This window comes from Passer montanus, unplaced genomic scaffold (assembly GCF_014805655.1).
Source record: "Passer montanus isolate IOZ18808 unplaced genomic scaffold, ASM1480565v1 scaffold14, whole genome shotgun sequence".
Taxonomy (NCBI): domain Eukaryota; kingdom Metazoa; phylum Chordata; class Aves; order Passeriformes; family Passeridae; genus Passer; species Passer montanus.
The window spans coordinates 13548842-13620930 of NW_024360941.1; the positions used below are offsets into that span (position 1 = coordinate 13548842).

General features: G+C 34.9%; 1 long non-coding RNA gene across 1 annotated transcript; it reads right to left on the reverse strand.

Annotated features, from left to right (window-relative positions):
• Positions 1-16637: 16637 nt before the first annotated feature.
• LOC120497881 lies at positions 16638-21119 on the reverse strand. The gene is made up of 4 exons (XR_005626580.1): positions 20981-21119; positions 19981-20077; positions 18617-18796; positions 16638-16731 (listed from the first exon to the last, which is right to left on the reverse strand). It is a non-coding gene; the product is annotated as an uncharacterized LOC120497881 (long non-coding RNA).
• Positions 21120-72089: the final 50970 nt, after the last annotated feature.

Below are 72089 nucleotides of genomic sequence, written 5' to 3' on the forward strand. Positions count from 1 at the left end.
CATTCTTCTCTTTCATACCCAAGAACATATGCATTAAAAAAAAAAAAAAGAGGGTGAGAAAAGTAAATCAAATTTTTTCTCTTTCTTCCTCCTTCTTCTACACCCCTCTCTCTTTCCCCCCTCTCCCCATTTTATTAAGATTTAGAATTGTTTCCATTTAAATGATCCAGCTTTCAATAATCATGTTCTTGGATTTTTATATGCAAATATCTTATGGATTCACTTCTTCATCCTGCTAGATTTTGTAAACAGACCAAAAACTCATTTCTGCAGGCAACAGTGATGCTTCTGAAGTATTTTTCTATAACACAAAGAATGGCATTTACCTGAGAGGTAGTGGACTTCCTCACTATGAACTCTCCTTGGATGATGAGCATGAGTTCAGGACAGAAGGCATTCAGGCAATGCGATGACATGTTGTTATGCCACAATTGATTTCTCCTTAGCAACATTACAGACGTGCCCAACCTTTCTTTATCAAAATAACTTCTAGATGAATTGTCAATGATATTTTGGTTTGCTATACAGAGGTTTCTGATTTCTTCCATAGCCTCAGAATATATATTGTTTTTCTCTTAAAAATGTTATTTTTCTAATAAGAAAATCCAGCCATATCTGTGTGTGTCAGCATGTGGCAGAGACTGACTTCAAATCCATTAAAAATAATGAAGACTGTAGAGCGCTTTTTGGTGCACAGGCTCCAACTTCATGAGTGGTAGTGTATGCAAGAGAGGTGTGTCTCCCCAGATGTAGCTATATTTACAAGAAGGCGAAGTTTTTAACCCAATTTTTTATTTCAGGACTTGAAGAAAACAGTTAGGGATGGCTCCCCAGATCAACATACCTGTGGATGTCATTCTTCAGTGGATCACACAACTCTGTTCAAGACACACACGTATTTCTTCACTAAGCAGAATATGTCTAAAAGCCAAGCACTGCCACACTTGCTTGCCAAGGGTTTAGCTAGAAAGGACTTAATAACATGACTGCACAATGTTGTAAAAAAAAAATCCCAAACAGCAGGAGACCTGATAGCCTTTTTTTTTTTTTTTTGCCATTTCTGCTTTTTTACAATGTGCTTTCCACAAGCATTGTTTTTCAATTGAATGCTAAGTATTTATTAATAAGACAATCTTTCCTGCTTTTTGCCTCTTTATGTGGCATTTAATCATACATTCGTGCATGTTTATACATACAGTAGCTAGTAATGGTACTTGATGAAAAATTCTTGAATTAGCAAACACAAGGTGAAACCTGTGAATCTTGACAGAAGAGCAGTGGTGGGAATGTTCTAGTATAACTGAGTTTGTTCTTGTATAATGGAGAAAAAAGCATTTGGAAGACAAGGAAACAAAGTAGTTTGGTTTTTTTTGTTTTTTTCACTGATATGAAAATATAAATGAATAGGTAAATATAAACTATAAAACCCCCCTCCCCACCCCTCCCATTCTTGACTTGACATGATAATTTAGTCAAAACAGAAATGCTATTTATGCAATTTTACTACTGGATCAGAAAGAATGAAAATTAAGAATTGAAATGCAACTTGAAAAAAACTCTGTAAATCTTTCTTCACAATGCGCATATGTTAAATGACTTCCACTGACTTAAATAGCTTTCCTAAAAAATTGTGTGCTAAGCAGAAAAGAGAAGAACCAGAATTACTATTCATATGAGATATCTTTGCCTGTTCTTTTTAATGGGAATAGTGTTCAAGTAATTTTGTCACTTTCACAGAACAAGAAGTAACAAATTTTTGTTAAACTGCGCATCTCTCAAAATCACAATCCCCATTTTACATTGCCCCTCCAATGGGAACAATAGAAATTGCCTTTTTGCTATCAAGCTCACCTATGCTCTGTGAATCTAGAGTTTAACAGTATATTGAAAAATCAGTGAAGAGGTACAAATATTTGGCTCCATATGTATCTTTCTAACAGTAAGATCTTAGGCCAACTATGTTGCAATGTGATAGTGGTACAGCTTCCTTTTTTTTAAGTGAAAATTTATTAGATAGGATTTCTGTCAACAAACTGTCATTATTTGAGCCAGTGACCAGATTTGAGGTCATATTCATATTCAAGTGCTAGTTTGAAAACAAAAGGGCTGTTTGGGTTTCCCAAGAAATACTTGACGGAAGAAGGCTTGTCATGGAGCATACACTGCATGCAGGATATTGAGGTGTGTCAGTACAGCTATGGTTTATGTTACAGTGATGTAACTATGGCTTGATTGCTAGTGCAGATTTGATTTATCTCTACCAACAGACCTCAAACTCCACCTAGGCAAATCCAAAACAAAATACATCAGGACAGTTTAAAAAGTCAGGTATTTCCAGAGGAAACTGGAATTTTAAGTACACTGATTTTTTACATTTTAAAACATTTCTCCTTCTAGTGAATCCCACTGTTCCTAGAGATCTTGATCCAGAGTGGTTTCTCCACTGAGCTCTGACACTTTTAATTCAGAACTTAGATGTGATCTGGCAAAAGTTTTTATGAGTCTTAAGGTCATCTACCATGCTTATATTCAGGTATGTAAATAGAATAAATGAGATAAGAAAATTGTGTATAAAGGTTTATGTTAAAGGGGATAGAGTTTAGAAAGAATTTTTGGTTTTGGGGATTGACTTGATTGAGTGAGTGGGATCAATTGATGATATATCCTAAGACATGTAGAGATTTGTCTTGGGGTTCATGTAGCCTTGCACTCAAAATGTTTACAAGCATACATATTTGTTATTTAAAATAACAAATATACATATATATTTAAATACATATGTTTGTATGATATATACTTTATATAATAATAAACATCTATTTTAATATGTACTTATATATTTTTATTTTAAAAATCTGCGAACAAGTAATTGTCCCTTGTACTTAAAACCAGCAAACATTAAGACCAATAACTGAAAATGCAGTATGGGGACTAAGAAGTAGTAATCCCCTTCAAAGAATCAAGAGAAATATAAAGTCTTGGGAAAAAAAATAGGTTATGTGCAGAGAAAACTCTCTGCCATCATTGGGGATGAGTGCTAGACAGGAGGGAGCAGAGTAGTATGACACAGACCATCCATAGCCCCCACAGGCAGTTTAGTTGGCTTACAAGCAGCAGGGCAGCAAGGCAGGAGGCTGTGCCTGAGGAAGGGCTAATCCTGGATAGATACAAAATCTGAGGAATGGTCACAGGGGCCGCACACCGAGCCTGTTTCCACAAATAAACATGCTTTTAAGCATCCCATGAAACACAATATCTTAACCTACATAGATTCTTAGCTGGCAGCAATTTTGAGTTCAATGGTACCCTGGCTTTACTACATACCTGTTCTTCCCATTATTATACAGAATTTTTTCTCTATATCCAAGTGTATTTTTTCTTGTTGAAACCAAAGCTAAAATATCTGTTCTTCAATGAAGTCATATGCATGTCCATACTCACTAGATACACCACGAAGGGATTGACAAAAATAAATATGAAACAAGTGAATCTTAACTCTTTATCTAGTACTTGGAAAACATGTCCCTCTTTGTTAAAGGGAAGTACTTCAATCATGGGCTCTGAATTACTTACAAAATAAACTTTATCTATTCCCAAACTTGGTAAACTATTTCCTCAAAGCCTGAAAAGACATTAGGAAATTACAAATATTGTGACTGGACTGGAAAACAGCTGTGAGAAAACAGATTTTGCCCAGGAGGGTCACAACATGTTACCAAACTTCAGTAGCCAGAGGGTCCTTTTTTGCAGACTATATAATATCTAACTGTTCCACATAGTATTTAAGAGTCAACTCTACTGGAATTGTTCATAAAATGTGACTTGTAAAGAAGGTTGTCTTTTGCCCTCTTGAATAAAATTGAACTTTGAATCGTAGTTGAGGATATGGCCACCTGATATCAGTAAGACTATAATGTCTGGTGCCAGTATACTGACTCACACTCTCAAATATCTTCTTTATATTGGTGTGCCAGGTAATCAAAAGAGACAGCATACAGAAAAAATGGCCAACAGTTGTGGCTCAGAAATGCCAAATGAGTTTTGACACTGGAAATGCCAATGCCTTAAGTATGATGTGATACTGCTGTTCAAAATGAACTCCAAATACAAATTTGGTTTTTAATTAGAAAAAGTTGAGCATCCTTGAATAGTTCTGCAACCATCTTATTTATTTTTGCTTTATTCTGGAAATGAAAGGAAATTTTTGCACTGTGTGTGAAACTGTAACTTAACTTTTGCTTTAAATCTCCACTAGAGTTATGACTCCCTGAAGGGAGTTTAGAAATTAATCTGTAAGTGGGACAGTTTCATTCCATTCCTTCTCACTTCTGTATTCCTGAAGACACTCTGGATCAATTACTTAAAAAAACCCCATTAGCATAAAAAATGCTAATTTAACATTATAAGCAACTAATCAAGACATCTGTTCAAAACAATTTTGACAAATGAGCCTAACAAGCTCACTACCATTCCCACAAAATCTGTTAATCTGTGAGTGTCAGAGGTGGGGGTGGTTCAAGCAACATTGGCAGATGGCCAGCTGTTTTTTTTTACCAGGCTGAAAATATAAGAGGACCAAAGCCTGGTTAAGGTGGAGGACTTGTCAAAACAGAAGCTGCACTCAGATTTTTATAAATGTGCCAGTGGAAGGCAGTGGAGAATCAGTCCTTCCATCTGCACATATATAAATATTGTCTCATCTGGTGACCCCAGGAATTTGGGAATTTGAACTGGTTAAAAAAATACATGGTATTTCACTCTTTAGCAGACTATTTATGACTTTTATTTATATTAACAGCATTTTAACTGGTTTCCAGTGTAAAACTGAGGAAGAGTTATGGGTTGTAACTATCCTGCAGTTATTGTTCCACTATGCCATGACAACGTTTGTTACAACTTTCCCTTTAAACTGGCGATGCTGTTCCTGTTCCAGAGGTTTATGATTTTCCAAGCAACCTGTGTGACAATGCAAAGAAGAGCAAGAATTCCTTCAAGGCACTTACACCTGTCACTTTTTACTTAAGACTTATAAATTAGGGAAAGTATCACTGAAACCAACTGTGCCCAGAAGAAATTTAAGATAGATAGATAATTTAAGATAGCCTGTGGTGTTTGTGCTCAAAACACTTCAAACACTGCAATTACTGTTTTCAGAGGTAAAAAATGCAGTCTACTTTTGGTCAAGTAGGACTTTAATTCAGCTTATCACTTGCTCAGTCTTTTTTCCAGTACTATCGTTAGTATTAGCCATTAATTAATCTTTTCTTAGCTCTACTCTATTTGTAAGAAATAATATACATATAAATATAGATACATAATGTGTCCTGAACATTTTAAACACAATTTAAATAGAATAATAGGAACAATAAAATGCTTCCAGAACATGGATAATGATTTATTTTCTTATTGTCTTGTTTGTTATCCCAGAAAATAAATGAACTCTTCTACTTAAAACAGACTGAGAAACACAAACCAAAAGCAGCAGAGTAAAAACCATTTAGAAAACTTGAAATGGCTGATGATAGATCACAGGCCTCAGTTTAATTGCATCTGTATCTACTATCTATTATTACATTAATGGAAATACGGAACATTTAACTCTGAGGTCAAATCATTCACTTTCACAGGAAGAAAAACCCTCTGGAATATTATGCAGCTGCTTACACCACAGATGTTTTCAAGACAGTGGTACATGAGCTGTAGGGGTAATATGAAATAAGAAAGGAATCCTTTCCCCCCTTTTCTATAAATCATGATTTTACAGTTCAGTAGAAATTATAAATAAAGGGGAAAAGGTGGCAAACTTTTCTGCAGCTGGCATATTGCCTGAGAACTGGAAAGTACATAATATTTTAATGCAGAGAGTGAGACTATTGAGGATGTTTGCATTAATCTTTTTCCATACTCACTTCTCAGGTTGCTCAGTGCCAACAGGTTTTCAGTTGCGTCCAGGAGAAAAGAAAAAGTCCTTTCAGAGACATTGTTCTTCACATATGGTGAATGAACAGAAGAAAAACAAACCAATGGATTTTCTCTTACTTTCTATTTATTATTTGATAGAAATATCCTGTTGGAAGTTCTAATACTTTCTAGAGCACAGAAGCTCCTAGACTTAAATTAGACTGCACAAAATGGGGGCTCAGCCCGTCCTCATTTCTGGAAAGAATGCTCGTGAGTGCCCACAGGGTAGGACTGGAAATGGAACACTTGAGGTTTGCTCAGTAATCCTGCTGCTAAACACAAGTCAGAAACGAGTATGATGGAATAAACTACAATTAGTATGTAATGAATGCATTTTGGGGTTTTTTTGCCAAGATTCAGTTTTGCATTGCTTGTATAAATTTCTGTCCCCTTTACTCACATGGTAGATTAGCATTTCCAGGAATATGGAACTATTGCAAATCATTAAGACAGTATGGGAAAACATTATTAAAGCAATTATGACCACAATATTTAAATGGTTATACAGGGATTAATGATGCAATAACTTGCAATGTTATGCAATTTTATTATTTGCAGAACTTAGCTATACATTCCAAAAGAAAATTGAGCTGTTTGTTTGTTTTTTTTTTTAATAAAAGAACAATATTTATTTTAATAAATTACATTTATGCATAATTATTTATAGACAAAAACCCCAGCAACAATGTTCTAGTAAACTGCTCTAAAAAACAGTTTCCACATATGAATATTATTGTTTGTTTTCACACTTGCTCAAAATATACTGAAGAGATGCTATTCATACTTACCCTTGACATAATTTTTTCTGATTAAATCTTTGAGGTTTTACCTTCAATGATTCACATGTGTTCAACTCAGTGACTAAATTCTGCTCAGTGCTTTGCTAATCACTGTCATACAATCTGTTTATTTTATCAGTTTCAATTTGCTAAAAATCTAATTGGAGATGTTGTGATAGTATAAAGTTTTTGAGATGGCAATTTTAATTAAGAAGGTTTTTTTCCTAAGGCTTTGCACTTTTGGTTCGTGACATGAAGTACTACATATGAGAACAGCTTTTACTTCTGAAAAGAAATTTCAATCCTGTTATACCTGTTGAACAATGAGAAGACAATTTAGTCCTTTAAGACATGTTTTGACAAAGCACCTCTTGTAAAAGCTGTAGGCCTTGTGAAATGGCACAGAGCAAAGCCAGAGGAACTTGGCTCCCCATACACTTTCCATATCTGTACTGTATATATAGACAGAAAAAATAAATCCAGAAATATTGCTTATTGTGAGGATATGTGGACTGGTTGTTTCAAAATTTAAAAAGAAACTGTGAAAAGAAAGGGAAAATGAGAGCAAATGAGATAAAGGAGAAATAACTTCTTTATTGTTAAGTGACATGCTAATGAAGACAAACTACAGGAAAATAGTTTCCTTTAAATTTATATTCTGTTCCTTTTTTATGATTTGTGCTTATGTAACATAAGAAGCATAAAACGAGCCATTGGGAGCCACACTCTACAGAACAGGGGAAAGAGGTTTTCACTTGAAATTACCTCATGCAATGCATTCAAAATGTTTTCACCCAGCAATTCAGGCAAATAAAAGCAGAAATAATGTTTTAGTTACAGAGAACAATAACTTGGTGATTTTGCCTAAAACTTCCAAATAATGATTGCTCAAATACATCACTCCTTCTTGCATGTCGGGATATAAATGAGCCAAGTTCTTCTGTGGGTGGCTTTTTTTTACACTACATGTTTCATGTGTATCCCTGTCCATAGACAACAGTGAATCATTAATGTTACTCATTCACATGGGAATACAATGAAAAATGGATTGGTTTCAGTTTAGGAAAAAAGGAATGGAATTGTAAAAGTTATTAACAAAAAAAAACCAACCCAACTTAATAGCTTGCAACAGATTCATCTTCCTTTCTGAGCTGGAAAATTAAGATATGGAACAGGGGACAATAGGTCCCTTCAGAACATAGAATCACTCGGAAGGATAAAGTTGGTTGTAGGGATCTTCCCAGCCAGAGAAGAATCTCAAACAGGTCTGGGTGGAGCTTTTCAAAACTGTGAAACACAAAGAACTTCAATTCCTACAATATGTTCCCATAGAAATTGTTTCTGGGATAAGAATTTTCAGAAGAATCAGGCATGGGACAGATACACACCAGAAACAGAGGTATAATTACATCTTTCATTAGTTTATATTGAATTGATTTCCAATTTGGCTTTGATGTAGACTCACTTCCATTTCAGCTGAAGTCCTGTGGAACAAGTAACACTCAAATCTATGCAAAAAAGAAGTTCCATACCCTAGTGTCTCCACTCTCCTTCTTTTAGAATTTGCAGTCCCTTTATTTCCCACCTTCTCTAAACTGTTGGAAGCAGTTTGTTTTTTTTTTTTGAGGAAACCTTCTGATTTTGTCATCTTTCAATTCAGAAGTGGGAGTCTGAATGCTGCAGAAATATTGCAATGAAAAATATTCAAAACTTTTAACAGTTACTTGGTACAGGTTGATATGGATAATGACATGAAAACAGCCTGGTTTTCATGCCCAGCAAAGAAGGCTGATAAGTAACAAACTACCCTTAAGCCATTTATTAAACAAATATTGCATGGGTAAGTACAGAGGCACAACTCTCCCACTGCTATGGTTGTCATGCCACAAAGTTGATGATTTTTCATGGTTTCACTTCTAGTGAAGGATGTCTCAGTTACTCGAACAATAGGGAGCAAAAGTAATAAAATATATCTAATTAGACAGTGTTTCGATTACTAAAATAACCTTACAAGAAATACACCTAGAATGCCTTTTGGCATAGGCAAATTCTTCTCTTCTGCATCAGAAGTGATAAAAATATTAGTATAAACAAAATATTCATCATTATGATCCAAAATATTATTATGCACATGAAAGTATTTTGTGTTAAGAAACTCTCTAACAGTGAGCAAAAAGCAATTTTCAGCAAGACTGGATCCCCTATGCTTCGTCTGAGGGGAAAAAGTTTTGCATGTTCTTGGCTGTGGGACGCCCTTTGGGGTAATAACACAACAGAGGCTTAAAGGATGTTGAGCCACACGTTACCACTGTATCCAATTCAGTTGCCAGTTGTATTTGTGCAGGTAGTTTATAGGAAAGTGGTGTTCTGTTCCAGTTTTGTGTTGAAGAGATGTATTTGCAGAATTATCCGTGTAGCACTTATCCACTTCCACAAGTCTCATAAATTATATTAAAATGAACAATAAATATGACATTTTTTTGAGTGACAGCTATAGGTAAGACAATTTCATTCTTTTCAGGATAACCACTGGGAAAATTTACAACCTTTTAAAAAACAGGAAATTCCTTGGTAAGACTATAATAATGCTGAAAATACTTATGCACATTGTGGATGACCCACGCAAGCTTCTACTGCTGCAGGAAGTCAGAGCTCTCAGAAAGCATGCAGCTTTCTCAGAGCAGAGCCAAAAAAGGTAACCTGTTACTAAGAAAATAACATTTAATTAATACTAGCAAAGAAAGTGACTTGCAAACCATTTTGCAAACACTGGAAGATCAAAGAAATGAATATTAAAAGATCAATTCAGGTAAATGCACTACTTGGTTCTTTTATGGTCTTCTTCCCAAGCAAGGATTCTCTATTAGAAATCAAAGATCACAGGCAATTCTCAGGTAAGGTAAGAGTGACATTTAGAATAACATGCTGTACATGTAGCTGCTGAGTGTTAAACAACTGGGTAGGTGTCTCAGTTCTTAATGCTGCCCCTGAGTCAAGCTGATGCCTCTCCTGAAGACAAGTGCCTGAGTCTTAAAGAAATACAGTTCTATGAAGAGCTTTATGGTCAGAGGATTGGTCAAGAAATACAGAAATCTTGGTTTAAGCCTTCCTTATTGACTCAATGAATGAAAACTTACACAACTTATTCAAAAAATTTCCAGACATTATTATGGGTCTGAGACAGAACATGATGCTGCAGCCTGGTAGACCAGGCACCAGACTTTAAAAGTGAATGATCTGGATGCAGCAATGACTGACTCCTTAAAGTTAAGAACTGGAAAATTTCTAAAACCCGCTGAAGGAGGAAGGCCTCTTCAGAACTGTCCTAGGCACTAAACTCCTCCAGTTTGGGTGTTTTTCCATACTTTCCTGTTCCTTTTCTAACTGTATTCATATAAATAAAAACAAAACCCCATACCATTGAAACTGGCTAAGTAATGAACTCCATTAGAGTTTTACAGCTCTTCATAGTGAAGAAATGTCCTGTTTTAAAAGATGCAGTTACTTGCTGAGATGAACTTGAAAGGTGAATGGGTGGTAGATACGCTCTGACAGTGTCTCAAGTAGATTTCCTTGGAGAATATATGCAGGAAATATCATCATTTTGGATCAAAATTTAGCTGTATAAGCAAGGCGTGAGCCAAGCATTGTGAACTGCTCAGCTATGTCAATTGTAGGCATCTCCGGAATTTAGTTTTAAAATGTGACTCAGCTTGGTATTTTGTATGCCAGCACAGTGAGGATTTTTTTTTTTTGTGCTGTTAGGACTTGATTTTCAAACTGCATTGCAGAATGGTTACCTCACTCTTGTCATGTTTTTGCCCCTTGTAGGATTGTTTCCAGAGAGATTACTGCACAAAAGGTTGGAGGATAGGTTTATGTTCCAGATTAAGAGTACATTTAGCAGTGGATTCAGTTGCATATAAAGATATTTTACATGGCAAGTTTACTTTTTGGATTTTAAGGTATCTAGATAGCAGGAAGTTTTTTCTTGTAATTCAGATTAAATGTTTATTGTGCTTTTGTATAGACAGCAGGAAAATACTGTAGGCAGAACAAAAAGGGCATTGTTCCTAGGTTATTTTCATTGTTTTGTTAGAGCACGTCTCAAGATAATTTTCTTCCTTGCAATTACAAATCTGGCATGTTTCAGAGACATGGAATGTACAATAATTATAATGATCAAGTGTTTGAATGTGTGCCTAAAATGTATGGGTAATTGGTATAAAATGTGAAAATATTTGATTGAATGCCCCGAGACACTCCTCTTCACATCTTAAAGAGGAAATTGAGGTGTGGAGACTTCATGCAAATAACACCTGGTGTGGTGAGCTTTGCTTACATCTATTACATAGGGCTACAGTAATTCATTGACTGAGTTTCCTCAATAACAACTGTTTTCCAAACTTTAGCAAAAGAAACTAACATAAGAACCTATTTTTTTCAGCACATGTCAATCTATTGTTCAGTTTATTTATGCAGATGATCTTTCTTGTACTCTTAGAGCTGTAAGAACAACTTCATGTTTGTGAGTGGCTTATCAAATGAACCATCTGGACCTAGCTGACCTTTGTTTTCTCCATTAGTCATCATATGCTCCTTTAGCTTAATTTTAACCTACTTTGAAACATCTATATTTTGAGATTATTCGATTTATCATATTTAACAATTAAGACTTAATTGGCTATTCTGAATAATGTTGTTTTCCTGATCCTGACATTGCAATCTGCCCTTAGGATAAAGACAGAAGGGAGAGAAGACAGACTAAAAGAATTCCCTAAAACCAGGTAGAAAGGTACTTCACTGGTTAAAGACTTCAGGTGTATAATTTTCTAATTCTAAATATTTCCAAGAAGACATGTCTAGAATTGCTTATTTCAGTACTTTCCAAACATTTTAAGTTACATCTGGACCATTGGATAATTCCTGCAAAATAACTCTGAATAGTTTTGCTTTCTTTATGTAAATATCATCTTAACTCTGTTCCATTGAAAAATGAAGATTCCTGAGGGAGAATTTCACTGAGGAATGCTGTAATAATTGCACAGAAAATGCATTGTGTTTTCTGAAGCTCTGCTGAAGTTTATGAGAAATTATGAGGCACACTTTTTTCTTAAATTACTCTTATTTCTACTCCTAGGAGTGTAATATGAAATCACATTTTCCCTAAATGATAAAAACCCAAAAATATTACTCTCTGTTCCTTTTTGTCTGATGGATTTTTTTTTTCACGGGACCAATGGCCAGTACTCTATTTTTCCATTCTTTCCATACCAACAGTACATAGTTCGCTATCTATTCTTGGTTGGTTTTTTGTTTGTTTTTTTTTTTTTTTTTTTTATTTTTTATTTCCTCTCCAGGGAGTTCCAATGTTTGTGAGTGAAAAGGACAAAGGTTTTGTGCACACAGTATGACTATTCAGGAAGGTGCAGCACAGTCTCATTTTGAGCTTGCCACTAGCAGCATCAGGTTAGATGAAGTAATCTGTGACCTATCAAAATGTACCTGACATCAGATTCAGCCTGCTCTAAAAGCTGATCAGTGCAAGGCTTTGATATTGAATCCTGGGATGATATAGTGACAAGTTACTACTCTGTCATGAAGACAGCTATCTCCATGAGACGACAGAAAAACCTGTGAATAAAAAACCCCAATAAATGTCACTCTATTTGTTATCAGATAATACCATATCTAAAGCAAACACTGAAAATGGTACATAAATTACTGGCTATTTGTCTGCCTTGAACCTACTTCAGTCCACAGAAAGCAAGAAGCATATAGTCAAAGTGAAGAAGCAAACATGAGATATTCAACACCCTGGTAAAAAGAGACGGTGGAGTAAAGGAACAGATATATAAAAGTTAACTGGTCAGATTACATTCAGTGAAGAATAGAAGTTTTGAAGGATAGGATCAGCTAAGTGTCAGAAATAAAAAGGCTACAGTGGTTATAACCAGACAGAGGGAGGTTCAGGGCTGTGGTGATAACAGACAGCAGCAGAGACTGAAAGGTGATAAAACTGAATGGATGAAATAGGATTAAGAGAGATATAAATAAATTAAATCAATTGAAACCCTCCTTTGCTTCTAACATGTAATTATATACAGTATTTTTCTTGTCATGAAGCTGAGAAAATAGCATTTTGAATAAGCATGCTTGTTAAAAAAAAAAGACCAAAAATATGCTAAACACACACATGTGTAAAGGGAATATATTTTTGCAATTGTCTTAATATTCCTTGAAATATTTTCCTCTGTCTAAAAGTCTTCCCGCATCAACTAGATGAAGCAACCATTCTGTGAAAGACATCACATTGTGCTGTTCAAATTTTCTGGCAAGAAATTTCGCTGACAAAACTGACTTAATCAAGAGACACTTCTGCTGTCTTATTGAAGGACTTTTTTGTTTGTTTGTTTGTGTTTTTGTTTTGCAAAACATCTATGGAGAATCTTTCCATCAAATGGGTAAGATTTATATGTATATTTTATATTGATGACCTATTAGTTGTAGTAGAATCCACTAGTAGATTCCAGTACTGAGATCAATCTCAACTAATCCATCCAACAAGTGGGTAACAATTATACATAGTCTATATTTGTGATCTAGTAGATCATCTCAAATAATTGTATGTGGTTGAATCAGCATGTAAAGGCAGTGTCATGTTATGAGTCATTTGAGAGAGATTAGTGCCTCCAAAGTACAGTTCATCTAATTAGTTACACAAGGAAGAAATATAGTAAAATAATATTTCAATTCCTGAAGTTAGGTGAGAGGAATATCACCCAAAGTGCCTTAGAAAGGCTAAGCAAATTAATATGGATCTACTCTTGTCAGTGACATTCTTTATCAACAAAAACTCTTGATCGTTTAAGTTCAGGATACAACCCCAAATTTCTATTTGTGGCTTCCTTTATGAATTACAAATGTTTTGCAAAAGGTGCTGGAGAAGCTAAATTATATGCCAGCATTTCGGATATTAATAGACTAAGTTAGAAAAAACAGACAGAAAATTAGTGAAAAACTCTGCTTGGGATGTCTGTCTTTTATTAATAACAGGTATGAGTTGCTGCAGCTGTGAGGGAAAATTGTTACTTGATAGTCAGCCCCAAAATCATCTACAGTCTGAAATATGGCCTCAGGAGTTGCCCACTGATCACTAGAAACACTTTATCTGATTAGTGTTATCTAATTTCTTCAAAGAGGTCTGTGTCCAATAAATTTGCTTTCTTATAATATTTTTATGTGTCAAGCACCAGGGAATGGAATACATTGGCCGGCAAAAAAAAGCATAGTGGAAAGGATTTCAGTAAGTTATCACACTTTTCTCAAAGCCACCCTCAAGTGGCCTTTGCTATTATTCCATGATTCCTAAAACTTTTTTTTCCACGCCCATTTTTAGTACTCACTTAACCAGGAAATACCATGAATAAATATGATATCCAAGAAACTGAGTTACAATAGTCTTTTAAAAAAAAGGAAGTAAAAATTACATAAATGACGATAATTTGATATTTATTCAAATTGTAGAAAGGTTATGGTGTGAAGCTTGAACAATTAACAAATCTCTAGGGTATTAAGGACTTAATATAATATAATATATATTATATTAATATTATATAATATAACTTTCTAACTCTTTGATAACAGCTTTAGTTTTACCTGAAATTTGGAGAGAGTTGCAAATTTTTTATCAGATCAGTTAGGGTCATTGCTTTGATACTTAAATCCAACTTGCTATTGGATATATTGTATTCTATTTGCTTATTACAGAAAAGGATAGTTAAACCATCCAAAGAAAAGCCTGGATTGCTGCTACAAACTGTGTTACATCCTCCTAATAAAGCAACTTCAGAATTTTATCTATTTGACCAGAAGGAAAAAAAGCCTACAAAGGCACAGATTTTAAACCTGAATAAGGGAGACTGATATTACATATGAACATTGATTTGTTAGGAGGAATAGATAATAAAAGATTGCATTCTAAACTCATATTTTGTGAATTAAGAGGGCAAAATACAGCAGATATTGATCTCCGTACAGAGGTAAACAGCAGTTGCAAATACAAATTACTGTTTCACAACATGAAAGGTATCCCAAGGAGCTCTACTTGGTATCAATATAAAACCAACAAAACTTCTACTGAACTAGATAAGCCTTAGAAAACAGATGTCTTTTAAGTAGTATTAAAGTCAGCTGCCTGGGGGCAGCCAAAAGCTGATACAGGATTTGAGAAAGGGAAAAGCTTGTGTCTTTAAATCACAGACTTATCTGGGATTGACAAAGGCCAGGTAATGGCTCACTGCCAGCAAACCTAGTCCACTGAGATGGAATGGGGCAGGTGGAACAAATCTCTTGGATTCTCCCATACTTCTCCAGATAGCTACCAGGGGCAACACCTTTTTGTGCTGCCCAAACGGCTAGAATCATTGTGACAGGGGTCAAAGAGTCCAGCCAGGCCCCAAAATTGTGCTGCATCCCCTTGGCATTGCTTGGCAATATGTTGTTTGTAGTAGAGAATAGTTTTAACAGCTCTGCTCCCAGGTTGCTGCTGTTTAAGCATTCTGTTACCATCTGTGTGGAGTTTGTATAATCTCTCAGGCCAAGAGAGAAAGTGCATATGTACATAAAGGATTCTCTTTGACTCAATGTGGATTTCCTGCATCAGATGAAATACTACTATGCCTGTGTGGAAATGCATCAGATCTCTGGGAATCTTCTTAGACTGGTCTTTTTGTTATTTTGTCTGGTCGCCAAGGGACTGGTAATTTGTCCTATCCTTTTCCCCTCCTTATGCCTGTCACTTCTGTCTTTGCCTTCTCTGTTCACTTCCCTCTGCTCACATTTCCTTTTATTTTCTCTTCAGTAAACCTCAGTTCTTACAACTGACTGCATATGTATGTTTGCATTCTTTATGAATCAGGTTGAAATTAATAGTGTGTTGGTTGGTCTACTTGCACGTCATACTTTCTTTTTTTGTGTTTATCTGACCAGTCAGAGAAAAACTACTGAGAACAGGGACTGTCTGTGATGATGTTTTTACACTTTGGTGAGCACTACTTTTCAGTTGGTCCCTGGAAATACATATTACATTCATTATAGTATCTAGTAGTGTGTCCCCTCACTAAAATAATTATTAATTCTGAGCTTAGAGGAATATTAAAGTTGAATAAAAAATCCAAAGTATGAAAAAAAGAGAAAACATAAGGCTGTAATACTTTATAATTATAAGCCAATAAAGAACTATCAGGAATATATTAAATGAAAGGTTCTTCAGGATGGAAGATATTTTTAGGCATTTGCAGCAAATTATCTATTTGTCAAAATATATATTTTAGTAAAATGTACGTATATGAAATATTACATAGAAACCAAGCCTTTTCAAAATACTGTTTTATGAAGAAAAGCAAATAAAGAGTAATCAAATGCCACCGACAGTAATACGTACCTATTATTAAGGATACTTCAGAAAACTAAAAATCCATCTGAATGTCATTGTCACCAAATATGCATCTTGCATACAAGCTTTCCTAAATGCAATGGAGAGCTGTGCTGTTTAAAAAGCACTGCAGCAAGTGTGCACATTTTGATGGCTTAATGTCTTGACCCATTGAATTCTCACATGAAGTGGAGAAATCACTTTTTCTGTGTACCTTTCAGGTACAAAATAAAAGATTTTGCAGCCCATTCAGGACTTTTGAGGTGGCTAAGTTCGAACAGTGATGTGAATCTTTCCTAACTTACCGATGAGTGCCTTGTCAGTTTATCTGTTCTACAAATCAACACGTCAGGTACTCTGCAGATTGAATTATCATTTTCAATCTTATTTAGCCAAAGCAAGCATTTTTGATGAATGATACACTTTTGTCTCTCATAAGATGCAGAACATTTCTGTGAGTAGTTTGTTCATGAAGGACCTGAGATGTCTGTGCAAGCACCTGGGACCATTGGTTTTTCTTCAGCAGAGGACAGTTTGGCAGATAGGGTGAGATGCCTGCAACATAAAACATGCAGGGAATAAGATTAGGCCAAATTATAACATTCCACTTGTTTTGTGTATATGGTTGTCTATTTGGTAATTAATTTATCTGGGAAAACCCATGGGGAAGTAGATCTCTGTGTTGCTGTGAAACACAGAAACTTCTTGGGACTATGATCTGATAGGAGGCAGGGCAGCCCCTGACAGCTAAGAGAGAGCAGCCATTCCTCTGCAGAAGAATATCCTCTATTTCCTACCCATGAGGTCACTGCTTTGAATCCCTGCTTTTGAGAGCAATTAGCTTGGATACTGGGAGGGTGGAAACTGATAGTCTAAATGTTTGTCTAAAATTGATCTACTAACTCTAGGTGATGAAGAAAACTTTGGATTTTGAGACAGGCTGTAACTAAATGATCGATTATTTGTTTATTTAGTATTTATATATTGTATGCAAACGTTTGGTCAAAATTCTGGGAAATCTTCATAGGAATTAGTAAGATTTATAAGGTACATGTCAAGGATTATCAAAAAGAAGACTGCTTTCTTTGAAAGTGGCTCAATCTTAGTGTAGCAGAGGTAATACTGATGGGAGAAGTGGTATTGTCTGATAGCCAATTAAGGTAACTTAAAAGAGATATGGGAAGAGGAAGAGGAAATAGAGGAAAGTTGAAAATTGGAGCAGACACAAAAAAAAATAAATTTAACACAGAAAATATGTTTAATTTTAAAAAAAGAGAAAGAATGGGATTAAGAGCAGAAGTGAAACAGATGAAATAGAAGGAGAAAAAGCCTGTGAGGCTAGAAAACTATTTTGTAGTACCCCTAGGATTAAACAATAATCTGTTTCAAACTGCCATTAATTTTGATAGACTATTAGGGTATTTGTGAGTCAGGCTTCAAAAAAGTGACTGGTAGCAGATGTCTTTTATGAGTCTGTAACATGTTACGTGCTGTGGAGGTTCATACACGTTTCTAGGATCGTGATCACTTCCCCCATGCCAGGGATTCTGATTCAGCTATGTTAAATATGATTCAGCTGTGCTAAGTATAAAAGTTAAAGAAAAAAAACTACTAGCAGAAAAAAATCTGGTGTGAGAAAAAACTCCAGTGTAATAAAAATTGCACTACTCTGAAATTATATCACAGAGAAATTTTCTTCCATCTTGTCTGTTCTTCTAAGCTTAGCTAATTCTACTCCTTAAGAATGAGTTCTTTAATGACATAGCCTTTAAAAGGAATACAAGTGAAAAATTCCTTGAGTTCTTTAATAACACAGAATTTTTCACTTGTATTCCTTTTAAAGGCTTTTTTTTTAAGTGAAATTTCACACCCATGGTGTCCCTATGAATCATCCTAAAAAAATACAAACACTATATTTTTTTATCTGATTGGCTGTGATTCTGAATATAGAATATCAAAGGCACCAAGAATTTGGGATAAAAGAGCTGTTGAGAAGGTCAACAGTTTGGATGTGCTGTTAGCACACTTTTCCAAGTAGGTGTGCAGCAGATGCAAGAACTAAGACAAGTGTGACCAGTATTGGAGTCAGAACTGGAAAGAGTGCAGAGAGGAAGGCTGAAGCATAGGCAGAAAAGAGGGGTCTGAAGAGAAGAGGAACCTGCTGGTGATTTGCAGTAGGTCACTCTGCACACCTGATGGCTGTGCAGCCTTAGGGGTGTAATATACCCCAGAACTTCCATAGAAGGAGCTGGGATAACCATTCCTAGGAGCTGTGCCTGTGAACTGTTTCCACTGAGCTGTGATAAACCATCACAATGTGATGTGTACCAAAGGTCACCACCAGTTTATTTAATCAAAAATTTGTAATAGGTTACTGCAGGGATGCAGTAAAAGACAACCAAATGGAAAATCAGTGTAGCTTTTCTTTGTATATCATTACCTGATGATCTGCATAGCTGCTTAATGAGAATTGCACCTAATGCTTATTTCGTTCTTTTCGTGTCTTTTTGCAGAAAACTGTTCTACATTACTCTTCAACATACACCTATGAGTTATGTTTTAGGCCTTGTTGTTTTCCAGTTGTAAGTGATGATGCAGTTTAAGTTTTATGAGTAGGAACCTAAAGAGAGAAGCAGATATCCCAAATCTTGAATTCCAAGGCTGTTCTATAAATTTTTAACAAAAAAAGGCATCTCACCTTTCAATAAACCATCAGTATGATTTTAGTTCTAGAACAAAAAAAAACCAAAAACAAACCAACAAACCCCCTAAAAAACCCCAAACCCACAAAAAGCAAACAACAAAAACCCAACAACAACAAGAAAATCAAGATTTGTGCATAAAATTAAATTGCATGCAACTGTAAATGAAATTTTAAAAAAACAAACCAAATTAAAAGAAGAAAGTATTCATAAAGCAACTAATAAAGTAACTTGCTACCTGGTATGTAATATATGCAGTTCCTTCATTACTGCTACAGATATACATTTCTTTGCCAGAAGGCAGAAGTTTTTTCTGAGAAAACATGTTTAGGCACTGAATCTTTGCTTTAAAGGCACCTTTTGAGGTCTTCAGAAGCAGTTTTACATTAGCTGTGGTATTATTTAGCTGTGAAATGCAGTAATAGTGCAATTTAATTGGCCTTTGAGAATGGCAGTTTTCAAATGGTAATCTACAAGAAGACTTAAAATCCTAAAAAACAAGGGCTGCTATTTTAATTATAACGACGTCTTGCTTGAAGAATTGATACAATCTAAGTGTTTGTCTAGTTCATGTGATTAAGCAATCAGAAAATTGTCCCTCTTACAGTTTGCATTTTGTGTGGGAATCATGAATATTTTAGGAGCCACTAAAAGTGGCTGCATAGAAACAAGCAAGAGGAAAAAAATATCTCTTTACATTTTAATATCTATAACCCCTTTCTATGATATCTAGAACTTCAACAACGATAGCCAACAAATAGAAATATTTATTTGTAATAGCTTCTATATCCAATATGAACTGTCTTCTACATAGAAGAAAGAGTTCTACATGGTGTAAAAAGGGGAAAGGATTTTTAGAGGTCCAGACATGATAAACTGCATGGAGCATGATAGCTTTTGTTTATTCAATGCAACTTCAGAAATCTCAGAAGTATTTCATAAATATGTGAAAAAAACCACAGTTTAGAAAAATAAGTCACTCCTTAGACAATACAATATTACTGTTACAATAAACTAATTTTCCAAAACTTGAAAAAGTTGTTTAGTTATAATGTGTGTTGAACAAAATACTGTCTATTTTTCAGAGCTGAAAAAGACTCACAGCCTTATATTGCAGCCGACAAAAATGAAAATAGAGAAAAAGATGCTCAGTGAAGATCCAACACAGTGCAGTTTCACCACGCCGACAGTTTTAGTGCCTATAAACAGACAAAACAGCAGCCTTTTTTAGTGCAAGAAAGAAAAACTATTCCACCAGCAAATAAATGGGGGATTTTAGAAATTAAATGTAAATTTTATTTAATTCAGATAGCTATTAGAAGATAGCATCTGTATGTATACAAAGCATAATCATCCCTCAATGAAAATCTCTTGAGAGATATTATTAGGTAGAATTGAGTTCAAAAAGGCGTCTCTGAAATACAAAGTAGGTTGATAATATATACAAAAATCCCTCTACAGACCCAAGTGTAGTGGATATCAAACAAGATGTGAGTGTTCTCAAAAGCATTGCCATCTGTACATAGCAAATATAACACAACAAGGAAAAGCTCCTTTTTCCCCAGAAATTTCATCCCTTTTTGTACTTAGTTTTTGAATATTGTTGGTATTGTTTTTATCATGTTGAATGCTAAACCTGAACCCAAGCTTGTACCTCTTTTTAAGTTACAAAAATGATCTTACTTGTTTTAGCTGCACACTATTCATTTTGTGTGGAAGTTGGTAACATTAAAGTTATTGATTTAAATAGCAGCATTTAAAGGCAGTGCAATTTACAAACACTTCCAGTAGCTAAGTTTGGACTTGAAAAGAACATTGCAGGCTATAATGAAAATTCCAGTTTCACTCACTTCTTACAATGTTTTCACAAACTGCATTCTTCATGCAGGCTGAAAATCATTATGCAGGTTTATAATAATACAACCACTATCTTGCCAGGAATTATAGTACCATCATTTTACAGTAGAGCTTTCATAGTCACTTTCTTCCCCAGCGAGGTTTTAGAAACATTCCCACCTGCATATCAGACCAAGGTATAACCCAACAGAAACTTTCCAAATAGAAGCAGAAAAAATGACAGGCTGAACAACAGGTATAAATACCTGTCTCATGCAGTCAGAAAACGACAGCAACCACTTGCATCCTGGGAAGTGCTAGAGCACCTAATTTTCTGCTTTGCTTCATTTAGTAGAAGGCAGTGGCACACCAAGATGAAATCTTACAAAGAAGTCTGGTTTAGGCTGACAAAAGAGCAGCTCAGAACCAAATCTGATTCAGGTGTGTTCACAGCCAAAGGTCTTTACAGACCACTAATTTCATTAATAGTAAGCCCTTGCAGAACCAAATAGACCCATTCACACTCAAAAAATGTGTAATTCATATTATCTGGCAAACTGCACAAAACCTGAAATGAGCGCACCTGTTCCTCTTTTGACACATCTGTTTTTCATTGCTATTTGCCCAGGCTGGGTATTTTAAAACTAATGCAACAGATCTGCTGACTCTCATGTTACAAAAATTGTCAAGTTCAGTGATTTGGAAGAAATATTTGTAGCTTTTTTATATTTGTACTTTGCTGTAGAATCAACCAGGAGCCTCAACACATTGGTTAACCCCGCAGGAAGAAAGCAAGTACTGGAAACAATTCTTGAGCTTGCCCTGTAAGTTGCTGAGACTTTTGGGGTTATAACCTTTGTTCTATATCTTTAGGATCATATCTTTTGCTTTGCTGTGTTCAACACAAGCCTGAACTTTGTTGGGAGATTGTGACTTACCTTTGGAGCCACAGAGGAAGAAGTTTAGGGAATGCAGTAAAGCACAGTGAACACAGGAGTATTTTACTAAATGCACTGTTTCTGTAGGAGCCCACAGTAGTGAAAATGCAGCCCATGCTCTCAGTCAGGCTAAGGAGCATTCAAAGGAGAATTCCATTTGGGTGCCTAGCTTAGTGCTTTAGACAGCAGAAGGAAGCAAAAAAACCCCACAAACAAGTAAACTTGGCTAACTCAAACAAACAAATCCTTAAATTCTAAATGGATTTTTTTTTCTGAATATAGAAATTATAGCTGGCTGTATCTGTTACTACTGGCTGCATTTGGCAGAGGTGGCAGTGGTTTCTGTAAGGCAGCAGGAGTTGCTGTGAATTCAGAAGGGGATCATATTATTGGAAGTGGGAAATTTTGCTGTCAGTGAATTAACTGGGTAGGAGCTATGATCTGTTAAATTGGGTTCAGCATAAAGAAGTAAATTAACTTGCTCAAACCATTGTCAGAGAAAAATACTTCAAATTGATTAAGCATTTTAACAAATGGAGGCTTAGAGTGTGCAGTTTGTAAAACACTGTATTAGTGAATATTGGAAAACTGCAAACTGCTAATATTTGTGCTTTCTTTTAACTTTATTTATATTTCTTTTGTGGAACTTTCTCCCAATTCTTTGCTGGATCCAATAACTGTTAAAATACTGTTTTGTGACAATTTTTTTAAAGCAGCCATTGCAAACTACTTTGTGAAAATTAATGGTGAATTATGTTTGTACTATCTAAAGGTTTCTAAGAAGCAGTGTTTTCTTCTATCACAGAATAGAAAGAAAGCTTCTGCAGCTGTGAATAAAAATATTCAATAAATATTTTTAAAACATCCCTCCCCCATCTATTTTAAGTAAATAGTTACTTTGTTTAGCAGAACCTTCAATTATAAAATTAAGCCACCTAATATTATTTTTCACAAATCATTCCACGGGTTTGAGTGCATTTATCTAAACCAATGGAGGTGCTTGATTCACTGGCTGAATGGCTGGTTTCTCATAGTCCTACTTAAGTAGATACTTAAATATTGTTGTACAGCCTGTAGTGGCTGCAAAGTCCCAGATAAGCTCGGTCTTTCATGGGTCTCATTGAATCACAACAGTTTTTTTACTTTTAAGCTGAACATTGGTGAAAGTTTAAGGGGGAAAGCAAGCTCATGGTCAGAGAGTTCCACTTAAGTTCCACTTGTTACTTTCCTGTGTAGGAAGACACTTCTACAAAGAGCATCTGTCCCTCTCAGGGTGGTTCTGGAATCCATTCCTCATGGAGTCTCAGTATACAACTTCAGTATCCATGCTTCTCAGTATACAGCACTGCTGTCAATCATGAAGGTGAGTTTTGTGAGTTAGCAAAACAACAAAAGTAATAACTGGTGCTTCCATTACAGATCACAACATCCAGTGAAAAGCACCAAGTATTCACATCTTGATCTAGAGTTACATAGGTCCCTCTCCTGTGCCTGAATGAAATGGGTAAACAAAATTCTTTGAAATACTACTTGAAAAATGGCTGACTATATTTGACAGATCCTTTATCCAAACTCTAGATAGTATCATAGTGTTTGGAGACTAGTATTGTAGCCTGGCAGCAGCAGTGTGCTTGGAAGAGCAGTAGGATCTTTTTTTTCACATAGACCAATGAAACACATTTTTTTCAATAGACCTGATAAAGGGAAAACCACTCCAAAAAGAAAGAATTAAGGAAATTATTACTTTAATTGCTCTGGTCCTGCTAGGCAGAGAAAAAATTAAAAGTGACTCACTGTTGCTCTATGGAGACTGAAACAGGTAACGGTAGGTAATCTATCGGATACTTCCTCAGCAAAAGTATTCCTTATTATAGCAATTCCTCAGATTAGAGGAACCTGTGAATCACAGAAAATGCAGACCAACATTTCTTTTTAGACATGTGAGAAAAGGTTTTCAAGAAAGAACATAAGAAAACTTAGCAGACTGGAATGAAGGACTTTGTGGTCTCCCCTGTGCTCAGGGTTTGCTTGAACCTAAACCTGATGCTGATTGACAATATACATGTAAACCCAGTCGAGTAGAAATCATTCTTCATTGTGCAGACTGACCCAACTACATACATCTAGTATGCTTCATCAGCCCTTTCCTGCCCACAAAATTGATTTTCATTTTTTATTTCTTTAACTATTAACTAAAACTGAAGGGTTAAGTGAAAACTATGTCAGATCCCAGAGAAATCAGCGAGTCTCATTTCTTCACCTAAAATATGAAAAAAAGCTCTTAAATTTTATTAATAAAGCCTTCTGCTTTCTATGCACACTCATTACTGAAGGGACAAAGCAAAGATAATCTTTGGAGTTTGGATCATTAGTGCCCGTCTTCACTGAAAGACTGCTTGCAAAGCTCATGAAGCTTTTTTCTCCTTACGCTGCAGAATAATGCAATCTATGTTGGCTATTCCACTTCTGGATAAACGCCCCTTGTTGACCCTTCTGCACACCAGCTTTCACCCCCAGATCTGTAAACTAAGTGTATCTGTACTGAATGGCTGATTCAGGCCCTCACAGCAGGGGTGGAATGTGATTAACAACTCATGAAAGCAGATCATCAACGTGGTTTTACTGGAGGGGCAAATTTGTTGAATATTTATGGAGCATAACTTAAGCTAATTGTTCAGAAGCTGCCATATACAAGCCTCTAGAAGACTGTAAAGGAAAATGGCTGCCTCAAACTGAGAAAGGTCCCTCAAAGTGAAATATTTAGCAGTTTTCATCTTTAAAAAAATACAACTGTGCTCCAGTTCCTACAGCTGCAAACAACAATAGAAATAGCTAAGGTAGACCAGTATATAGAGTGAAATCATAGGCCACAAAAATTTCCTATGTTTTATATCCTGAGGGTAACAGCATAAACACAGTAATGCTTTGCAATTATGCAATGCCTTTGAGCTGAGTATCCCAAAATATTTTACAAAAGTGGGTAAGAACTAAGCTTTCAAAAAACTTACAAACAGCAGTAGGGAGTCTTCTACGTGGAGCTTTGTGACAAACTGATTATTTTTTCTGTGATTCTGTGGCTAAACTGAAGGAAAAAAAATACCAGAAGGTTCATTTGTGTCAAGAAAAGATTAATTTTTTATTTTCTTGGTGAAGATTAAGGTCATTCAAGTTCTTTTTTTTTGTCTAAAATAAAACATTCTCTTTTATTTTGCAAATAGAACCTTTTCTAATAGATCTTTTATTTAAAATGTTTTAATAACAAATGAGAAATATTTTATTCTTGGAAATAGTGACATGATTGACATTTTTATCTCATTCTGAGGTCTCTTTATTTAGATACAAATTTATTTCTGCTTTTCTCCTTTCTAATTAATGAACCTCTGTTCCACTCTGCTCCCATTTATATCACTAATAGTTCTACATCTTGAATTTGCAGCAGTAACTTGTCTTACTGTGTGATGATTGATGTAACAATTCAATCTGAAAGCAATGTCATGATGTCTGAAATACAGTTAATTGCATTCCAAGCCAAGCCAAGGAGGGAATGGGTGGAGTTTCAAGGCAAGTGGTAACTCCAGTTATTAAGAAGCTATGAATAATGCTAATAGTAAGGGCTTTCCGTATTGTGAATCATTCTTAATGTAAAAATAGATATTTGAAATAATCCTCACTAATATTCTTAAAGTCTAAAACAATTAAATCAAACAATATGAAAGGAAGAAAGCCATGAAAACTTTGACTGAAATGTGTTTCATTATTATGCTGACATTTTTAGGGTTTTTTACAATAGCTGTGAGTAGATTGGAAAATGGAGAAAAAAAAAGAGAAAAGGGAAAATAAAGTCCTTGGTTCACCAGTTTCCAGGAAAGCATTGTGGTTGGCCTACAAAAACCTCAAGCACAAAAGTTTGACCATTCTTCTATTGTACTCTGGGAGTGTAGCTTGTGCCTGGCTCTGGTTGTAGCTCTGTCCATTTATGGAAACTTTTATTGACAGGGCCCTGGAAATAAGAATCGTATCAAATATTTGTGAACTGAAGTTCTTAATTAAAATTAAGTCTCTCCTAATTCTAAATAAATTGACATCATCTAGGATATAGCTTTTGATGGCCTATGCTCAAGTAAGGTATTTAGCTGTATAGACCTGCCCACAAGTTATCCTCTCCAGACCTGAGTTTTGGAATAATTAAAGGCATTAGTGTTAGGGAATCAATCACAGCTTTTGTTGGAATCTAGTGCCAGATGGAGAAGTTTACTCTGAACAGAAGTTCTAGCTAAGGATTTGGCAGTGGTGAGTGTCAAATACAGGAAAGACCTCAAAAGATGAAGAAAGGAAAGTCCCTTAACAAAAGAGCTGTCTGAAACATGGAAAGGTTTGTACTTTGCGTGAACTAACACACGCACAGATGTAACTACACACACAGCCACACACTCTATTTTTACACTGATCAGATTTTCATACGCATACTGAGATCTCAATTTTTTTTAAAACTGAGCACCTTTTAGTGCACAGAGAGGAAGCAGCAAAAAATACAGGCTCTCATGGAAGGAATTAACTTCTCAGCCATTCTTGCAAACAACTTTCTTGCCATCTAAATGTCACAAAGTCAAGATAAGTCTAATGACTGTGAAGGTGCACATGGTCACTGAATCCTGTCAGATATTTTTATTCTTCAGAGTCTGATAATGTGAAGACCAAAGGTTTTCCATTGTGTGCCCAGCTTCCCTTGTCTAATCACATCTAATCGCATCTAAAAATATATAGACTGAGAAAATAATTTTTTTACTCTAAGAATCCCTTTAAGATTTTGATTTTTGTCAAAGGTATTAGAAGCTTGTTTGTGGTGTGCAGATTGTTTTTCTCACTATAAAGTTTTGACATAAGAGCAATTTGATTTTTCTTTTCCTCAGGCAGGTTGATAAGTCTCTTCTCTAAGAATTAATCTCTGTGAACCATACTGGAGAATTCATAATTTGTGACTATATATATAAATATATACATATATATATATGTAAGAAATTGGAATATGTTTCATTACTTATATTCATGTTTCAAAGAGTAGATCCATTCAAGATGCACTGCTTCACTATTCTTTTTTTGTAAGAAAGTGTAATATGTTTGTGGTTAAATGTCCTCAGAAGATTCCTCCTCCTCTTCTTTTTTTATAGCTTTGTTTCATATTTCCCACAGCCATGAAAGACCACACAAATAAAGTACTTCTGCAAAAATGAACAGCAGAGTATCACAGAAATTATCTTTGTTAATTTGAGCACATAACAGTTGTCAAACTCGGTATTAATTTTTAATGTGAGATACTTACTGTTTCTTTTTCCCTTGTCTTCAAGAAGAAAAGGAGATGATGCTTTGTTTTAAAAATTAAAGAGGACATGCCAGTAACAGTTTCTATTCCTCTGTATGGAACCAAAATTCTTCTGTAATCTAGGAGAAAAAATGTAGTTATTTACCTAAGAAAAAAAGTCTTTCCACTAAATTCATACTGCTTGGTGATTTACAGAGCAGAATAAATACTGTAAAAAACCACAGGTATATTCATACATTTTAAAAAAAACTTACCCTAGCTGTGATTGTATTCTTTTTACATTCTGTTTCTAAGAATACTCCTGAAACATTTTTTTCTCGAGGAAACATGCATAAAAGTAGACAAATATTAGCATGACTATTTCAGAATATGTGTGGAAAAAATTATTTCATTTTATAAGAATTTGTATATGAAATACATTTCCCAGACTCAGTAAAATACTTAAGTGTATGGTTTTTCTCACTGTTTTTAAAATTTATACTTAGAGAGATGATAAATAACTTGAAAGTAGTATATTACTCTAAAGTTTAATTCACTGCTTAGAAAGATGAATTTCATATATGTAGATAAATAAAACACAGATGGTGCTCTATTAGAAAGGACAAACCATGGAAACAAGGTGTCACAAAATTTTTGTCTTCCATTCAAAATTGATTTAATTCTGAGAATCTAAGTCTCATAATGGACTTGTAAAGAAGACACGACTTAAGGTTTCTTTAAGAGAAGATATTCAGTAGCTAGATTTTTCAGAATTTTTGAGCAGGTGAAAAAAAAATAATTATTTATGATGACATTTTTCATTTAATAATTAGAAAACTATCCACTTAAAAGGAACAGAGGATCTTCTTTAAATTCATGATTGGTGACATCCAGGTTTTTTTATATCTCTGGCATTTTTGTTACTGTGGTCTTTTTCTGCTTTAAACAAAATTATTCTTTTGGCTAGCAGATTCATTCTGCTTGTAGGCAGTGGTACCAGGGAAAGCTCAGGCCAAGTCTGCAAATATATAACAGAATTTGTCTGGGGCCTTGTCAGTACCTCATTAGTTTTCATCCAATAACTATTGAAGCCAACAGAAAAACTTATGATACACTTTAGCTACATCTCTGAGAAAGGAAAATTTGTGGTTTTTTTGGAAAACATGGCTGCACTGAGAAATGAAAGAATTGGTGCTCAGAAATCTGCCAGTTCCTTGTTCTGGGAAGTCAACACATTCTTTAACGGAGATGCACTTCCCTGATAAATTTCCTTCCTTCCTTCCTTCCTTCCTTCCTTCCTTCCTTCCTTCCTTCCTTCCTTCCTTCCTTCCTTCCCTCCTTCCTTCCCCCCCTCCCTCTTAATTTAAGAAGAGAAAGCATAGACAATATTTTATTATAATTTTTGTACAACAGTGACAATTACTTGATGTCATTCTCTTTTTTTTGTACTGTTATGCTGTTACTCTTGCGAAATCAATTGGTTCTGCAGCTCTCAAAAACTGAAGGACTCTTAAAATAGCCAACAATAAATCTCTAGTGTTTAGTTAGCCATCAAAGTAAGGAAAACACTGGGCTGGCTGCTTAAAGCAAAGCTAGCACACTAACCATGTCCTTCGGGATTTTTCCCCATGATTTTCTCATAGTGGAATTTTCAAGCTGAAATTCAAAAGCTGAGAATATCTTATTTCCTGCTGCTAAGAGTAGAATAAGAGCTTCCCATATAAGCATTCACAGTAAGCAAAAATATATATAACTCTATATATATAGAGAGAGAGAGAGAGTTCCAGAGCTGATTTTTTCAGACCTTGTTTTAATGTTTTAGATTCTGAACAGTCCTAAATGCTTTCAGCCATCATGTAATTTAACATTGAGTCATTCTACATTCCTAAAAGGAACCTTCTCTTATGCATGATTACATATTGTTAAAATGGATAGGTTAATTTTGCAACATGAATTTTTCATGGTAGCTGTTCTGCTACTATTTTAGTTTGTTTTTAATGATATATTCAGTACAACAGCCCTCTTATATACAATTACAATTTTGAAAAGTGACTAACTTTGGTTACAGCTATATACATCATCTTAGACTCTCATGCAGAATAGTTTTCATGGACACTTTTTGTGTGTTTCTACACCCAAACAAAGATATTTGACAGAAAATGCCACACCACAGCAAAACAGAGTGGATCTGCTTTATCTCTATCTATCAATCTATCTATATACATACACACACACATATATATACACACACGTGTATATGATTTATTTATGGACACAGTAGGTCCATTTGGGCCACAGTATCTAAAAATCTGCTTTTACTTTTGCACACATACACACAGACCTACACACAGAAAAAAAGGAAAAAAGCCCTCTTGCTGTCAAATTTTTAGCAAACCTTTTAAATTAAAATTCAACTTAAATTTCTGCTCTGTTTCTCTGTTTTTACTTCATGTCTCTCAAACATGAGCAGAGAGAACTGACATTTGGTAGCCATTTGTTTGCTCAGCAAAGTGGAAGGTTAAAGTGGCAGAGACTGACTAATACCAAAACAGTCATTTAAGATGAAATTAATGAAGCTAGAAGATGCTGTACCTCGTTCCACTTCATCTTGCAGTGCAAAGGATAAAGGTTCCTAAAGAACAGTGTGTTATTATCAAACTGCCTGTAGGTCAACCCAGAACTGCTATATTGCAAGGAGCAGCAGCTGAGAGAACAGAGAGGTTAGGCAGACAACAGAAGCACAAAAAGCATCTGTGTTGCAACTTCTTTTCTACAAAGAAACAGCTTAGGATTGTCCCCATGTGGAGGATGATAGAGATAAGAAGCTCTCTGGTGGTAAGCATCTGGGATGGGAGGGAAGATCATAGGATATTGTGGGATTCTCTTTGTTTCTTTCTTTAACTGCCTATGTATTTGCTGGTTTTTGAAGCTTTTCCAAACCCCAAGGCTTCTGAAGTTCTTGCATCACTCATTTTAACTTTTTTTTTTTAATAACAATGTCAGAGCAATGTTAACACAGGAGAATATCTGTGTTAGGCCCCTAATTAGATTCATATTCATATTGAAATTTAAAGAAGTCACCAGCACAAATGAGTTACTGCAATGATTACTTCCCTCCTGATGGGAAAAGATAGCAATTGTTCCACTATGTACTAGTCCCAAGCCAAGGATGTCCGTAGATTCAAGTTTAATTGAAGTTCAAATAGACCGTGACATAATGAACTTCATTCTTCAGCACTGCCTTGAACAAATCAAGGCTTCCCCACTAAGTCTCAAGCTGTCTTGGAAGATCCTTGCAAACTCAGTGTATGTGTGGTAGTGTTGTTTGAAATCAATTATAATCTTCAGAGTCTTTAGTACCAAAAGACATTGAACTTCACTGGAGAATGACCAAGTAAATATTGGAGTGTTGCCATGTAAGTCAAAAGAGAGAGAGAAACATGTTGATGGAGCCAATTTGCTGTAGGGAACTACTTTAGGGGGTGGGAGGAAAAAGTTTAGGGCACAAGGGAGCAAACCCAAACATGCCTTGTATTTATTCAGCATTGTGTAGGCAAATCTCCAGTGGCCTTACCTTTAATGCTGAACATTTTAATTTTTTTTGTAGACAAACAAGAGCTCAGTAAATATTCTATTTTCAAGGTCTCTGCTTATCCCACTCATCGTGTATTCTTTGATCAGCGGGAAACTGAAGTAAAGGCAATGCTTTTGGGACTGATCTAGAAAGCTAGATAGTTTTATTTACATGAATAGAAATAGACAAACCTATGCTAATGAGTAGGGGCTGTACATGGAAATGTTTAAAAGATAACTTAGGAAGTGTTAACTTGTCTGTATTCAGACCTCTTTTGCTAATAAGGGTGAAAAAGAAGCAATAAAGTAGTAAACTAACTATCAGCATGGATTGAAAAGAAATCGCACATTTGACATCTGATCTACAGGCAGTTGATACAGCAATTTGTTCAAAATGGTGTTGAAGAATACTGTTTTCTTTTGGTGTCTTTAATGCTTTTTGTGATTTATATCCAGAGAAAAGAATTTGAAATTGGAAGTCAAAATCCAGTCATCTTTTATACTTGTTTCCATAAGAAATCAGTCTTAGCCAGTTCATCTGACTTCCTGTCTGTTACTGAAAAATATCATCTTTTACCCCCTGAGATTTAAAAAGGGCTATAATTTCTCAAAAAACCTAATTAAGTGTGAAATCTTGAAATATATTAGAGCATTTCCCCAACTTAATTTTGTATTGAGTTGTGCATGCAATATATCTTCATAAAGTTTAAACAAAAGTTGATAGATTGAATACAAAAGTAACTTAGACTGTCTCATCAATAATGGAAAAAAACATGTCAAAAGTCTTGCTAGTTTATTTAACCAAAGTTTTGTACAAGAATTCACTTGTATGGACAATTATATTCATAAAAGCCACTTTTTACTTTATTGTGATGAACAAATGTTCTCAAGGTTCAGTCACTTCATTGGTCACTGTTGAAACTGAATGTTTGCATTCGGCTTAGAAACACATTTCTATGGCCTGTGCTTTGTATAGAACCAAACCAGCTGAACACTGTTAGATCCCAGCTGTTCTGCATTGCCATTTTGCACTGGTTTACCTGCAGTTTCCATGGCCCTACCATATACCAGGAGGGAATTTTCTACCTGCACCTTACTTTCCCTGCCTAAAAATTGCAGGCAATTGGTTTGTTATATCTGCAGAAGCATAATAAGATCCAGGTGTGCCATTTGTTCAGGATACATCTTTATGGGGGTTTTTTTTGTTTGTTTGTTTTGTTTGTTTTGGTTTTTTTTCCAAATCCACTATCAGTAGATGCAAGTTACTCAAGTCATAACTTGCACAAATTTTCTCACTATCGCTGCCTGTTACATCCCCAGTGAGAGTAGCTGTAATCACTGGTCATTTGTCACATACAGTGACATGACTGACTAAATACCAAAGTGATTTTCAAGATTTGAAGCTGTATGCAATGAAACAATTAAATGTATAAATTCAAAAGGGGTTATGCCTGGCTGCAAATGAGTGTGATCTAGAAGTGCATGGGTCATAAGAGGTGACAGAAAATATCAAAATATTAATAAAATGTTGTGAGTGAAATGCAAGATTAAATACAGAAAACCTGACAATTGCCATGTCTGCTTTTTAATATATTTTTTCTGCTTTTTTTCTACCTTTTTAATCAGTCCTCTCTGTCAATTGGACAATTTTACACCTTGATTTCTAATTTTGCTGAATTTGGCACTAGATGCAGAACATAGATGGGCTCTACTGTGTCATTTTGATTTGGAAGCTCTAAATACTGACAAAAAAGCCCTGTAGTTATTTGCTTATTCATTGTCATCATCACAGTAAATACACCTCTCTATGGAATCTTGATATGTTTTGCATTTTTTTTTTAATACCCCAATTTTTTCAAATGTAATTTATAAGGAAAGATGGTAACTTGAACAGTGATTTTTCATTGTTTTTACAATATTTTCTGATTTTTTTTTCATTTTAGATCAAGAACACTATTAACTTTCTTGTGCTGAAAATGACCAATGGCCCTTCGTAAGAACCTTTACCAAAATGACAGGGGACACTAAAATGAGAAACTCTTTGACAACTGAACATAAATAATTTTCAGGATTCCAAAGTAATATTTTACCTTGGCAGCTGCTCTGATCAGTTTAATTGGAAAATGCTTTCAGTTCTGCGACTGAGAAAGAAGAATGTGACTCTGGACTCTATAAACGTTCTGGATTTATGATTGTCTTAGTTTTCCCATGCCCTTTTGCTTGGGACTTGTTAGGGTGCTTACAAAAACTGCTTTTGTAAAATGCCTTGGTAGTTCTGGATTTTTAGGAGGAGTGCTCACAGACAGTGGAAGGTGGATTCAGCTACCAAAAGAAACTTTTTGTTCTAATAATCACTTTGATTTGCTTAATGTGTAACCTACAGGGGAATACCATTCAGTGGGTTGTCAGAGTTCACATGATTATGTATGTAATTACTTTGGTATTATAATTGCCTATAAATGTCTATGCTGGAAATGATGTAAGTTTCTGACCAGGGGGTATGTTTTTACATTATTGCATTATTCATGTTTAAAGCAAGTTGGTGGAGAATATAATTGGAAAGAGAGAAAACAAGGAATTTAGATTAAAGCCCTTTATAGTAAAAGAATTTGGGTTTGGAAAATTTATTTTTGCGTGGCAGGATTGTTGTAAGGCAGATTAAGACATTTCCTATCCTATAGAATCATTATTTCTGCTCAGAAAAAGAATTTAAATTTAATAATTGGGGGGATTTTGGAAGAAGTCTTGACCTTATGAACAAATCCTGAAAATAATGTGTTTTGGAACAAAACAAATCATTGTGAGATCGTACAGATTCATGTGTAACACTGCACAATAGCAGTAATTCAGGGAATGATATTATAGCATTAATCAGCTTGCAAAGTAGTTAAAAGTAGTTTCAGTATGCTTGTGGACTACTTTCCTCTGTTTTTCTGCAGAAGTGGAATCAGTTTCTTTATATTTCACAGGAAAGGTCATAAAATCAGTTAGATTAGAAATGTAGCAATTTCTACACATGTGAACTAGCTAAATGCCCTACTTTAATTACTGTCAAGTAATAATATAATTTAAACTAACATTTTTTTTCACTTTTTGTCACATTTTCTATTAAAACTCACATGACAAATTAAAACAAAATTCCAGTTTATCAATAGCTGCTTCAATAGGCAATAGTTGGATTTTATGAAGTAATTGAATGTTGGATTCTCACTTGAAACACTACCATTTCATATTTTATCCTGTTGCACCCCAAATTATTTGTACTGCATACAACTTTTGTAAGCTTTATAATTCTAAAATAAATAATTCAAATTCTGGAATGAATTAAAAACTTACAGCAATTTTAAAACTCCTAAAATTCTGAATTCTGAGAGTATACAGTCAGGTTTTTTTTAAATCCTGATTTACCATCCTCCTGAGGTTTTATCTGTTTACATTATCAGAAGCAGTTATCCATTCCCTCAGCTATTTTAAAGTTAAATGTTGATGACTGTAAGAAAAGAAAAAGAGGAATACAGTACTCCAACACCAATAAGACAGAGGTATTTAATGTTAATTAAAGGTAGAACACATTTTTATCGTTTATGTTTCTGTGCAGAACATATTCCATTACCTACTTTGCCAGTTTCAGCACAGAATTCAAGACTTAAGAGGAAAAGAGAGGATTTGGTTCCTTAGAAAGTAATGACCATATTTTAAGTGCTATATAATCTTTTAGAATAATGATTATATTTCTCTCATTTATACATCAAATGTTTATTCCAAAATAAAACTACTTTTATGATTTTCCACTTGCCAAGTGTCCACAGAGGACTCAATCATCTTTACTAACAAAAGTTTCTTTTATGACTTGATTTTGAACAGTATCTTTTACTGAGCACCTGATCTGCATGAAATAATTAGGATTGGTCAGAATTAGGCTTTAGACATGTACAAAAAAATCACAAGCTCCCTGAGTCTCTCAAGAAGGGATAGTAGTTTAAGGAAAAAAAAACTAAACCCATGGAATTTTATAATAGCTTTAATGCTTTGAGTCTTGGCTACACCAGCTTAGCCCAAAGCATCATTCCTGAATATATTAAACTACTGAATGATTTAATGACTGAGTGATGATTTTAGATTAAATTGTATTTTATCACGTTCATGTGTGTAATTGTGTGAGCATGCACAGAATCAGTTGAAAAGAGCTGCAAACCACGGCTGAGTCATCAAATGCCTTTGTGTTAGGGCTCTGGTAAGGGGTTTTGATATGAAAAAGTGTTCTATGCTACACATGGTTGTCAAATATATGTTTTTAAAAATTTCTCTTATTCTCTACAGTTTCTTTTGTCTTGTATTTTGTAAACACATTAGCTATGCTGTACCTAACTGATCATGAGTCAGAAAACTCTTCTAAGGCAAAACAAAAAAATACTTTTTAAGTAAGAGAGGACAGTTAAACAGCTTTTTATAATTATTTTTATTTTCATTTTATTTTTATAGAGGACTAGCTTTAACTTGTGCAAGAGCCCTTGTAAACTGGTTCCATACCTGAGTCTCCAAGACTGAGAACAGTGTCCACCACCTGCACTAATTGTTGACATAAAACAAAAACATGTTTCTGCTTGGTCTGAGCTGCAAAATGCATGCTCACATTCTTGCCTGACTTATTTACTGATTTCAATAGATACAATCTTTGGAGGAAACCTTGTCTTTGGTTTTACTGTGAACATATATACTACCACTAATGTGAATGAAATGAAAGTGAAGAGTGAAACATGAACTTAAGCCCAATTTTTTGTTGGAGTAAGAGGCTGGAGCTTTTGGGATCCAGGGGCAGGTCTGCTTCATGTGAATGATTGCAATCACTCCATACCCACAATAAAAATGAATGGCCTCCGAGCCACTCTAAGCTGTGCCAGGTAGCTTCAGTTTGCAATAGACAATAAACCACTAAAAAATAGTGAGAGAAGAGCACCCACTGGATGTCTGCTTTCCTCTCCTGTAATGCACGGCGCTGTAGTTTGGCAGAGGCATTAAAAGCAGCTACATTTAGCCAATTGCTGCTATTTTCTCTCACTGGTACACTGCTCAAGAGGTGTAAAAGAGCATAGAACAGATGAGAATCTGTCTTTGTCTTTTCTCTTTTTATTTCACTGATAATAGTTCCCGTGAAAAATGAATATTCACTAAGTGAATGGGAGATGAATACAGAACTATGCTGAGCGTGACTGAAAGTAAATTGAAAGAGTTGAAGACACTGTTTTACTGTTATTCTCCAGATTCAACACTTGTTCATTTGCTTATTGAAAAAGTGTTGAAGATGGAACATTCTTACCTATTTTCTCTGGAGAAATTCTAACATTCAATTTAGGACTTCAGTAATACACCTTAAAATACAAAAAACAAACAAATGTACTTGTGATTGTTTTTCATTATTCATGAAAAGAAAACCTAATTATGAAAACATTTATTTGATGTTTTATTCATGAGCTAAATTTTATAAATTAGTTGTTATAATAATACAGTTGTAAACCTTTCTGTTTGGTTCCAGCAGTTTCTTCTATTAATAGCTACGAAAGCTAAACTATAATGATGCAGAGAGGGATGACTGATTAGCATAATGGATCAAACAATTTCTTCAGAAATTTCTTCTCTCTGGTTTCAATGACTGTAATTATTTTTTTAGTTTAAAGTAAATTGTGGCAGCAGAAACTACATCCCTTTGGTGGCTTTTGCATTCTGTTTCAAGTGAAATGCCTGACAATAAACAACATTGTTCCCCTTTGTTCTTCTATATGAAATACAAGTGAGTTTTCACACTTGTAATATTTCACAGTAATTCAAATGATAATTTTTTAATTGTTTAAAAAATATTTTGACGAAAAATTTACTTTCATATTTAATATAAACCATTATTTCTATAAAGAAATCTCATTATTAATAGACAACAAAGCTTTTCTTTAGTCTGAAACTATTTTTTTTGGTTTTGAGAATTGATTAAACAAATAATGAGATTATCTAAATGAAAAACATAGTTAAAGTAATAGCTTTTCAAATGAGCTTTTCATTTGTTCTCAGATGAGGACAAATCCTTTTGGATAAGTTAGTTGGCAACAAACTTCTTCACAACAGAGTTTTGCTTTTGTCCTCCATTTTTGTTATATAGTGTGGTTTAACTTCAAGTATCTTCTCTGTTTAGCTACCTTGAGCATCCTGTCTTTGCAGGCTAGGAAAGTGCTTTCTGTTATTTTTGCCAAGCAGTATGAATAATCAGGGTAGGAATATTGCCATTTTTTTGATGCTTGTATTCCAAGAGAGTAGGAAGAATTCCCAGGATATTAATTACTCCTAGCTGAATTGTGAATGAAATTCATAATTAGTTAAGCCCTTTAGTTTTCTGAAAGCCTTTATTAATCCTACTGAAATGTTAACTGGAAAGCATGGCATATGAGTAGTGACTGGAGTTCCCAGGACTTCCTTTCCTACTAAAGGTTTTTCTTACTCAACAAGGATCTTCATTTAAGCAGATAATTTCAAAGTGCCTGTGCGATTAAGTGGTGCCTACTGCATTCAGTATAGTCAAACAGTTAAAGCAGAAAGACTCAGAAGAGCTGTGTATTTTTTCTAGCTTAGTCTTGGGCCCACAGGGTGACTTTTGGCTATTTACTTTTCTTCTCTGATCTATTTGTCTATTTACTTATCTTCTCAGCTTTCTCACCTACTGAAATTGATGAAGTGTCCTTCTTTTGTGTAATAGTTACTAACCTATAGAGGAAAGGTATTAGGCAAATGAAAATTTTCTATCTGCAGTAATATTCACTGGTTTAAAGTTACAAAACAACATTTCAGACGTCGCCTTTGTAGCCCAGCTCCTACCAAAGTCTACCATTCATTTTTCAGTCATACGTACAAGATAGGTGATCTGGAAACATTTCTTATAAACCACAAACATGTCTGCTGCAGTATTTGTTACATTAGCTGTGAGGCTTTTCCCAGTGGAGAGCACACAAAATCATGGTGAAGTAAACGGGTAGATGGGGAATTCTGCCCTAATGAATCATAGTGTGTATGGGTTTTCCTTACAGACAGTGGAAAGTCTTCAGAACTTCTCCATATTTTCTGGGATAGTAATTGCAGGAAAACTTAGTTGCTTTAATGGTGTCTTTATTTCCTAAGGTAAAAACTTGATATCTGTAATTATGTTTGTATATAAATGCACACAGACACCCAAGTATCTTGATGGATATTTCCTTAATATCAGAATTAGCTTTCAGATAGCAAGAAAAAAAAAGTGTTGAGTTTTTCCTTCTTAGTAGAACCCAGACTCCTAGGATGGAATTCAATGAGGAGGTTGCAGTTAAAGCTCTGAGTAGTGCTACCTTTCTGTTTCTTCAGTGAGTCATAAAATTCTTTTTTGTTTCTTGGTGGTTTTTTTTCAGAAAAGGGAGGCTGGTGAGATTTTTTTGTTTCATGCTGCTGTGCTGTTTTGGGCTTATTTTTTGGGTTTTTTTTTTGAGTGGGATAGAGTTGTGTGTGCCTTCTTATATCACATCTTTTAGTCATCAAAGTGCTTTTAGCTCACTGATCCTGTTAGAGGAAGTGTGAAAGATCTTCTTACTACTTAAATGCTGAGCATTCAACACTAAAAACACTGCCAAGCAAAAGACACACCCTTTTACATTTTACATTGGAGTCTGAGCACAGGCATGCAGAAGTCTGCTCATCAGTTCTGTCTGGAGTGGTTTGTGAGAGGAGGTTGCAATTGTTTCATTGCCTTTTAAATTCGAGAGTAAGCTATTATTAGCTTTTCTTGTAAGAGGTCATAATGGAGAAAAAAGAAGGGAGGTTATTAAATGCTCTGGCACTGATTTAAATGCAGTGAGAATTACAGGTGGTTAGATCATAATATTGCTGGAAGGTAATTCAAGAGGTTATTCAGACAGTGTCCATTCATCTTCTGCAGGGCAGGGCCAATTACATGCAGGTAGAGACTGAGAGGCATCTGTGCAGTCTAGTCTTAAACACCTCCAGCACTGGAAATACCACAGCTTTCTCAAAAGGTGTGACCCAGCCTTTACCTTACTGCTGTTATTAAGGTGTTTTTGTTAATATCTTGTTCTTTATAATTTAAGTCAATTGCTGTTTTTCATATTCACATGAATATGATATTAGGTTAATTCCTTCCCCTTTCCTGAATTTTTTATTTAGGTGAGTATTTATTTTGTTGGTTTTACATTTGTATCTCAGTTTCACTCCTTCAAATTAAATTCTTTTATCTTATCATTCAATATTCGGTAACAAATAATGCTTTAAAAACCTCCCATATTTGTGACTCTCCTCTGGACTTCCTCTCAAATGTCTTGAAATATATTTCCTCAAGCTGGACACAAAGTTTTTCCATTTTGTCCTTACTAGTGCTGTCTAAATCTAAATGTTATTACACTTATTTTTCATTTATATATGAGAAACCAAAGTTTAGTTGGCTGATTGCAGAAGCATTTCTCCATTGGCTCATGTTCTGCTGCTTCTTAAGATAACTACTATCTTAAGATAACTACTATATAAATCTCTCAGAGTGTTTTTTCCCACCCCATTATTTCACACCAAGTATTTATGTAGATGGCCATCCCTTAGTAACTTCTACTTCTCTCGGCTAAATAACATCAAATTATTTTTCAGGACATATCTCCAATTTGTCAAGTTCTGTGTTTCAACATATTTCTAATTCAAATTTCAGGAATTCACCACTCAGTCTCTTAAAGAAAACATGGAATAGGTATAAAGATACAGATGAATGAAGACTAGAGCTCTGCAGAAATCTATTTGCCATCTAGTTCAGAGGGAAGCATTAAGAACCTCCACTTACCTTTTGTTCATTGCTCATTGAAGAATTTTGTATATTTTCTCTCATTGCTGCACTCATAATTCAGTTTTATGTTCTTTCATTTGACAAATTGATTAAACACTAGAAAATGCCAGTGATTTTCATTGTTGTATAATTTAAAATTGCCAGGTCACACACATAAATTTTGTAATAACTTAGCATGAACTAAATAGCTCAGGAGTTCTCTCCTGAGGAAAAAAAAGTTGTTTAGTTATAATGCCTTCTTTTCTGATAGTGAAATTAAGTAACTGATTCCTTCTATATGTACAAAGACATGGTTGCATGAAGGAGCAAAATATTCACATGAATTTAATTTGAAGACCCTACTACAGAACGCAAACACTGAAGGTGTATTAGTTTGTTTCAAGAATCATGAATATGGAACAATGCCTTTGATGAAAAAGTGGTGGTACAGAGAATGAGCTCCAGAGAAAATCTAAGAAAATGCCATAGAATTTTTCAATTAAAAACAAAACAAAATTACTCTCAAGTATTTCCACTAGTTTTTCAAAAGGAAGTCCAACCTGACTACTGCTAGTAGTAATATGGAAGGTGGCCAGGAATCTCTCAGAAATCAAAAGAATGGATGCTCTTTGAATAGCCAATTAATGAATAATTGTACAATTAAATTAACTATAATTTTCTGTCACATATCTATCAGCAAGATTTCTTCACCTGCATGTTTAGTGATTACACCAGTTCCAGTCTTAGCAGTGGAGGTATTCAGCTCACCCTACACCATCTTGAAAAGCAGTTATTTGCATGTTTTCCCATTTATGCATATTCTCCTTTAGGGCTATGCTATGCCTCTGATGGTATTGAGCAATTTTCTGTCTAGTCTAATGATTTCTCAGCTTGAAAATTGCTTTATCTTTTCTTTTTTTGAAATGCAGTATCTGGCTGGGGTGAGCAGAATGGGGCTGCTGGAAGCAACTGAGGTAAATCCCCCACCCCCCCCCACCTTTTCTGTGCATGACCTTTGGGTAGGAATAGCTGGAGTGGCTGGGGAGAAACTGATATTAAAAAAGTCTTCCCTCATAAAAGTCTAAATGGCATTATTTGTTGAAAAAGCTGTGCTTCTCCTAAACCCTTTGAATGGGAAAAACATCAGTTAAAATACATCAAAATAATATGAAAGCATAATTTTTCAAAACAAATGCCTTCATAACATTTATTTAGGAATGAGAATGGCAATTATTCTAGTAGAGAAAGTGTATATATCTTCATTGTTTTATTTTGTAAAGTATTGAGTTGACATCCATGCAAAACTAAATTTTACTTAAAAAGTAGGTATGACAGCCTATATTTTCTCACCACTGTTTTAAATAATATATTCTGATTTTAGTACAGGTCCCAAAAGTCCTAACACCAAACATTTTCGGTTTATAGGCCTTATATATGCATCACTCATACATGCCTCTCCTTACATAAAACCCATTCCTATAATATTTTCTCAGTCCACTGGACTGGTTTGCTGGTCTAATTTCATGTATGCCTAATTTCACCACGCTTTCAGCTCCTATGCTTTGTGTGGATTACTGTAATTGGAGCCTGAGATTGGTAGTTTTTTGTATAGGTATAGCTGGATTGTGCATAGTTGTGCATAGGTTATATTTGCTTTCTTTGAGGTGCACATATTATCATTTCCTAACTGTCTGTCTGGAGAAACAGGAAAATAGTTGGCACACAGAGATGGCACTGACACAGTGGCCTTCATCTAACTGAGGGCTGGGATCAGGGGAATAATGGCTGTTTTTCAGTTTGGGATGGTCACAAATAGTTGCTGACAATCCCCATTCAGCTCAGCAGAGGCTTGACCTCGTGGCACATCCTCCTGTAGGAGCAGCTGATGTGATATGCATGAGACCGTGACAGAGGCAAAAGGGCAAAGGGTTATTTTACCCTTACAGATAATGCCCTGCCAGGGTCAGATTTCCTTGATGAAGCAATTGGTAAAGGTGTTTACCACATCTTGATGTTAGAGAATGACAAAATATACAGAGTGGTCTTCCTCCTTTTGTGTGGGATTAAATAGGTTTCTTCTGTTTATTTTATCCCTGCTGTGTGTAAATGCTATCACACACACTCCAGTGTTTATAGAACATGAGAGGTGAATTTAATAACGTTTTTTGGGAAGTATGAGAACTCTGTAAGACCTGTTTGACATACAAAGGTGCCTGCATGTGCTCACAATTTAAATATTCTTTTTTTTCAGTTGTGAAATTGTTTATTACTTCCAGATCTGCAGGTCAGCTAGGAAAACAATCAAATCGCAATGATTAATTTTCACCAGAATTTCAATGACATGATGGGCTGCAGGTTTACCCTAGGCTTCTGACTACCAGCTGTAGAAGATGAGAACTAGATTTTTTGAATTGCATTTACTGCAAGAAGAGGGTGCTGGGCAACCCTTCTTGTGGTCAGATTCTGCCTTCTTTCATCTGTGAGATCAAAATCTAGATCTGTCGAGAGGCTGAAGAGAATACCCCAACAATAGGCCATGATATGATGCTTTTGATTGGAGAAGGAAATACTTTTTAAGTCTGCTGTTTGATTACTGGTATGATAACAAAAGAAGTTTTTAAATGTGGTGATGGTTTTTTCTGGTAGCAGTAAACTATGAAGAGTTAATTATCAAAGACATCAAGTATGTTTTTTCCTTGTACCATTTGATAATTAAATTAGAAAACCTACAATTAGGGGATTAGAAATCTACAGATTTGAAGGTGTTGCCTTCCTTTTTTTTTCAATTTTCAGGTAAAATGATTAGGTTTTGTAATCAATTTTAATCACAGAGTTATTGATTTCTTAATTTGGTGATGTGAATCAATTCAATATGGCATAGCTTGGATTGATTCTACTGTAAGTAACTACAGCATATAGATACTTTTATAATAATTATACTTTATCTTTATTCAAAATTCATGGACTTGAGCTTGCTGCAATTTAAAAACATTTTAAAATGCTAAAAACAATTTAAAACTGGGAGAAGGCAAATATACAGAACTTGAAACAATGTTTTAAGTAGAATTAATTTTAATTTAGAATTCCTACAATATATACCACAATTTTGATATCATTGCATACAAGATGATATAAACTTGTTGAATATTATTCCTGCTTGATTCACTTCCACAGTCTGGGTTGGACACAATTTCGCTTTCTTGTAAAATAGCTATCCTTCAGTGATGGGGTAGCAACTGCTTTACCACTATTTTTAAAGATACAGGTTTTCTGTAACAATTGTTGTACCTGATTTTGCTGACTTATATTTGAAGTTTTAGTTAAGTCTAGGACGAATACTTTTAGGATGTTTTTCCTTTTTTCTCATCATCGTATGTGTTATGTTACTCTTCTACAAGCATATGCTCTACTACTATTGCTGCTGTTTCTCATGGTTTTCTTTGATCACCTGAGCTATAAAAGAGCATGACTGTTTTATGTAGCAATAAGTAGGAGATAATCCTATCTAATTCAAAATTCACTTTGGGTTTCTCATTCACTGATGTCTTGAAATAAGTAAATAAAAGAACAACCTTATATGATATTCATCTACTTTTTTTTTTTGTTCCCACCTCCAGACTTCACCAACCCAGCCCAATATCATCATTGTGTTGCAGACTTTTAGATAGTTTATCTGATTCCTACTAGATTAGATTGTGAGACTTTGTTTCTTGTGCCCACGTTCAAAACTTTTTACATGGATACAATAAGTTTGCAATTTCCAAGAGAATGTTAGATTTAAAGTTAGCTGAAAGCCGAAAGCCCTTGCAATGCCTATCAGAGTGGTCAAAGTGGACTATAAAAGGAGACTTTTTAGATTGAAAGGATTTGCACTCCTGACCTGTCTTGTTTTGTGTATATCCTTTCTCATCACCAACTGTATTCAGACATATTCTATCCTGTAAGGCTACATAAGCATGAAGACCTGGCTCTGGACTCCCTGCTGTGAGTTGCTTGAAATACTCTTTTCTTCCTGAGCTTGCTCTCTCTTGGTACCTATAGGGAACACTTAATTCTGAAGAAAGAAATGAAATAAGAAAAAAACAGTGAATATCAAGAATTAATTGGACCAGACAGGCTATGTGCAACCAGATTAAACAACCAAGACAGAGAAACAGGACAGATGAAAGCTTTCCAAACAAAAGAGGAGAAAATGATGGAGGACTGGAGAGACCTTGGCATATTTTTACACCTGCCATGTCCCCAAAATTTTTTTTGTTATATTTTATTTTCACATGCATTGCAAATATTTATCTTGTGTTACATGAAAAAAGAGAAATGTCAGCATGCAGGCTAGTGGTGATGAGGATGCCTGTGGATTCTGTTCTCTTTCCAGTTACAGCACAAGCACAACACATATCGAGACACTGCTTCTGAAACACTTACAGGATAATTTTACAGATTAAATTATTTGTCCAGAACTATTGAGAATATTATGAACTTATTCATTTGTGCCTCATGGGCACTTGAGTAAGACTCAGCACTTCAACAGTTTTCCTTGTCTTATTTCTCGTCATGTACAGGGTATACACAGATGCAAGATTTATATTTATCTTCCAATACAATACATAAGCCCTAAATTTGTAGAGGTCGGTGACTGTTATATATATACAATTTTAAAAGAAGTCCTGAGGAAGTATCTTTCTTGAAATATTCCACATATGGGAAGAGAATGATTTTATTCATAAAATTAATTGCCTTTTTCTGTTGTATTTCCCTTATTTCTGTCAATAATGTATTGCTGATTTCACAGTCCTCATTCAAAGAAAGCCTAATGAGACCTTTGAGGATACTCTTACTTCACAAAAGTTTTAATGAAACCTGTCAGTAATTAATTACAATTTCATTTGTTTTTCTCCACTTCACAGACGAAGAAAAATCCATTTACTTGCCACAGATTGTTGTGTTTTGTCAACCCAAATGTCATTATATGGTGTGTCATGATAAGGAAAGGTTTCTTAGACATCTCCATAGAACCTGGCTTTTTTTCATGGGAACTTCTGACTGTTATTCTCTTTGTGATTCCTTGGACCTTACCCTAGATTACGGGGTGCTCCCTGTCATCCTATGTTTATTAAAATATCATAAATATAAGATCCTACCTGAGAATCTTCTGACATGTAGCAACTACTTGAAGTTGAACTGCACTATAATCCTACAAAATATCTGTATGTGATGGTCCAGTACAAGGGAAACTACTCTCCCTGTTCTGTGCTTACCTTTGCCAGGAATGGTCAAGAGATACAGGTGGAAAGCTGGAACCCTTAAGCTGAATGTGCCATCTTCAAGGCACTGTGGTGTCTCACATAAATTATTTGGGGTTCCACCCCAAAAATACAAAAACATCTATACAACTGCTCAAAAATATGTGGGATGTATATCAGAGAAATCTTTAATTTTTAATTGTAGTTTGAATGTTTATATTAATACAAACATCTGAACCATGTGCAGGATTTTGATGCAAATACTCCAAAGTGCTTTGTGTGCATTCACAAATGTGTACACCCACACATGATCTGAACACATTGGTGTGTTCTGTAGTACAGCTTTTCCTTCTGTGAGTGTTGTCACAAGTCTTGATGAATTTGGAATTTGATCACGTGTCGTGTTCCTGTAGCTGTGAAGCTGGCTTTCCTCACAAAGCTCAACAGCCTTTCACAGAATTTTCTCCAGTCACACTGGGAGCAGGTGCACAAGCACTGTGGAGCACAGACATTATTCCTAGTAGTTCTGCCAGAAACACTAAAGTGACACTTGTTCTTTTTTCAAGTATGAGCTGATTACACTGTCATCAGAGGATTCAGTGATGGGCCAGAAACCAAAAGCTAACTTTTTAAAATGAAAACATATATTGAAATAATTTATGTCCAGACCTAATAGCTTCAGAAGGTATATAATAAAAATTATATTGTGATTAAAAAAAAAAAGCAGTGAAGAAACTTATTCGACTGAAATATTCTTCAATGGTCTGTAAAATGTAATAGAAGAAAGTGAAATAATTGTAGATAAATTAATTTGTAATTATTCCCAATGAGGACACACAGCTCAGTATTTTTGCTTTCAACTCTACTAATTTCTGTCATACACAACTGCAAAATAAAGCCTATGCCATCTAGTGAAACCACCCAGGGATGGGACCAGCCAAAGAATTCAATCAATAGAAGGGGCCTTTAGCTAAAGGTTAGACAATGTTGTAGTAGAAACCCTAGGGACTTTTTAAGCGGCTACTAAGAAAAGGTTTTATTGTGCCTTCCTTCTCAACCTGTGTAGGCTTCAGAGATTACGTAAAGTAAATTCCAAGTAAAAGGTCTTTCCACTTTGTATATTTGAAATAATTTTACTCAAAAAAATGGTGAGCTCTTGAGGTGATGAGACCATCACTGCAGTCAAATGTACTTAAAATAACTGCAGTGGTACAGATTTCTTTGAAAGAAATTTTAAAACACTAAAAAGACAACAGCTTTTTATATCACATTCATCAGCTTCAGTTTTTATTTTACACAATAACATTCCTACAGACTAATTTGGTACTTGGACAAGTTATATACAGCTACATCATCCTGTCTTCTATAAACAAGGCTACAACTTTTTCATTCCCCTCGTTCTTCATGAATTAATTTATTTTCTAATATTTAATCCATAGTTTTCTTATTGTTTATACCATACTTTTTGTTTATACCATATGTTTAATCCATACTTTTCTTGTTATTTTTCATACTGTTTAATGCAGTAAGCTCTACATTTGAATTGGAACATATTTCTCTGACTTGATAAATAAGAGTACAATAGAATGGACTAATAACTAGGTTACAAGTAGATGCCTGTGAATCAGTTGGTAACAATCTTACTGTAATGACTCTTTTGAGTTTCAGCTCCTTCTGACATTTGATCACAATAGACTTTAGTTAAAATGTCAGGTGTTTAAAGCAAAGCCTTTTCATTAACGAGGTCTTGTGGAAAAAAATATTAGTCTACAGAAAGGCAGTTGCTGCAGCTCACCTGGAATACAAAATTGTCATTGTTATCACTGCTTCCTTTGCCATTGGAAAATTTTATAACAGGAATAATAAGTTACAATAGTGTTAAAATCCAGAAAATAAACTGGGTTGTTCCTGATCTCAGCTGAATACTTTCCTGCACAATTGGAGCCATGTCAAGTTGACTTGCCATTCATTATGTGCTGTATTTCTCAGATATTGCTTGTAGACAACTTCTGAATTCCACCTCTTTGTCCTTTTGTTGTCCTGATTCCACAGCAAGGATCTTTTATAGTCTCTTTTTTTGTAAATACAAATGAGAAATAGAGAAAGGCAAAAATATTTTCTGAAATTTTACTGAAGCACTGTAAATTAGGGCAGCCTAATCCACAACCACTGTGTACATAATTTTTACTGAACTAGATTTTTATAGACACTTCCCTCAGTTTTTTTTTTTTGTTTTTTTTTTTTTTTTTTTTTAAACTAAGAATGTTCTATTATGTATAATGGGTCATGCCACGTACCTTGTACTAATTTTTTTGCACTTCTTTTCTGTTACTATATTCTTTTTACAGTGGGATAGGGCATGAGAAAGGTGAAGAAAGACTTTTTTAAATGAAATACTATTGTGGGGCTGAATTTATGATGTGTACAAGTACATTTCTTCCATTCTTACTCCCAAAGATCGGTGGCTAACACAAGCTGGGCTTTTTCAGAATATATGGAACAGAGTCAGTCTGCTATGTGTGCACGCTTAGACTCTGAGGTTTTCCATAATTTATATGCTTATTGCAGCTTCTATTTTTCTTGCGGCATATCCATACTGGATAGTAAAAAAGTGAATTGTGGTTCTTTGCTTGTAAACTAATAATTGGAGAAAAAATAATATAAGGCAAGTTCAGAAACATTTTTTGCTAATGTCCATAATTTGAGATTAATACAAATTTTGAAAAGCCTTTTAATTTGATGATGAATTAAACAATTCCACTTTTTGTGACTTGTAAGATTGTCCTCAGATGAAAACAACCATAAGAACTCATAAACAATTACTGGTCAAGCCTGTGATTTTGACTGCTGTGTAAACCTATCTCTAATTGGAATGGCCTGCACTATTTTGTTATAAAAATTACAAGTGACTTAATATTTTATTTATGCCTTGCTTCTGGCATGAAAACTTGTAATTCTACTAGAAAAAAACCACCCAAATTTGGTATTCAGACTTCTTTTTAAGAATTATTTTACTGCTATCACTCCATTTCATACCTCAACATTGTCTTTGTGCTAAGTTTTGAGACAGTCTTTGTTTTGAGAACAGCATTTTGGGTACTCTTGGTTTTGTATTCAAAGATACCTATGGCATATTTTAGAGCTGTTTTATAGTAGTTCAGTCTTTTTTCATGGAGTATACAAGGGCCAAAAGAGGTGACAGCATAATACAGGGGCAGAACAAGGATTAAACTAGTAGATTGTTTCATAGTCTATTTTGGTCACTAGTGAAAAAATGTCTTTTGGCAGAGCCTGTTTTGCAGATCAGGTAGCCATTGATTACCATTTCCCCCCTTTCAAGTTATGTGTGATAGCATTAAAAAGGAAGAAATGCAGCTTTGCTTCTTGCAAATGGATTGAACATTAGTTACTGGAAGATGGTGGAAAAGTTATTACTTTCTGCTGTGCTATTATACTAATAAATATGTTTCTTATATTCTGTTTATCATTTTATGACATTATGACATTATATTAACAGATGATAATGTTGCAATCCAATAAATAAATATTTAAATATGTCTCTCTAAATGCTCACAAGACTGTTCACAATAGTATCAGAACACCTTGCAAAGGCTGTTTCACGTGAAGACAATTAAACAGGTAATTATTTTCAGCTTTGTCAAAATAAACTGTAATTTGAAATCTCTGTTAGCATATTAGAAGCTCATCATATTTTTCATTTGAAGCTCTGTTTACTTGTAATTTTTTCCCTTACACATTGATGTTTGCAGCTACTGCTGGGCTTGCCTCACCCAGTTAAAGACAAAACTCCCATTACAGTGAAATTGATGGACTCCTCAAACACATGAATTCATTTCTCTATGGGGTAGTTTAGAACAAAGTCTGGAATGAGGAGCTATATACTGCACCTGATATTAGTCTGCTCATCCCACAGATGAAAATATGATAGTGAGTGCTTATCAAGGTCAGATTTTTGTTAGACTTCCATTTTATTGTGTCCTTATGTCGGTCCTTATTCTCAAGTTCTGTAAAGTGTTACCTTTTACGTAGAAAGCCTTTAAGCAGGGGTGTTCAAATCAGTACTGTGAAGGAGAAGGGCACCAGATTTACTGTGAAATACCATAACATATATTACTGAAAAATTATATTGAAAGTAGATAGTAATTACAAATTAGTGTCTTCATCTGCAGGTTAAAGATGTGGGGAGAGTACATCTTATTGTAGTAGAGCACTGCAGTTCTATGGCTGAAAACCAAACAGTGCAAATTAAAAGTAGTTACAGAAGGCGAGCTCTTGAATGATCTAACAAGATATAATTAACCATAATAGCTCTTAGTTGATCTAAACCAAATTCTAAACAAAATAGATCATAATGACATTTTTTCCCCTTCTCCCACCCCTGTTACACTCACTCTTACTATAACGAGGAGAAGAAAAGTGGTGAAATTAGACCTGAAATTTATGATCTAACATTTGAGGCGAGCTCTTCAATGATCTAACAAGATATAATTAACCATTAACCATTAGTTGATCTAAACCAAATTCTAAACAAAATAGATCATAATGACTTTTTTTCCCCTTCTCCCACCCCTGTTACACTCACTCTTACTATAACGAGGAGAAGAAAAGTGGTGAAATTAGACCTGAAATTTATGATCTAACATTTATCTCATAAAATGCTTGGTGAAAAGTTAAATAATGAGTATTTTAGTTTTTATTTTGTTTTGGAAGGAGGCAATGTTTGCTTTTCCTAGCACTTAAAAGAAGCAATAACATCTATTCTTGCATCCCCCATAACCTCTACCTGTAAGGCATTCTGAAAGGTGAAGAAACACACGGCATCCTTTACAAATTGAAGAGACCTCTCAACATGGGAAATGGCATACCGTCTCTTTTCCTTATTCTGTAAAGTAGCAATCCAAAGCAGGTATTTGTTTGCAAAGATCAGGAATATTTATGGACTTCTGGAAATGATGCATTGTAATTTATACATAGTGAGCAAATTATCTCAGTGACAGAGATTTTGTGTTGTGTTTTTTCCACTGGCTATGCAAAAAAAAAGGACTACTTTTCTAGGGCATGGACTCACCCCTTTTTTCTGGCATTATTTTATGCTCTAAGTATTAAATGTTCAGCTTAAGCTCCTTCCTATCACTACTAAAGCTCAGGTTGCTAGTTCCATTCTCCTTATCTCCTTTCATTTGATGTGAGGGAAAAGGAGAATGGGGACACAGAGTAAAGGCTTGCTCACTGAGCTAGAGTGGCTCTAAGCCAGTTCAGGGGACAAGAGCAAGTGATAATGTGTCCAAAGATTGTTTTGCTTTTCTGTCTCGTCTTTTCTGTCTTCACAGCTGGAGCCAAATGTATCTGAATGTAATGTCAGCTGGGTGCAATATATTGAAATTTTCATAAACATTTATATTACTGCATTTTCTTTTAAATATGATTTCCACATTTCAAATGATTACTCTTAAAAGGCAAGTAAATTTCAAAAGGTGCCCTCTGATCAGTTGAGGAAGGTATGAAATTAATGTAGCATGTGTGTAGCAGCAGTGACAGGAACAAAATCAGAAAAGGTGCAGAAGCTGTTAGGTATTCAGAACTTGTCACGAATCTTAAAGTATTCAACAGTTTTCAATGATCAAAAAACCACACTTTATTTATAAGCATAAATGAAAGAACTATCAGTGTAGCATGAAGGCAACGCTGAATAACTTGTTGCTATGCTGTGATAAGAAATCCCCTAGCATTCTGGGGGATTTTTAAATTAACAGCCTGTCTGTTACTAAATGTTCAAAGTATACCCAATTGATGAGTAGATCTGTAATAATATACCACTGATCATATAACAATAGGTGATGTCAATACAGTGGTGCAGTGAGTAGATAGAAAAAAAGCTACCAGCTGTCAATTGCTTTATTTAAATTTTCTGGCTTTTATAATTCTATTTAAGCCTCCTAGAAACATAGTAATTAGTTTGGTTTTCTGCTTTTTTCTCTTATTTGTCAGACTGTTCTCTCTCAGATCCTTCTAACTCATAGGGTAACTGAATTTAGCATAATTCTGCATCTTAAACATCCTCGTTTGTACAGAGAATTCACTGGTCTTGGAAAGACTTTTGGAAAAAAAGCAAACCTTTTAAATAAATTGTTAAGCTCTTACTCATTGCTTTCTTGGTTATTCACAAAGAGGTTTTATTTGTAAATTAATCTTAAATAATTCAGCAAAATATTAAAGATAAGAATTTACATTATAGTGCTAAGATTGCTAAATCTTTAAGAATACACTGTAGATGCAGTTGTAAAACATTAAATTATTCTAGAGTGAATGTATGTTCAGGATTCTCATTAAAGACTTTGGATTTTTTTGAGGTGATGACCTTCCCAGGATTGCAGTACTGCAATGAATTTAATTGGGGAAAGGCTTTTCTTTAGTACTTCAAGAATAACAGATTTTTCATATTGAAGTTCAATAATTCTGATTGTTGCTGCTGTATGAATAATCTAGTGCAGGGTAACAGGCTTCTCATCAAAACTTATTGGCTTCACAAGGTCATATGGCTCTTACTTCTATGGAAGGATCTCATTTCTCCTGGAACTATCCCAACACAATCCAAATTTTCCTCTGTTTCAAATTTCTTTTAGAAAGCTTTGACTTCATCCAGTCTCACTTAGGTTTTTTCATTCTTATGCCACTTATGATCTTAGTCTAATTAAACCTTACTCTTTAGTTACATGGATCACCTTGTGGTAGGTCCTAGGATAAATTTCCTCTTCTTGGAAACTTTTTATCTGTATTTGTTTTTCTCATGAATGCCTGCTGGCATTCATAATCAAAATAATGCCTGACAGAACCAAAAATGGGCCTGCTTTGAGCACTACATACTTCCCTCAAAAGAAAAGAACTATTCAAACTTAGTTTCATTAATCTTTTTCTAAAGACACTTTGGCTCCCTTTGGAAGTTTAAGGCTTTCAGAATATGGGAGATATTATGCCAAAACTTCTGGTTTTCCTATGCCAAATGTAACTATCTAAGAAATCACTTCTGTTATTACTGCTGGAATAGTTCTAAGTGTTCTCTACACATTAGTGAAACAGTTTGGAATATTTGTTTTGAAGAAAGCATGGCAGTGGATAGTGGCTTGCAATAGAGGAGCCTTAGAGTCAGGTCTCTGATCTTGCTCAAAGCCATGATCTGCTCTGCAGAACAGACTAGCACGTAGGTCTCTGCCATCCTTGATCCTAACTCCATGAGTCCATTGCCACGGATTGGCCGGCTGCTGCCGGTGGCACATCCAGCACAGAAGGAATCTCACAGGCTGGGGTGCAATTCCCTACCCCCAGCAGGGAGCAATGCCAGCCAAGGGGCCAGCCAAGAGTCTGCGTTGCCAGGCCCATACTGGAGATTTATTAGGATCTTGCTTCTAGCACTTAACCAGCCAAGAGTCTGCGTTGCCAGGCAGACTGGAGATTTATTAGGATCTTGCTTCTAGCACTTAACAGCAGGTCTATTTTACCATAAGATTTGATTAAGAACAAGATTTGTGTTCATTTTTTTGTTTCCATTGGCTGAAGTACTTCAGATTTCCTTTTCCATGTTAAGGTCATGGACTCATTTTTCTTATCTGCATGGTCGTCTGCATTTATCGAACATTAATTCAGGTTATTGAAAAACAAGATCTTCTTTTACCATCTCTAATTTTTTCCATCCCGTAGTCCTAGGAGGATTTGAACCTTAGTTTTAAAGTGCCCAGAACTCTAAATTGTAATGGGAGTAACATCTATGCCTATTTTCTGAAGTTTCTCTGAATCTCTAGGTGTTCAACTTGATAGAAAGTGATAAGTTGGCAGTCTTAGTTTGCTTGAATCTCGCAGTTCTTTCAAGGACAAGACTGTAAGTTGACTACACAGGCTGCCCACTGACCTGCAGCAAAAGTGACAAATAATGTGACTGAGGACTTCAAAGATGGTTTCCAGGATGGCAGTAAGACGTTAATCTCCATGTTAATGATCATGAGTCTGCTTCAAACCTTTCAGAATGCTTTATGTTAAGTTTAATCTAAATCCAGAAGACAGCAAACTATATTTTCATATGCACTGAGATTAATTTTCTTAGTTATGTGTAATGAAAAGCATTAGATTTATATCAAGAAATATACCTTTGACTGGTTTTGTGTTTGTTTTCATGTTCTCAGTGTTGTGTGTTTAAAGACTGAATTTTAGGAGTAAGTAATAAATTTTCAATAAATTTGGCTTAGAAAATATGCATTTTTTTGGATAAAAATTTATGATGAACTGAGATGGGCTTTCTTTTTGGAGATGATATAAATGTTTTTCTTGTTCCATTTTAACTCCACTAAAATCAGCAAATTTTTTATTATTTTCTTCTGCGTTTCAGTACAAAGTTTTCTTCAATAAATTTCTTTTCGTAACGAGTATTTTTTTTCCCAGAAAGCCATTTAAGTTTCAGAAGAAAAGTTAAATGAAGTGCTCTGAAATCATGGAAGCAAAGTGCTACAATTTGATAGAGTTATGCTCCACTGTAATGAGATTTCAATTCAGTATCCTATTCAAGACAGAGGCAGTATTTGAAAAATGAGCTTTCCTGGAATGTGAATATTTCTCATTGAATAGTAGTTATGAGATCAGAGACCATTTAATGTTCTTTTTTTGTTTATTGTGCAATTTAATTGCACCCTGAACTAGAAAGTTCGGAATGCCAAGTGGTTTTGTTTGCTTCTGAAGACTTGTAGGTATAGTACTCCTAAGCACTAGCTGACAAAAATAAAAAAAAAAGTGTTCAGTGAAATTGCTCCTTATTTTCATTTTTGTGATATCAAACTATATACATATATATATATACAGACACAAATATATATATATATATATGCCTACAATATATATGCTTGCAAACCCACATGTCAGAAAAACTACTTGCTTTATATGCATAAGGGATTTATATCTAGCATGGTTGGCAGATACTTTGCATTCTGATTTCTACTAAATGGACCCATGGTATACATTCTTAATGCATTCTGTTGAGATTATGATCAAAATGAGAATTACTAGAAATTAATTTTATATCAAAACAATGAAGAAATACATATATAGAATAAATTGGTACATGTCTTTTTCCTTAGCCCTTATTGAACAGCCTGAGAGAAAAATGATATAAAATACAACATTCCTATGTATCTATTTCACACCATTTGCTGTTGTGCACTTTGTACCTCTTAAATGTGAAAACATAGAACAGATGTCTTATGAATTATGTATATTTCATAACAGAAGACAATTGTCACACGTATTTTGGTACTGAATAATTAATAGATAAATCTGCTACATCTGCAGAGGGACGGATCCACTTCTTATTGTAGAGACACTTGGATAATGACACGACCCAGCCATGGGCACTCCCAGCCCAGGAAGACAATCGTGTCCAGGGCTGCATCCAAAGCAGTGTGACCAGCAGGACCAGGCAGGGGACTCTGCTGCTCTGCTCTGCTCTGCTCTGCTCTGCTCTGGTGAGAGCCCGCCTGCAGTGAAGAATCCAGCTCTGGAGGCCCCAGCACAGGAAGGATAAGGAACTGTTGGAGTGAGTCCAGAGGAAGCCACCAAGATAATGGGAGGGATGAAACGCCTCTCCTATGATGGCAGGCTAAGAGCTGAGGCTGCTCAGCCTGGAGGAGAGGAGGCTCCAAGGAGACCTTACGGCAGCCTTCCAGCACCTGAAGGGCACCTGGAAGAGAGTTGGAGAGGCACTTTTGACAAGGACATTTAATGATAGGACAATAGGTAATGGCTTTAGACTGAAAAAGGGTAGGTATAGATTAGATATTAGAAAGAAATTCTTTAAAGTAAGAGTGGTGAGACACTGGAAAGAGCTCCCAGAGAAGCACCACTCCTGGAAGTGTTCCAGTTGGATGGGGGCCCTCAGCAACCTGATGGAGGGGAAGGAGATTTGGAACTAGATGATCCTTAAGGTCCCTCCAATCCAAACCATTCTATATTTCCGTGACCCTGCAAAGAAAGAAAGAAACTGAACCCAAAAACGCAAGTTGATTTTGACACACCCTTGAGATATTTCAGGCATCAGGCCTACTAAGGATTTTTACTGTCAGAAGTTTCTGGGATGAGTAAATCTCTCTAATAAAAACTTCAGGCATTTCTTGTTCTATGTGCTAGCATAAGGAATTTTCATAGGCTTTTTGGAAAGAAACACCACTTTGGGAAATATAGTATGGTGAAACATATCAAACTCTTACGTTTAAAGAAGAACTATTATACACTTTCATTTCTGGGTGTAATATGCTCAATAGATATCAAAAAAAGGTCAAAAACTCATACTACAAATGCCAGGAGAGCATTTCAACCACTAACTTAGAAAAAAAGCCTGGTAGAATACTTGAAACATATTTGAAATTATATTTGTTAAGCAAAGGATAATTTGAAATTGTCAGAGCATTCCACTGGGATCAAGAGAAGAAACCACCAACGTAAAGGTAATGTATTTTTTAAAAATTCAGGAATTAGTGGTTCATTAGAAATTAGATGTTAGTGTATTGATAAATGTTTTATACAGCATTTAATATGTGTCTAAAAATTATCAAATGGAATATTATAAATTATGGGCATCTTTAGATGATCAAAAATAATTCTCACCTGAAATGAAGAACTCATTTAAATGATTTTGTGTGAATTAAATTTACTACATTGACAATCTTTTCTCCTTCAAGGTAAAATGGGACAGATTAATTCTCCAGAAATTAGACACATTTGACATCTTTTTTACTTAGCAGTGGAGACAGTTGATGTTGTACTTTGGCATGCAGTAGCTTCATTATAAGATGTGGAATTAACAAAAAAAAAAAAAAAAAGCAAATGCAGGCAGATGAGACTTGTTTTATTCAGTTTTTGTCTCTAAGTATGTTGGAAAGAATTAGACACACAAACAAGTTGAATGCCAGGAATTAAATAAAAATAAAATACATTTCCTCCAGAATGTAACTTGCAGTGCAAAATGTACAGCAATAAATTATCAGAAAAATTAACTAATTTATAGTGTGCATTTTTTTCAAGCATAGAAAAGGATGGTAAAGCAAGGTATTAACTGAAGATGAATATTAGCTTTTCAGACAATGACTGGCATCTATAGTAAAGGCAAAAAAACCACAAAATTTCATCACATGCAATTTTTGGTTACAAAATGGGACAAGAATTTGCTTGCAAATATGAGAAGCAAGTCATTCAGTTGTTAGCAATTTGAAAAATGTAGATGAGTTCATTAAAATTTTGACATGCAGTAAAATCAAAAATGGTTTGAAACAAAAATGGCTTAAATTCTAAAAAACTGGGTACAGTGGTTTCATATATTGAAATATGTTTCTATTTTTTTTACTCTTTCAAACCAACCTTTGCTTCCTATCTGGTTTTCAATACCAAGTGTGCCAGTACCATTCTACTAGTACCTCCTATTATCCTTTTACATTGAAACATAAAAGCTTCTGAATGTTACCAGTAATTTGCCACGGCAGAAACTACTTTAAATAGAAGCACAATTTGATTAAAACTTTTAAGACTTAATTGCAAACAACAGTAGGAAAAACCATCTACATAAGCAGAATTCTGCTGTTTTGTGTCTTGCAGAGACTGAGTGTTGTTCACAATCCTCCTGTTTTACTGCGAAAAACTTGAAGCAGGTGCAAGATCCTCTTTAACAGTAAATCAAGCTCTTATTAAAATAAAACAAACTGATGAGCAACTGATAGCAAAATGAGGTTGTTGAGGTTCAGGGACCACTTACTCATATATGTATATATATATATATATATATAAAACCTTCCTCCATTCTCGAAGTCTGATCCAAAACTGAGAAAGAAGAGGATGTAGAGAGGATAAATGAAACAAATCCACTTAAGACGATAGAATATTTGTGGGACAAATCTAAATCCTTTAGCATTACTGGGCTGGGATTTGTATTATCCCTGACAACTGTAGCTGGATGAAAGCCAAATCAAACTAAAATTAAGTTGAATGTTTCAAAGATAAAATTAGCTGCTATATACATTGTGGAAAGTAGTTGCCAAAACAACAAATAAAAGCACAGAACAGATATGAAATTTGACAAATCAAACAGCAAGATGGCATGAAGTAGTTGGGATGTGTATTAAAGACCCTAGTTTTAAACCAGCTTGAAAAAAACCCTCTGAATAGAAAATATTTCTCAAAGAGAAAAAAACTCCTTGAAATTGTTAGATCAAGTAGTTGGGCTAAAGTAAAATATCTCTCAATTTTTGACCCAATGTTTAAGAATTCAATATTCTGAACAATGATCCAGTAAAAAAACCCTATAATTTTTGTTCCTGAAAACCTCTGGGCATTTTATTTTAATAAGCAAAAATATTTATGATCCTAATGACTGCTGTTAATGATTTCATTATGGCTGAGACAAAAATTGTCTATGTCACACTGAAGGCCAATTTTTATTTTTTGACGACTTTCTACGCCAAATTCATGGAAGACTCTTTTTATTTGTCTAATGATTAGAGATGCATCCAACACATTGAAAAATTGTGTCTTCAACAGATTTAAAGATTCTTCTGAGGTTTGTAAACCATGAGATCTCTACACCTAGTAGAAGGGGAAAATATCCCATATCTCCTGTTCCACATCTGCAAATGTGGTACTAAGAATCCAAAATTCATTAGAAAAAGGTGTTTTTTCTTAATGTATAAATGAATTTTGTTGTATTCTGGTTTTGCTATCACTTGTTGCTCTTTTACTGAGTACCACTGAGAAGACACTGTCCCTTGTCTTCTTTGCTGCCACCTGTCAGATATGATTAAGTTTCCCCAGGAGCCTTCTTGTCTTCAGGCTGAGCAGTCTCATCTCTCTCAGCCTCTCTTCATATGACAGATGCTCCTATCCCTTAAACATCTTCACAGCTCTTCTGGTAAATGCATTTCTTTCTTTTGTGAGGAGCCCAGAATGGGCCTCCAGATGTGCCTCATCAGCGTTAAGTGGAGGGGAAGAAACACCTCCCTCTACCTGGTGGTAATGGTCTTCCTAAGGACACCTCTGGGATGCAGCTGCCCTTCTTTGCTACAAGGGCACATTGCTGGCTCAAATTCACTTTGTCCAACAGGACTTCCAGGGTTCTTTCTGCAACATGGAATTTCACTTGAGTGGGAGATTCAAGCCCTTAAGTATTTCAAAATGTATCATCATTGAATCTTGCATACTTTTCAGTGCATTATTAGACCTCCTTCCTCTTCACTTGGAAATATTTTATTGAAATGATGCTTATTTTAATGGAGAATGTCTCTACCGAGTTATAAAACTAAATATTATCTCCAAGATTTTTAAGAAATTGACCGTTTCCCTGAAAAATAATGTCCTTTACATTAATCTGAACTCCTAATGAACTTATGGAGTACAATATTATCCTCTCATTCATAGTAAGCCCATTCCAGATATTCCTTTTTTTCAGGAATAAAAGTCGAATTATACCAAACAAGGAGAGCACTTGAACTCTTAAAAGAAATGATACCTGCACTTATAAAATGGTTTCTTTTTTTTACAGTACTAAATAGATACTTAATATATAAAATACTATACTTAATATCCATATTAAGATAAATATTTAATGAAATTAAATTAAGAACACACAATCAAACATAATCATTTCCAAATTACAATTTTTCATGAACTCAAATGGAAATGTATTTTTACATTAATGGAAATGCATTTTTATACATTAATATTTTTGTGTATAATAATAGTTTAGTACTACTAATCCTGATTTGATTATCAGGAACTTATAAGGAAAACAAATTGTAATTATCATTCCAGCTGGGGGAAATAACATTCCCTTAATTTCTGTTTTGTTGGCAATAATTAGCTGCTTTGAACAGATATTAAATAAATGCTTCACTTATACTGAGGCCAAAGCTTAAATCTAGCTATATACACATTATTTTGTTTCTAGCTATGCACTAATATATATTTCTTTTCAAAAATTATAAAGCCCAGTGATATTTAGCCAGTAGATTCAAAGTTAGAAAAACATTGTTTCTGCTTAGTGCAGATGTTCTCCCTGTGTAGTACCTGTAGCACTGCATCTGGCAATTCTGATATTCTGGAGTGAGATTTAAATGATGCATTTGAAGGAACTGTAATGTGAAAAAACCCACAGTATGGAACAGAGACTAGAAAGAGAAGTGCTTGTTTTGTTCTGCATTTTTTCTGTTTGTTCTAATTTACAAATTAGAGGAAGGATTGTCAGACTGTTAAAGGTTTTCCTGCTGTTTTTGCAGCTTTCTGAAAATAAACCTTATATTCTATTTTATTTTATACCATTGTGGTGGTTTTGTCTGGAGTAGAGCTAATTTTCTTCACAATGGCTGGTAGAGGGCTGTGTTTTTGATTTGTGATGAACATAGGGTTGATGATATAGAGATCTTTTTCTTTTATTGCTGAGCAGTGCTTACACACTTTTCTGCTTTTTCATACTGCCACACTGGCAAGGAGGCTTCGGGTGCATGGGAAGTTGAGAAGACACACAGCTGACCCCAACTGCCCAAAGGGATATTCCAGTCCAGAAGACATCATGCTCAGCATATAAAGCAGGAGATAGAGGGAACATTAGGAGTGATGGCATTTGGTGCTGTCTTCCCAAGTCACCGATACCCATGATGTTTGCCTGGAGATGACTGAACACCTGCCTGCCCATGGGAAGCAGTGAATGAATTCCTTGTTTTACACTGCTTCCGTGTGTGGCTTTTGCTTTCCCTGTTAAGCTGGTTTTATCTCATCCCATGAGTTTTCTAGCTTTTTACCTTCTGATTCTCTCCTTGATTTCAGTGGTGGGGGAGTGAGTGAGAGAATGCACAGTGCAGAGATCCTACTCTGGTGCAGCACAGCCTACTGTCTCTAAGCTCTTCCTTAAAAGGGTCAAAACCAGAAATTAATGATGAAGTAGGAGCATTGGCTCTCAGCCATAGGATCCTAAGGGGTGCTTCTGGCTAATGCTAGAAGGAGAAGAATGCTAGTAGAGAAAGCACATAAAATGAGAGAAATGCATGTCCCAAATCCAGCTGAAGGCAGGGTAAAGTGGTGGGGGGGAGGGGATGGTTGAAACTTTGGAAGTGGGGAGGGAAGAGGTAAAAATCATAGAATTTTAGAATCATGGAATAGTTTGGGTTGGAAAGGAACTTTAAATCCTACCACATAAGCAGGGACATCTTCCACTAAATCAAGTTGCTCAGATTCCCATCCAACCTGACCATGACATCTTCCACCTCTCTGGGCAATGTGTTCAAGTGTTCTACCAACCTCAGTGTAAAAAAAGTCTTTGTCCTTACACATTGCCTAAACTGATCCTTTTTTAATTTACTAAAACACTAAACTATTGGCCCTTGTCCTACTGCAAGAGGCCCTGCTAAAATGTTTGTTCCCATCTTACTTGTATGACCCCCTTAGGCACCCAAAAGCCACAATAAGGCCACAATAATTCCTTGTAGCCATTCTGCTCCATCTTTCTCAGCCTGTTCTCATGGCAGACATGCTCTCCAGCTCTGTGGATCATCTTTGGGGTCCTCCTCTAGACTTCTTCCAATGAGTCTGTGTATTTTCTATGCTGGAGAACCCTGAAATGCAATTTGAGCAGCTTGAAAAGAGAAACTAATTTTTGTAATTTTTGAAAAGTTAGGGGTCTTTAGGGTGGGGTTTTTTCAGTTGACTGTATTTTTCTTTTGTTTTGTCTTTTCTAAAAAAAAAAAAATTAAAATAAATTTTATTCAGATTCCAGCTCATATAAACTTCAGGTATCAACTTTATATCAACTTTATACACAATATTCATATAGAATACGCATAGAAACCACAGATTGTGATTTGAATGCAAATACATTTGATGAAATTACAAATTGTTTTCAGAAACTCAAATTAGTCCTCATAATAAAAAACAATGGTAAGCTTTTCTTTAAAAAGTAGGATTTAATTTATTGTTGGAGAATGTGCCATAATTTTTTATATTTTTGTAGGAGATTAATATTCTATCAAAATGAATGTGACCAGCTATTAACTAGTGAATCTGTAAAATAGATTGTAGAAAAGTTTGGGGTATTTTTTTCTAATTTAGAATACAGATACTGGTTGAAATTTCAAAATTACTTCTGATACAAATTCCAAAACAGCAATGTGAATACTTGTAACAGCTTCCAAACACACAGATTAAAAAAAAAAAAAATCTATTTTTTGCCACTCATTCCCTTCCTGTTGTTTTTGTTTTGGCTTTTGGCATTCAGAACAAAAGGTTGTACCTGTGTTTTGTGCTAAATATGATAATACAGGTGTGAACTCTAGCAAGAAGTACTATAGACATAGGATACTGTAGAGTGTCAAAGTTGTTACCATTAATTTGGCACTTTAGGAAAGGAAGTCTTTTCACAACCTGAGTAAGAAAAAAGTTAGAGGAAAGAATACTGCGAACAACCCTTGCAGAACCATCTGATTTTTTTTTTTTTTACTTTTAACACGGTAATGATGCTGCTTACTCAGATAATGTCTCTAAAATGGAAATTAATTGTTTTTTCTGAATGTATTTTCTGAACTTCAAAAGACAAAATGCCGTCAGTTTGCATGTTTCTAAACAGATGAAATACAAATATCTCATCTTCTCCTTTCCTCAGTTTTCAGATTACTGTTTCTAGGTATTGGCAATTTGCCATTGTAATGAAAATGCTGGAGCTTGGCAGCATGCCATGAAATTGCAACAGAATATATTGTAATTGCTTTTATGGGAATAATAGTGATCAAGATAAAAAATATACTTTGAATCTACTAAAAGTTGGGGCAACATTAAGTTCTTTCTCTCTCTTTCCTGTCTGTTTTGCCTTCTAGCTCATTTTTGGGACAAGAAACTAATTTGTCTTCCGGACAGAACTGTTTTCTAGAAACATGCTCCATGTAATGAGGTGAGGCATTGTAGTGCCAACACTAGACTTCAGTTGTATCCTTTTGACACTATTTGTTGCATTACACTTTCTTCCAACACCTTTGCTTAAATAATTCTTCTTTAACCTTCAGTGCACCACTGAGAATTCTACACATGCTATACCATAGGTAAATCAGAAGGAGATATGCTGATTTACAAATCTTCATTTTTCTGGGGCATTAAAAAAGTTCTAGCTGTGAAAGTGAGCAAAACAGTTAGAGGATACTATTCTATATTAGTACATATTACAGGAGTCCATAGATCCATTGTCTCTGGAAGAGCATTTGGACCATAAATGCCAGATACATGTAGATAAATGCTAGGATTAGCTGAAACCAGTCATATTGTCAGCTGGTAGACCAAAGAATGACTGTGGTACAACTTGTTTGTTATTCTTAAATTTCTGACAGCCTTTGACATCTTGTCCCATACTCTGGCTATGTTTGAAATAGCAGCATAGGTAAGTAATCCAATAATTTTCCAACAAATACACCACCCAGTGGTACCATGATTCATAAAAAAATCTAAGGCGAGTCCCCCAGTGGTCTCAAGGCCTGTCCAGCCTGCAGAAGATAAGATCTTGGAAGGGAACCTGACAGAACAGCAGCATGCCTGTGCCCATGTCTATGTGGAGATTATCCAGAGCATGGAATCAAGTTCTTCACAGTTTTCTAGGGTGGGAGGCAGGAGACAGTAAACACTGAAGTGAGATTCACACTGGATATAAGGAACACCTGTTTTGTTAGGAGAGAGTCAGACAGATGAAGAAGTTGCCCTGAGAAGTTACGCAATCACCTTCTTTGGAGGTTTTTGAGGCCTGGCAGAATAAAGCCCTGAGCATTCTGATCTCATAGCTGACCCCATTTGAAGCAAGAGGCTGGATTAGAGACCTTCTGAGCTCTCTTTTGAAATGGCTAATCCTGTGATCCTAGATCCTATAATGAGCAATTTATAAAGCAGGAAACTGCTCACAGAAAGACTCTTCTATAATTAAAAAAAAAAAAAGTTATTCTTAAATTTTAGAAATTCTCAAAAGATTTCCTGAAGTTATACAACAAAAAACCATGGATATTAATATTACACCAGACTCTACTTTTTCTCCACTTAGAAATTGTCACACTTCTCTCAACAGGAAGCCTCATAATAGAACAGTTAATTAATAAATGCTGAAATTCAAAAAATCCTGGATTTCCTTGCAAATTATGCCTTCAATAATACATCCCAAATAATCGTAATTTATATGTCTTTAAATTTCTTTTTATTGTTTAAGGATGTATGTGTTTATTTATATTATTTATTTTTAATATTGTTATGCTTTTATTTTTAAATTTTAATTGTTAATTTCTAATTTAAAAAAACATATATTTTTAAATTAATTTTTAAGTTTTTTAAGTTTTAATTTTTTTTTCTTTTTGTGGGAAAGAAATCTTGTTTTATTTTTCTTCAACTGTAATACTTCATCTTCTAAAGGTTACCTTTGCCTCCAAACCTTGCCTTGCTCATATCCCCAGACAATCATGGGTATGGATACAAAACCACTAGCATTACTTGTTTCTTCTAAGTTCAAAGACTGTTTGTTATGATATTTTGAAATGCAAAGATTCAGTTTCAAGGTTTCTGCTTGATTACTTTAATAAATATAGGGACACAATTCATTAATCAGTCACGTACTAGACAATGCAGAGCTTTACATCTGGCATTTGCTACCACACACCTCAAAAGCAATTTTTTTTTTTTTTTTATGCTTTTGGTATTCTTGAAAGTACCTTTCTAACTGAGGGGAATTCCACTTCTCCAGGCGGGAGAATTTTTGTAGTTGAATGAACAAAAGAGAGTTGGCAGGAATGAATAATTAAAAACCCCTCTCTCCTAATTAGATAGTGTATATTGTCTTCTTAACTTTGCAGAAATTTAAAATTCAGTTTGTGAAGTGTAGGCTAAACAAGGTTTGGTTGCATAAACAAAGTAAATGTTATAGCCTGCTACATCCAGAACATTGGCTGCAAGCCCTGTGGTAAACTCCCTCAGAAGTCTGACGGCGAGAAGATAGGAAAAAAAATACAGGTAATCTCCTTTTTGTTTTCAACATAACATAAAAACATCTGTGCTGGATCAGATCAGTAATTCTGCTCTAGAGAGTGGTCAGTAATAGGACTGGAGTGTAAGAGACAGGGAAATTCTAAAATATACTCTCTTGTTTTTTTACATTATTGTTTCCTGGCAATAACTGGGGCACAGCATTCCAATTGTCTCAAACGATTGCTTCTACCTAGATCACTGCATTTAGCAACCAACAATAAAACTTTCCTTTTGAACACATTTTTACTTTTGTATACAAAAAGTTACTGTGGCAACAAATCATTATTTTAAAATACAAAAAATTGATACCATTAAGATCCAGAAATATTTACTTTAATTCTGGTCCTGCAAATTTAAATAACTTCTTCTTCTCCAAATAAATAACTTGTATTGTGGTAAAACATGTTTAAACAATGCTATTTCATCACCTCTGATAATTTCTAGTGAAATCCAAATCCTAAACTGAGTTGTTTCATAGCATCAGAAGCAAAAATCTCTTCCTCATTCAGAGTACACAATACCTTTTTCAGTTTTCTCCCCTACTTTCAGCTTTTTATGAAAGAATTAAGATTCTTTTGTTGTTTATGAGAGCAAAAGAACAGCATTAGTTGTGTGTTGTGGTAGTGCATGGAGCACTGGAGCACCCACTTACGCACTGTACAGCACATCCTTCCTCGAGCACGGGAGGAGAGGTGCTGGATACCCAGTAAGTTCATGCAGCACAGTAAACCTCATGTAGCTGTAGCTGCTGGTATGCAAAACCAGTCTTATCACTGGTCTGTTGTCTAGCTTTGCACGCACCTGGTTGAGGTTCAGAGATCCCTTTGCATTTTTCACTTAACATCAGCAGTACCTCATGGAATGAAAAGGAATAAAAAATCAGCCTTCTTGTAAGTCACTTTGATATCTGGTGACAAAAGATGATATGTAAGAGCTTGACATTATAGCTATTATTCCATTAAATTACTGTCATAACAATCTCCTTACTGAGTACACAACATGGCTTTTTGCTTTTCTGTAGCAAACATCTCTTCTGTATGTGTAACTACAGAATGGTTATCTCACTTTAACTCATATCTAATTATGTAAATAAGCATATATGCCCTCAAACTGCTTTTTGCATACTGTTCTGACCTAGGAATCATGCCTTTACTTGCTCATATTCATGACTTAGAGGTGTTGTCCCAAACCTTCTTTACATGAAAGTTTATAAATAAAGATTGCATAGAAGTCGTATTATTTTATACCCATTTTTATGTTCTCTCAAACATGAGTTATGGGCAAATCAACACTGATGAATGTGGGAAGATTGTGAATGCTGCAATGCTGAAAATTTACTGGAGTTCAAACATATCTCCTGGAATTTTATGAAAACTGACATATAACAAAGGAGAGACACAATTTTGGTGAGTAAGAAGTTTGCATGTTGAGACAAGAGTTTTTGTTTGCATGAGAACATTTTTTCATGCAAAGGTCATACCAAACCAGACTGTTCCTGTTGGCCATTTTCTCCACAGGCCACTAACTATGTTGTCTTTCTTTCAGTATGTTTCAGTTTCTAATTTTTTTTTCTGTTAAATTTTTCACAAGTCTAATAATCTCTCTTGCTTTTTTGTCTCTTCTTTCTCTTTTTTCTAACCCTCAGAGATGAAGATTCCCCAGCAAATCTTTTTCAAAAATTGTTTCTGAGAAACAGGTGACTTCAGTGATATAAAAAATAATATCCAAGTGTTCCAACCAGTTCTTAATATTGGGCATTAAACAGCTATATAGTATGCCTGGGTGATTAAGAATATCTAACATAGTTCTGGTGTTTAAAAATTTAATTAATAATTTAAATTATTTTAATTTCATTCTGCGATTTGGAGTCAAGTATTCACATAAGTCTTAATTACTTAAGCCATCAGAAAGAAATAATTTATAATACTTCCAAAAGTTACTCTGCTTCCCTGAATCACAGACTCACAGTTGAGTTTGGAAAGTACCTCTTGAGACCATCTAGTTGATCACTGTCCTCAAAGGATGATTAACTACAGCAGATTGGTCATGGCTGTGTCTCATTGCATTTTTAATAGCTTCAAGGATAGAGACTCCATAACTTCTCTGGGCAACATCTTCAAGTGCTCAGCTGTATTCACAGATTAAAAAAAAAAAAAAAAAAAAAAGGACTCTTTGTTTTTAAGGTGCTCTCTGTCTTTATTTACATAATGTTTTTAACCCAGTTCATTTGTTATGTTCATTGTTTTAATAGCTCCAAGGATTAGAGACTCCATAACTTCTCTGGGCAACCTCTTCAAGTGCTCAGCTGTACTCACAGATTAAAAAAAAAAAAAAAAAAAAAGTCTTATTTCTTACCTGTCTTTATATCAGATTTCCTATACTCTGCTTTGGGCCCATTTCCTCTTATCTTCTCACTGGGTATCACTGAGAAAAGTCTATTTTCTTTACTGATGCCCATCAAATAAAAAAGGTTAAGACTCCCCAAAGACTTTTATTCTCCAAGCTGAACAGTTCCAGCTCTTTCAGGCTTTTCTCATATGACAGGTCAATAACTCCAGTAAATCTGTGCCCTTTCTGTAGTTGAAAGCCTAGAGGAGGACTCAGAACCCTAGATGTGTCTCACCAGTGTTGAGGAGAGGGTAAGGATCACGTCCAATGACCCAGAGCTGGAGATGCTCTTCCTATTGCTACCCAGGATGCCATTGCACTTCTGTGCCACAAAGGCACATTGCTGGCAAGGCTCAACTTGTCTGCCAGAATGCCCAGGCCCTTCTTTGCAGAACAGCTTTTTAGTTGGTTTGTCCCCACCCTGTGTTGACAACTGTGGCTGTTCCTCCCCTGGTGCAGGACTTTGCATTTCCTTTTTCAGAATCTCGTGGACATTGGATTTTGAACTTTGTAAGAATGTCAGACCATTTCTGTAGCCTATTAATTATATATGTTAATAATTGTGGAAAATCCTCTTAAGTGGCTGGCTGAAAACAAAAACAGTGATCAGAAACCTTTAGCAAGAATAAAACAAAATTCCAGAAAAAAAGGTGGAGGACAAGTACTAGTATCCTCATAATCAGTAAGATTCCAAATCCTCTAAGAGTTTTTAAAGTTATTAATTTGAGCAGAAATATGTCTTGAATAAGTACAGTTGTTCACAGGAAAGAATCAAATTAGAAACCAAAATTTTACCAAGGGATACTCCGTGAAGACTGACAAATATGTTTTATAATCCCACGAAAAGTTGCATTGACAGCATCACATTACAGTTTACAATTTTCTAAACTAGATTCTTTTGCCTGTACTCAGCTTGGCTAATATTTGTCCCACAAATTGGGAAGCAAAGGAGTTCAAAACAAAGCAGTTAAAAAAATTACTTATAAACCAGTTAATCTGTCTACGTATAGCTTGAAAAACATTTTTTAACCATAATCTGTGGTTCAGATGGAGCACAGGCTTGTAGCAAGAAAATTAACTTTCTTTATCTGCCACATGGAGCACCTGTGTATTTTAGCATGTGAATCCTTGCTGAAGTGAAAAAGCTGAACTTAGCGTGCAACATCACCTCCCAGTTCTGTTCCTATCCAAGGAATTGGCAAATCTCACTGAATTTCTTCCTACTTATCTAGATGCACACTGTGGCTTGGTTCATCCAAAATTCTTTGGCATTTTATCCAACTCTGTGTGGTCTTAAAATTTCTGGTGTGGTCCTCAAGCAGACAATACCCGGCATACTTGCTGTCTAAGTTGAAGATTTTGATACAGATTTGTAAAATGAATGGTGCTTTTCTTTTGGTCCCCATTCAAAAATTTAGGTGTTTCATTAAGATTAATAATTTGTTTTTGTTAGTCACAAATCCCCACATATATATTTCACAGAATTCCTTCAGAATTCTGTGCAGGACCGATTTGTCATGACTGTTATGAACAATTACATTCCTGTAGATGGATATCTATTTATTTCCATACACTCACCTTTTTTTCTTTAATCTGTAAGATTTCTATATGCCTCAAGGGTTGAACAACAAAATAGATGATCTTTCTCAGTTATTTTCTATGTGTTCATGTGACACATTGTTTATGATGCTTTCACTGTATTTAGAAAGTCATAAACTATCAAAAGCTACAATAAAACTACACTGTAAAAATAATTCATGACAGAACAAAGCTTTTAGAGAATACTCAATTATAAATTAGATAAATAGGTAAGACTTTTGACATACTTGTAATCATATTTGGCATTGATTTTGTTTAAAACTTTCATTCCCTGAGAAAATTCTTACAGCAAAAGTAGCTTTCCTTGAGTTTTATGAATTCTAAGGTAAAATCAGGAAGAAATTGTTTTAATATTGCTCAGTTTTAGCAAAGGGCTATAGCCATTTCAAATCAAACAATTTTAAAAATGGCAATCTTCTCAAACTGGTGACAGAGATGTAAACAAGAATTACATCAGCCACTTTTTTACCATTAACAGATGTGATATAATACAATAGAGGATTGTAAATATTTTTCACCAAAGACAGACTTTATGGCCCATATTTTTGGGTCAGAAAGTAAAGAGGTTGTCTTAGTTGTCAAATAAAATATAAGGAAAATATTTTATGACCTTAGCACTGTCCCTTGAAGAGAAGGACTTCCTCATGCCAGCTGGAGCCATTCAAAACCCAAAAACTGGGTAAAACACATCCTGGATGGATGTCATGATCAAATACTTATAGGCTGGGAGGTTTTTTTTGCATTTGGTTCCCTTGTCTGTCTGGAATAACACTCACGTCTCTAACACTACCTAGCTAGATGTTTCCAGAGAGGTAACACTAGTGATGTATGTGGGGAAGGAGAACATAACAATAATGTTCTGAGATATGGCCCACCTCTTTAGGATGGGATGTTTTAGAAAACAAAGTGGTTTGGAATGAACCACTGGTCTAAGTCAAACTACAAGCCACAGATACTTGAAAGAGTAAATCAACAGACAACAGCCTATTTCATCTGTGTCCTCTCAAGGACTACCACCACGTAAAGATTAACAAGTACATACTTCATTGCTAGTATTCTGATTTTCCTCTTTTCTAGATAAGGTCCACTGATTTTAGACATAGAACTTATTTGTTTTTCTTGGAACAAGGTGTTTCTGCAAGGCTTGTAGTCTTTGCTTAAACTTTACTCTGATGTTCCTGGGGCTGCCCTGTGCAGAGCCAGGAGTTGAACTCAATGATCTCTGTTGGACCCTTCCAACCCAGCATATTCGATGATCCTGTAACAATAATATGAAGACAATAAAATAATGAGGTTTAGATATAGGACAATCAGAAACAACATCAGCTATGTTGGTCAGTTCCCTTCTTTCAATGTCTAATTAATTTTTTACTAGATGAGCAAAACATTTGCATGACAGAAGTATGATTTAGCCTAAAAAGAGATTTTTTCAGATCAGTTAACCAGAGTAGAGATTTTCTTCAGGCAACTTACCTGAGAAGAATAACGGCTTTGTTTTTTAAATTTAAAAGGACTTCTGTCTACTTTCTCTGCATATAAGGAACAAACAGATACTGTATTTGCAAGGCATAAAAGTGATTAACTGAAGTATATAACTTCTAAATAATTACTTAAGAAATCTGTTGAAGAAGAGGTCTTGATATCAATATGCTAAAATATTAGGTCGACAGTATTAGTATCATATACAGAAGTCTGACCTCCTTTCTCAAAGCCTGTATGAAACAACTGTAAGGCTCCATGGAAGGACTCCAGGTACAGAGATCTAGAGACAGATACATTGCTTTTGACTTATTACTCTGCTCTCTTTTATTCCTTTGGATATTTTACTAATGATGTTATCTTTTTGACAATCAAGAAACTATTATTTTGTTCCTTCAGGTGGAATTTTAACAAAGTTATCTACAATCAGTGGCAGATAATCACTTTTACTGGCTACAGAGAAAGAATAATAATATCCACGCTGTAAAACTTGAAGATATCACTCCTTCAGGACATATGGTAGCAACTTGTGGTCTGGCGTTTGAGTCCCATATGCAGCTTTAGCTGAAAAATCCTAAATTTTCTAATCTGAAAGACTAAACGCTTTCATTGTCTTATTGTTGTTAACTTGATTTCCTTTCCCTTTTTATACTGCTTTTTAGATAATGTTTTTGTTACAGTTTTATAGAATTATGGTGGGTTTTTCCAAGCACAGGTCATCTTTTATAGCTCTATTGCTATTGGAATATTGTTCTGACTGTGATGGCTGCACTCCTAATATATGAATATTGCTTCTTTCCAATTACTTGAAAGCTCAAACTAGAGACAGGTACAGAAGGGTCTACAGAATCATTATTCTCAGGTTACGGTCTTTTGAGACAAAGAGAATAATCGTGCTTTGATTTAGAGTGATTTGACTTGGAGTGAAGCTCTAGAGCATGTCTATGTTTCTCCACTATTATATTGAAAATTGATAGGCAATAAAAAACTTCTAGCTAAGAGTATACTCACAACTATCCCATCCTCTAAGAAATTCACTAGAACAGAATGTTGAAGTTCCTTGTCTTAGTTTCACTTGCAGTGTTAATTTCCATATAAAGTAATTGACTTATTAAAAGGTGATGTTCATCACAAGACAGTGTCAAATAATCCTGTGGTTTTGATTGCATAAAATAACACTTGTCTTGATTGTTGCAGGTCAGCTCCATTCTCTTAGAAGGGAAGAACTCAGATTGATAAAAAAGAGTAACTGACACACCAGTGAGTGCTGTAATAAATTTAGACTAATGCTGGTGACAGTGGCCTTGGGAAACATATCCACATTTGCAAGATTGATGTCTTCATTACTTTCAACCTGTACAATACATCAGCAATATAAAATATTCTCTTCAGGTTCTTCCAATTATTGGCGTCAGCTGTACCTTTTCAATTTTTAAAAAGAAGTCCATAAGCACTTGTAGTCTGCATAATAAAAATTTACATTTTTCATGACCAGCTAAAATAGTTACCTGCTTTTATTAACTCATAGCAACTTAGGGTGACAAAGGGAGAGTTTTTACATTTTAATTTTTCAGAATGCGTCCTGTTGGATTTTTGCAGCTTGCTTGATATTTTTATGTATTCTGTAGCGGAATGTATATGTGTATGCGTGTGTGTGTATATATATATATATATATATATATATCTGTATTCTGTAATGGAATGTATATGTGTATGTGTGTGTGTGTATATATATATATATATATATATGCTTCAGTATTGACCAAAATAATTAGAAAAATTTTAACTCTATTTAGGTATTTCTGTGCTAAAAATAAAATAATGTCTTCAGAGTGCAAAGCACAGTACATTCTGAAGAGTTGGTATGTTTGATGTCTTCCTTTCAAGGAAAAGCAGCAGAGCATAACCTGAAGCATTCTGACTAAAATATTTGTTTGGCAGAATCATCAGTTCATGTTGCCTTATATCAATATCACAGAACTGTATGCATTTGAAGTACAAGAAATTAATTTGTTCCCCACCCAGAGTGCATTTTTAAAACATCTGATGTTATAGAAAATAAAGCATCTGCCAAAGAAAAAAAATCATATAAAGATCTAATACACTTCCAGAATGACTAAATTGTGACTCTACAGTTTCCACAATTTTTACATATTTTTGCACAATGTGGTGCAAGACCTGAAATCCTTTGAAATGATGATCTTTTCAGACAGATCAATATCAAGTGGATAGGCTAAAACAGAATAGAAAATAAATAGAAAATATCAGAAGAGAATACAGTGCAATTAATTTTTTTAGGGCACTTATTATATTCTGAGTACTTTGAATTTCTTTACAAAGTAATGAATTAACAATTTTACTTGCTGCAAAGCAACCACAATGAAAGGAGAAGATATTATGTGCCAGCATTTCAAACAAGTCCCAGCAAGCCTCCTGAGTTTCAAACCTAGTTGTTAGGCTGTGCTGTTTGTATCCAGGAGTAATTGTGCTTGAAAAGTTGCAGGTGCAAATAAATAATTAAAAAACCCCAGTAAATATATATTAATTTTAATACCTAATTTTTTTAAATGTTAAATTTACAAATTTGTGGAAGTGTAAGCTTATCTTTGCAGCACAGTAGTTTAATTAGTTTGAGGGTTTTTGCAGTTTTTTTTTCTTTGTTTGCTCACATGCATTTTCTTAGTAAAGGCAGGGAAAAACTAAAATTAAGACAGAGGGCCATTATGGCTACTTTCGTGATGTAGAAGTGATCTATTAAACAGAGGAAGGAGCAAGTCCTAAATTTCAAGTTGAAATAATCAAAACACAGTAGTTTAATTAGCTTGAGGGTTTTTGCAGGTTTTTTTTCTTTGTTTGCTTCCATGCATTTTCTTAGTAAAGGAGGGAAAAACTGAAATTAAGACAGAGGGCCATTATAGCTACTTTTGTGATGTAGAAGTGATCTATTAAACA